The sequence below is a fragment of the Chaetodon trifascialis genome, chromosome 12 (assembly GCF_039877785.1).
Source record: "Chaetodon trifascialis isolate fChaTrf1 chromosome 12, fChaTrf1.hap1, whole genome shotgun sequence".
Lineage (NCBI taxonomy): Eukaryota > Metazoa > Chordata > Actinopteri > Chaetodontiformes > Chaetodontidae > Chaetodon > Chaetodon trifascialis.
This window is the reverse complement of record NC_092067.1, coordinates 5,304,126-5,375,653: the sequence shown is the minus strand read 5'-3', so window position 1 is coordinate 5,375,653 and position 71,528 is coordinate 5,304,126. Positions and strand designations below refer to the sequence as shown.

Genomic DNA, 71,528 nt, shown 5'->3' with positions numbered 1-71,528 from the left:
GCAGTTTTCCCTTTGGCCCGGCCAAAAGTGCACTCCCAGCCAAGGGCTCGCTCTGTGCTCTCCACAAGTGAAGGGTGTAATTTGTTAGAAACCTCAGCGATGACACTTCTCCTGCGGCTGAATGGCTGGCTTCCCTGTGGTGTGACTTGGGTGAGGGCCACAAACCTGGCTGAACCACAAACTCTCAAAGACATGCCACCGACAAAGGTGACCAGGATTTGCTCCACTGTGTCCAGTCTTAGATCACTGCACTTCAGTCTGTCATCCTGGTGGAACAAGAGCAGAGTACAAGGTGACCACATAAACATACAACCCACTGTTTCAACATAGGTGCATATTATACAGAAATGGATGATTGAAAGCAAGAGAAGGTCTGTGGGCCTTCAGCATTGTCAAGTGGGTGTGCAGAAAAGCAAAAGAGCTGTCGTAGCACCACTATGATAATGTTTGAAGAGTTTTCATGGGGATATTTTCTTTGGTAGAAAGTAATTCTGGTGAAAACTGCTCACAGTGAGGTCTGTGGAGTACCTGGGACACTGTCTCTGGAAACAGATGTGGCTGTTGAATTTTTAGTAAGCCGTGCTAGCATCATCACTGGAGGAAAGGCAGTGTTGTTCAGTTCAGACTGAAATATCTCATCAAGTCTTAGATGGCTTTCCAGGACTTTCTATACAGACATTCATGGATGAATGAATGGATGAATTGTAGGTCCTAATTAGGAAACAATAGCAAGCTTAGACACTCAATTAAGATAATGAACATGCTAAGTGTTATACCTGCTGAACATCAGCATGTTAACATTGTCAAGGTGAGCATGTTAGCTCAGAGTCCCTCTTTTTCAATGCTGTGAGGACCATAAACAAAGTTCCTTTCACCTCAGTAGTATTGAGTCATATCCAAACTGGGACAAATGAAATACAAATTATCTGCATGATAAGATGTGACTAGAGATGATTAAGATGTTTTATGTTATATATTTTGTTTTTTGTCATTTGAGTAAACTGCATGTGAGGGGAACTTCACTGACTCCCTCACCAGTCAAGAGAAAACTTCATTTATTTATTGGTTTTTATTAACATTTATTATTTTGGCTTATGTGGTGTGTTTATCAGCTAAATTTAGGATCCACTTTTGTTCACTAATACCATTTGCTTCATTTAGTATGTTTTTAATTCAAGTGTATGCTTCATCGTTTTTTGAGATTTTTCTTCCCTGCTCTCTCTGAGGTCCACTTCCTGGTTGAGGATGGTGCTCTCTGGAACATGCTCAAATGAATGCTGCAGGTTAGCAATGTGGACTCTTTTGGGATTGAGGAGGAAATACAGGGTTTTCTTTTTGTATATTGTTTCCTAAAATGAACTCTCACCTGGGTAGTATGTTGCAGAGTTATTGTACGCCTTAAGGCCTCAGTGGAAAGCCTGATGCTACTAATATTCTTATTAGCTTTAATTATCTGTTTAATTTTACTCTTGCTATTAACACTGTAGTTTGACCAAGAAGTATTTAAAGCTATTGTTTGATTCATTTGACATAAAGGGACCCCCTTTATGTCTGCGAGTTGCTTTTGTTCTTGTACTGATGGCATTTGTTTTATGGATATTAACGTTATGGAACAGTAGAAAGCAGAGCTCTGAATCAAGTTCCTCAGCTGTGGTGCTCATTTTAGTTCTCCAGTCTGCTGGCTCACATCCTGATCAGCAGGGTTTTAAATCTTTACCATAACAGTGACTTTTTAATTAGGTATTAAGAAAATCAATGGAATACTTACAATTTAGTGTAGATCTACAATTTTCCTCATAGATAGATGTCTCCTTGCGTATGTCTCCCAATCAATCTCAGAAAATGAGATTATGAAAATACTCCACAGCCGCTGACTTCACACAGGGCTCTGTGTTTGAAAAGGAGGATTGCATTTCTTATCCCTTTGTCTTTCACTGCAAATGCTCAATATTGAAGTAGAGCTTAGCAGGCAGTTATTCTGCACTGTGACACTGTCAGTGCACATACCAAAGTGAGCTTTTCTCTGACAGGTAATCTATCCGTGTACAAAGTTCATCCATAAAGACAGTCCTAGCATTTTGCTGACTGTGGAGACAGCCAGCCACGGAGTCCATCAGCTGGTCCTCGGGCTGCCACTGGCTGCTGCCTTGCTCTCAGCAGCAACAACCAGGGCCACTGGGACCTCTGATTTACAGGACACCCCTCAGTGAGTGAATTAGTGGCAGTGCTGCAGCGTGCAGTGTTGTAATCATTGTGAAGTCCTCCCTTTGGAGAGGCATCACCATGAGTCACCCTCTCCACTCAGCAAGGAGGGCCAGTTGGATTTGATGCCAGGGCTGGTGTGGGTGCAAGGAGACCCACAAAAAAAGAGCTGAGCAGACACAAAAAGGCTGACATTTTCCAAATCCCAGCCAAGTTCCAGAGAAGGAGGGTGTGTGGTAGTGAGAGAAGGGAGGGTGTCCTTTGCTTCAATGCGTCTTCGCATCTTTCATTGTCAGGGGGATGGATTGCTGGACTCGGAAGGATTTATCACACATTTCACACCCACAAAGAACAATGGTGCACGGTCAAAACACTCATTCTTTGTGGAAAGGAGGAAGAATAAGCAGCAAACAAAACAAAAGGAACATAAAACGTCTACAGAAGACCTTGGTGGGACATGAGATGCTGCGTTCCAGCTGGTAAACACAACCAAAAGCTGGCCGTCCTTCATCTCCTTGCTTAACAGGGTGAAGTGGTGAATTATGACTGTTTCAGGCCTGTGCTGCACCTGAGGGAACCTGTCAGTCAGTGCTCGGGCAAGGTCAACGGCAGCCTCAGCTCTGCTGGACAGCGCCATGCAAATGTGTGTCCATACAGGAAACGTGTGTGTGTGAAGTGTCAATCCCACGCTCTAGTGCTAATAACTGCATATAGTGCTGAGGGCGGGCTCTATGACACACTCTTGGTTTTTGACATTCCAGTTAATGGTGCTATGCGGGCAGCCAACCATGCACGGGATCTGCTTAAGATGGCCATCTGGGCAGCAGGCCAAAGTGGGAAAGTGCAATATTTCAATTTACTCTTAAATTGAAATTTTAAGTTTAGTGTTAATTGGAATAGACTTTTTTAACCATGCACCGATTCCAACATTCTTGTTAAATTCCCCTTAAGTGAATTGGAAGTGCCTTTGTTTTTTGACAGCTCACAGACTTCATGGCAGCACTATCACACTTTTCAGTAGTATAAGTCGGTTATTGTATTAATTCATCAAATGGAAAATTTGAGAATTGTGCATCATTTTGTACACATGCCCTTGTCATTCATTCCTAGATATTTGAAAATGTCAATTCAATACTAAAACACAAGAATTTAAAAAGTTCAAAGGTCTTTAAAAGGGGCAACTCTATTATCATATCATGACATTACCTTGAGTAGCTTGTATATTTGCTGTAATGCTGCAATTTTGTAAGCTCAGAGCTCCAGAAAGTCAGTGACTTCAGTAAAATTCAAAAGTGAAATACACCTTCACACCGGATGTCATTTTGTCAGAGTAGACATTTAATTTAATCGCCACATTTTGCATCTTTAAGAGCACTCAGAGAGCACAGTCCTCCGCCAATTCCAATACTCCACTCTTCCATGATATGCAAATCTGCAAGCGCAACCACTACAGGCTGTCTGGACATATATCCAAAATTGTTACAATTTCACATTTAGATGTAAGATGTAATTAGTTGCGTGGTACGTGTGCACTTATACTTCAATGAGAAAAAATCATTGTTAAAATACAACCACTGTCCCCCAAGTGCTCCATACAGACTGCTTTCTGTATGAAGTTTGAGCAACTACATCGTGCAATGTCAACAAAAGTAAAAAACAATTTGTGTATCTGCCCTGTGATTTGGATCTGCTCCAAAATCTACTGGGCTCCTCCTTGGCCCACAATGCACTCTTCCACCAAGTTTCAAGAAAATCAGCCAAGTAGATTTTCTACAATCCTGCTGACAAACAGACACCGAAAACATAACCTCCTTGGCAGAGGCAATAAAACTCTTTAGATGCAGTCTGTGCAGATGACATGAGACAAAGAAAGCCCAAAGTGACTTGCATACACACTACACCCTGAAATAGAAAAGGAGAGACAATTAAGGTGGTATGCAGAGAGCTGAGCAAAACAGCCAAAACATTGAAATGCAACATTGATCAGAGGATAAGAAAACAACTGGAATGCATTTTATATAGATAACAATGCAGTTGGAGTACAATGAATTCAAAGAGCTCTGCCACAGTGGCAGTAAGAGTGTGGCCCTCTAACCTTCACTGCTGCCACCCAGGCTTCAGCTGTGGCTGACACTGAACTTCAGATAAGATAAGATAAGATATGGTGAGATAAGATAAGACTTTATTGATCCCACACTGGGGAAATTCAGTCCTTACAGCCAGCAAGTGTTACAAAGAGCAAGCACAGTGGCATAAAGAGGTCAAAATAAAAAAGTTTCATAATAGAAAAACAACTATGTATATGTACATTTGTACAGATTATAAAAAATAGTAAGTCCTACTGCCATAGAAAGTACTATTGCTAATATTCTTACGAAAAAGTACTAATGACATACAGTGGTGGAAAAAGGTTTTTGGACACCCCACGCATTTGTGAAATATTGCATTAAGAATCACTCTTAGGTCTTCAAGTGCAATTTCTTTTAGTACAGTCACAGCCAAAATACTAAACAAATCCTAAAAACGCCATTAAAAAATAAAAATTGATTGGTTCCATAAAAATGCAAAAGAAATTTTGAGTATTGGGTCATTTTGGTACCAGTGATCCAGCTTTTTATTATGGACGCAATTTTTGTTGCCATGCTTCATGTCTATATAAAGCCAGCACATTTGAAAGTTCTTCAGAGACAAAAATGGCTAAAACAAGGAACCTAACACAGGAAACACGCCTGAAGAAACAGATTCTCAGCCAGGAAAGGTACAGCTGCCGCCAGATAGCCAGGAAGTGCAGATGGAGTATCAGCAGTTGGATACACTCTGCAGAAATACAGACAAACCAACAGCTTGGAAGACAAACCAAGATCTGGGTGTCCAAGGGTTTCTTCAGCAAGAAATGACCACATCCTGATCTGCGTGTGCAGGGAAAACCGCCGAATGACATCACAGGAGCTTCAGCAGCAGTGGTCAAACCAAACTGGTGTCCAGTGTTCCACCCGCACTGTGCGTGGCCGACTTTTAGATCATGGCTTAAGGTCCTACTAGGTTGTCAAGAAGCCCCTGATCAATGAAAGACAGAGGTTAGCCTGGCATCGTTGGGCCCAAGCACACAAGAAGTGGACAGCCATGAACTGGAAGAAGATTCTGTGGTCAGATGAGTCCATTTTCCAGCTTTATCTTCCTCCTGCTAATGTGAGGATATGCAGAAGGCCAGGCGAAGCATCATCTCCAGCATGTACAGTACCTACTGTCAAGCATGGTGGAGGCAGTATCATGGTTTGGGGATGCATGAGTGCTGCTGGTGTTCTCTCACTGTCTGTGATGGCACTGGATGTTTGAACAAGATAATGCCTCTTGCCACACATCCAGGGCCAGTAGAACTTGGCTGCAGGAGCACAGTATCCAGGTCTTAGAGTGGCCAGCTCAATCCCCGGACATGAGCCCCATTGAAAATCTGTTGTGGATTATCAAAAGGTCTGTTTCAAAGCGTAAACCAAAGAATATAGAAGAATTAGCAGTAAGCAGTGATTCAAGAAGAATGGGACAAGCCCCTGAACAGTGTGAAAGGCTCGTGGGGAACATGCCAGCCAGGATTAGAGCTCTACTGCGTGCTAATGGCAAGACTACTAAATATTAATTTGATGATGTGATGGTTTATTCATTTTTCTCTGTTATTTGTTGACTCTGATACCAACAATGTTGAGAACTGACATATTGAAACTGTCAAGAATTCAGTTTTGTTAGTTTTTCTTGTAAACAATAAACAAAAAAAATATAATTTGTATTTGTTTGTGTCTGTCTAATGCAGCCATACCTTTTGAAACACAAAAAAGATTTTTCCACAAATATTTCATAATAATATTTGAGATTGTGTAAAATTTTAAGGGTGTCCGAAAACTTTTTTCCACCACTGGGTTAGGGTTAGGGTCAGGGTTAGGGTCAGGGTTATTGCACACTTAAGGGAAATATACAACTTTGAAATTGCACCAGATGAAATGGATAACGTAAGCAGATATTAGCATTATAACAGTAGTGCAAAGCAAAAGTAGGTTTATGATTTAGAACTTGCCCTGTGATCGGCTGGCGACCGGTCCAGGGTGTACCCCGCCTCCCGCCTGTTGACAGCCGAGATAGGCTCCGGCCCCCCCGCGACCCCAAAAGGGATAAGCGGCATAGAAAATGGATGGATGGATGATTTAGAACTGAGAAAGACAGCATGAGCACAGAGCTACATCACACGATGCTGGAGTTAAACAGTCATGTTATGTTCGCCAAGTTACATGATTTATGTAGGGTTGTAGGCTGTATGTAAGACACCCTTGATTCTTGGTTACAGCGAGTGCTTGTGTCATTCTTTTGTCATACCAGGAAAGGCTTGTAACATACAATGGGTTATTCTATCATTCAGTAACACAAACATCCTCTTTCCCCGGTTTGTCTCCAACCTGTTTGTATTGAGCTTTGAGCTACAGTACATTGATCAGTCTAATCATTAGATGTCTTCTCCTCATCACACACAGCTGCTCTCAATGGATTGTCACTATCCATTGTGTTTTCCAGTCCTATTAAAATGGTTCAGGTCTGAGGCTTTCTGCCTCTGTTCTGCCACTCCCACAGAGTGTGATCAATCATTTCTGTTCAACTCGAGGTCTATCGGAAAACAATACATACCCATTTGAAAACACATCCTCACCCATAATATCATTAGTCATTACATTTACAATATATAGGATCCACTTTGAGATAAGGTCATCATGTTGCCAGTGATTTATGGCTTTAGAGGCTAGAAAAGCTTTCTGTTTACTTCACTTTTTGTTGTTGTTTTCTGTTTTCTGAGTTCACTTTGCATTCAATGAAACTCATATCATTTTGAGATTCTCCATGCAGCAGAGACTATCCAGCAGTAAATTTCCATCTGTATCATATTGGCACAAATAGAGGGACAGTAAACAGATATGAAATGAAATGGTCAAACTTATTCAAGATTGCATCTTGAGACAAAAAGCCACGCACGTGTTAGCCTGCTGTCTGGCTAGCAGAGTAACTAATCACACAGGAAACATTGTTAAAGGTATTTGTTTGTTACAGACTGTGATATTTTTTAGATGGTAATATGACGGCATTATAGGTGTCGATATCCTCTTGGTAAAAGTGTGGACAGTATCTGTTTAAGAATTCGGTTTAAGATTCTTTTGTTTGCTTCGTGATGTAGCCCCTTCACACATTTCTGACTTTCTTTTTTACTCCATATTCTGTACCAAGACTCTTGTCTTGTCTTCAGGTCTGGAAACCTGGAAACCAACTGCTGCTAAATGTTTCATGGCTCAGGACAAAGGAGGATGGTGACTGGAAGCTTGAACACTGTGAAACGAGGTCAGTGCAACATTTCACAAAGCCTTTTAAAGGCCCACCTGCAGTTTTAGAGCTTAGCATTTCAGTTGTTTTATGTTGTTCCTAGTTTTTTTTTTTTTTTTCATCCTTCATGTTTGATTGTTCCCAATGATTGTTTTGTTGCATGTTAAGGTATTGTGTGTGCACTTTGTAAATGGGTTTGAAAGTTGTTACAGAAATAAAGTTTACATAAAGTTTACTTTTAATTAATTGATTGATGCGTTTGTATCATTTAAAAGTCAATCAATACAACAAAATGACTCAAGAGCATAAAAGCACAAACATTAAATATACTTAATAATTCACAGAAATGCTCATCAATATCACTTATCCATTTCCAAAAAAGAAAAAGACAACAGCATCCTTACAGCATCACTGTAAGTGACTGACAGTTTATTTTTATGCCTGCAGCATAAGAGCAGTTTACCTTCTGGCACTTTCACAGCATTCTGTCAGTTTGATATGTCACAATCAGTGGCCAAGGTCACGGTTATGTCTGGGGCTGTATTTATTGAATTGCACAATGTAGCTGTTTGCTTGTGTAGCTTGTCCAACTGTTCACTAAAACAACCTGTTAGATTAATGTGAAAACACAACAGAGATCACACTGATGAGACAGACTTCTAATGGTGTTATTATGAATGGACAAGAGCAGAGAGGATGAAGGGAAATGTATTAGAGTGTAGAGGGAGAAAAGTAGGATGAATGAATGATGGTCAAGGGATGAAAGGAAGGAGGGATGAGGGGTGAGGGGTGAGGGATGAAGGAGTATGGGAAGAAGGGTGAGGGATGAAAGGATGAAGGGAGAAATCCAGGTCGTGGATGGATGAATGGAATGTACTGATGGTCCGATCAGATCCTGAACTGAATGAGAAAACTTCTTATGTACATCGCACATATTAAAATCATGTTTACTGCAAATTATTTGTTCATCTTCAACATACTGATTTATTATTTGTTAAACTAACCTTTTCATGTCAACTTAAAGGTCTTTTACTATGTGCAGAAGATTCAATTACTCTCTGTTCAGCTAACATGGCTTCTTTCTGTGTTGTATATGCATTGTTTTCATGCTTAGTCACCATAGTGCGCTCAAGTACATTTCACTCCATTGCGCTACAAAGCTCTGACATGTTCTGACATTAGCAATTCTATGATTATTTCTAGAACCTCTGATTATTATTATGATATTTTGCACATCATTGTGCCTGCTCTTTCTAAATCTTACATTTTACTGCTGTAAATTTTTGAAGGGAAATGGAAATAAGTGAACAAACAAACAAACAAACAAACAAACCACAAATTTCTTGCATGATAATGATTTATATTTGTACAAAACAAACAAACAAACAAACAAACAAACAAACAAACAAAAAACTGCACAAATTAGACATTGGACAAAGTCCACCCATAGCCTGAGTTCAAAATGTTACAAAAACAATGTAGTTCCAACAAGTTTCGGGTTTGTCCCCTCCATCGATGGAGACAAGTGTATACAGTATATATAGACACACTGTATGTCCTTAAAACATCTTCCTTATGACAAATACTAACATTTTCCAATCAAAATCAGTAGTTGATGACAGTAATTTAGTTCAAATACAAGATCTGACTTACTTCACATTATCTTATCATGTCACTCTTAAATCTTGTCACACTTAAATGTCTCTCTTAGTAAGACCCCTTATTAAAACACTACAGCTTTATCAAAGGCAAACAGGACAAAATCAGGAATGGCGGGAGCAATAATTTCCATATTGGTGAAAACAGAAAACTGCATCCTGTCAGCCTCTCCATGACACACTGCTAACAGCACACTCATCCTGAAACTACTCGAGCACTTTAAAGGAGTGTCGATGTCTGCTGCTTTGTACTGGACACTGGTATCCTGGTCTTTGAAAACATGCATCCCTGCTGTGGTCTCCTCAATGGATCCCTGGATGGGAGCTTCATGATCGGCCACCTGCAGAATGCACATTCACAAAATCAAGATCAGATCAAATTAAATAGACATATGCTCAATAAATATAATACAAAATGTCTGCATCAACAGTAAAGTCAGATATAGGCAGGAATTTATACTTGCATAACAAGTGTGCATAAAAATATTAAACAATATTGTCAATTAAGCTGCCATGAAAGTTAATGCGATTCAGTAAAATTAGTAGATGTTGATTGGTAGAGCAGCTGAATTTCAGAACTGGTTGTCTCTTGTCTTCATTACTTGAATACTTTCTTTTCTTATATTGATTTATGTCATGATTGTACTTGCTTTAAATATCATTCAGCCCTCTGAATTCTTTGCTTTGTTGCATCTTATTTTAGCTCCCACCCATTTATCTAGACGGTAACATAATAATTGTTATTTTGAATTGTATTTGTTGAAAATCTTGAAGCTTTAGATGAAACGTCAAGGTGTTTCCCACTGGTGTGAGTCTGAGACAGCCCATCCAAGTGTGAATTCACTCATCTAAACAAGCATGGTACAAATGTAATAACATTATCAGAGCCACTACGACAGAGCCTCTGGAGCACAAGTTACTCAGTGGTCATGGCTGAGTGAGCGCCCAGTCTCTACACAACAACTTCATCAAGTAGTATTTTTGAGTTCTGTTAGTTTTTCCAGCTGCTTGGTGAAGCTTTTGAGAAATGCCTCTAACCAGCCGTGTTCCTAACCCAGGTCCCTCCCGAGAGAAGGATAAAGTGTAAGACTGTTCCATAAACTCTAACAGAGCATCTTTAATACACATTTCATGAAACATTCATGTTAACAGATGAGCTTTTAAAAGCTACTTGAGGGCTAATGTTAGCGTGACTTGTGAACGGCTGCTAACATTTGCATTAGCGTGAACAAGCTCAAGTTGTTTGTTGTTCTTGGCTTTTGTGGAGCCTGTTCTCAGGAGGCGGGCTTTCCATTCTGAACCAATCATAACTTCCTTTATTCATCTCAATATGACTGAGATTAGTAGACTTTATATCCATCAAGATTTAAAGAATTTTGCGAGAAGCATTAACTGTACATTTGTAAATTGAACAAGCCTCCATCTCTCACTCCAGTGATCCATCCCTTAGAGAGCATCTTTACTGATTTCATAGCTAGAATCTTTTTCAAATGGTGAATGTCCAATTTGAAAACCAAGGTCTTCATTTTGTTCCATCGGGAATATCAACATTAGCATCAGCAACATCAGCACTGTGATCTTAGACAGCAGCAGCTCTAAACACACAAGCTTCACTGGCTTTTATCAACTCCACTGCCTTCCAGTGGCAGCTGGTTAGGCTCCATTTAGAGCCCAGTAAGTATATTACTGTCATGACTATGGCCTAACCTCTTTGTCTATAATCAGGTTACACAGTGTTCGACTTGAATGACCTGCATTCTCTGAGCCTGTGTTCCTGACAAAGCCTTGGACTCAAATGCTGGTATTTTTCTGTAGTTTTCTTTCAGAAGCATTTCTGTGTCAGCAGTATTGAGGCCCATGCAAGAGAATAGCAATAGGATGTCCTTTGTCATCTTTTGGTGAACAAGTCTCAAGTGTTGGGGGGGTTTGCTTCATTTGTTACATAACTTGCTCTGGAAACTAGATTCTGTGACGCCCATGAATTATTGACAGCACACTAATTTTAACAAATCAAGATGAATTATTCACAACTCAACACACAGGGACTCTCCAACAGGGAATTCTATGACAGTGTATGCATATTCTTAGAGGGGCCTTTCCCAGAGCACAATTTAAGTGACCTTCGATGTACAGTGAGGCTGTGTGTGTGTGTGTGTGTGTGTGTGTGTGTGTGTGTGTGTGTGTGTGTGTGTTTGTGTGTGTGTGTGTGTGTGTGTGTGTCATCTTCATGATGATTGAAGGCAGTGTATCTCTTGCAGCCCAGAGATAAAGTGTCTCTTAGAGAACTCTGTCAGGTGCTGTCACAACACTGGATTTGAGGTGGCATGATGCTGGTAGGTTACCTGCATTTCTGTCATCTACGCAGTTTGTTACTCTCTCCTCTTCTCTTCACATGCATTGTGTCTTTGTCACAGTTTGAAAGTTATGTGTCGTTTTTTTTTCTAATGAGATGACCACACCACTGAGATTTTACTAACTACTATATATATGTGTGTGTGTGCGCGTGTGTGTGTGCCTGTATATATATATATATATGCACCAAGACTAATCTCGGCTCCTTTCCATGAGTCTTTCTGGATAAGTGTAACAGGCAAACCCTGAAAACATAAAACGCACCAAATATAAAAGATTAAACATAAGAAAAGATGTCTCTCACCTGTGAGACAATATTGTATCTTGATCGTTGGTTCTCTCAATTACAAGGTACATTAGTTGAGAGCTCAATGGCGGGTGAAGGAGGTTTATTAGGTCTGGCATAAGTCCTTCTCTCTGGGGTTCACAGCTTCGGTGAGCATCCTGCCATTTGCAGTGCACTGTCATTGTTCAATTTCGTGTGTGTGTGTGTGTGTGTGTGTGTGTGTGTGTGTGTGTGTGTGTGTGTGAGAGCAGGCTTAGTTCCTACTGGACTGACTTGATTGAAAGAAGGGAGGAAGAGAAGGAAGTGAGAAATCAATAATAAAGGCAGGTTCTGAACTACTCCATCATCTTTAACCCACACCTGCCCTCACCTAATGGTAGTATTGTGTGTGTGTGTGTGTGTGTGTGTGTGTGTGTGTGTGTGTGTGTGTGAAGGTGTGTATCTTTGCCCGCAGTGACCACTAATTTCCGGATACAACCCCTTTCCCCCCCAGCCTTGACTGCCATTTGAACGGTCGTCAGTTAATCACTCATTTCCAATTTGCTGTAGCTGAACAATTACTGTGTTTGATTAAGCAGTGTCAGCGGTGACACTGCTGAGGTAACTTCCTCTGTGATGGGTTTTAGTGGAACAGGTCCCCATTCATCAAACATTCATATTAAGAGAGTCAATCTTAAACCGCTTAGGACATTTTTCATGATAATGCAGTATTCATCAGGAGCCTCTTAGCTGGGAATGGCTCCGGTAAAGACAGCTTTTGAGAGCGCTGATTATGAATGATTTGTAGGAACAAGCACGGAAAACTTAATGTCACAGGCAGAGGGACATGATCATTAGTTCTGGAAAAGCAGGCGCAAAAAAGTAGCTCTCTCCTGTCACCTGGTGGTTTGGAGCGCAATGAACTGGAAAAAGCTTCTCTGAAGTGTTCAAATACGCAGTCCTGAGGGCACGAGCATGAGATCTCTGACACTGATTTCTGTACATCACAATAAATTAGTCAGTAAATGAGTTAATGCTGCTTGCTTCATGGTGTCAGGGTGTCATTTCTACGAGGGATGTGGTGGAAACGCTTTCTGTTCACTTCATTTTTACAGTTTCAGTCTGATTTATCCCCTAAAATCTCTGCAAAGTTTAGATTTACTTTTCAGATATGTGGCACATTCTAGAAAAAATCACTTCAAATGCAATTACTTACTCACAGCTCTGCCATACATGTGGAAACAAAGGCTTATAAGGGCCTTTCTGTAAAAAAACAGTAAAAAAAGAAGAAGGCTGACACCTTTCTAAAATAATATGATTTTATTACTGTTTATTCATAGAAATTTCAGCTTCTCTGGAGGGAAATGAATGAATTCACAATAGGAGCAGGCCGTATTGCTTTATCTGTCATTCTCTCAGACAGCAGGGCTTGATATTTTCAATAACAGGTTTTATGAAAGATGCAACAGGACAAATGCTTTTCAGGTGGGTGAAAGAAAATGAGCTAAAATGTTGTTTCTGTGAGGATATGATGCATGCAGTTTGGTTTTGTCCTGTGGTTGGATATTGAGAGATGGCTTTGCCTGCAGGCACAAAATGTTTTCTAATGTGAAGACGAAAATAAACCACTTGATTTTAGAAGGCCACACATGCAAATAACCAAGATCCACCTCATGCTGACAAAGAAACGTGTTTATTTTGATTGTACAGGCTCACATGTTTCAGTAAAAAGTCGTGAAGCAGAAAAAAGGAGCAGACAATGTGAACAGCAGCAGCATCCTGACAGTGTTCGAGAGGCTCCCTGCCATCCTGAAGACTCAGGAGCACGAATGAAAACGATTCGTCCTCATGTCAAGTCATTTGCATAGATCTGTTTTACTGTTTATCTTAACAGTCAGCGAACACTCACACTCAAGATGAGTCATATTCGGAATACAGAAAACACACGAAGGCATTAAGTGGCTCATTTTGAGCCACACGTCTGTGGTTTGAAGTCAGCGCTGTGACACAGCCTCAGGAGAGGAGCAGCTTTGTATTCTACGAGGAGGCTAACTGCGCCTTCCAGGTCGAAGTGTGTCCCAGATAAAGCCCTCTGACCCCGACGGCACGGTGGAGCTGGGTTGGTAATGAAGGAAAGACAGGATTCAGTGCAGATTTGATGGACTTTCTCTTCATTAAAAACAAGAACTCAAGACTGACATGTAGAGTTTCAGCACAGCCTCAGAATAATCCTGGGAGTAATGACACAGTGGATTCCAGCTCAGTGCTTCTGTCTGTTGATTAAAGACTTCACCAGCATGAGCAGTTTGTCTGCACCTGCATACAGGCATCAGCCCATCAATGGGATATAATCACTGCACTGCATTTGCCAGGAACTCATTGTTATTCATTTTTTAATCAGATGTACTGTAGTTAGTACCATGAAATAATATTATATTATTAGGTTCATATATATAGTATCCCTCTGTTAGTATATGGCCATTTATTATTTAGTAATTACTACATATACATAAGTACTTGTTAATAATACTTCTAACTACTGCTGTGGTTATTGTAAAGCAATAATAATAATAATAATAATAATAATAATAATAATAATAATAATAATAATAATAATAATAGTACAGCAGTTATTAATTATTGGGAAAAAATGCTGATCAACCAATATTTGGCCCAGTTTGTGCCCACAACAACAAGCTAAGCATGTGTACAAACACATAACCTGTAGAAAGTGTGATGAAATAACATAGTAAACTTATTTCAGGTATGAACAAACAAAAGTCCAGTAATGACTTCAGAATTACTGTATTCACTGTACTTCACCATCCAAAATAAAAATCATCATTCATGAGATAGAAATGCTAACTACAGACCTGTGATCAGTGCAGATAATAAGAATTATTGCTCATATCTTTCAGCATCATGATTGTTTCCAAGGCACCATATTTCAAATTTTACATCCTTCACTCATTATGTTTCTTGACTGAAGGATATAAAAGATTTTAAGCATTAAAGTTCAACTGTCTGCTGATTGTCAGTGTTACTGTTTTAACGGGTTTCGCATTGAAGATAAAAGATTTCTGCACCTTTGAAATCAACAGCAGCTTCAAGGTAAAAAACAAACAAACACCAGAAGACGACTGGCGAAGGAAAGTGTAGAATGAAGAAGCAGAGCAATCTCTTCTCCAAGGTGCCCTTCAGCAAAGCTTTTAACACATTTGATGCAGGAGACGGTGCTGCTGTGACTGGAGCGTTTCATTCCTCTCTCCTCCAGCCTGTCATAGGTGGGCACAACTTAGACAACAAAGGCACTTTGCAACACAGAGTCAGAGCCTTCAGCTCCACTTGGTGTTTGTCTTATACAACGCAGACTCCAAAAAAGTTGGGACACTGTGTCAAAAAAATGTCCTGCCTCAATCTCTGGCTGCATCCCAAGTGTCTTCAACAACAGCCATGTGTCCCACACTTGCGTCTCAGTCCGTCCCACAGAGGATGCACGGAGAGATGCGAGGAAACCGCAGAGGAGAGAAGAAAGGAGGTTGTTTTTAGAGAAATGAGATGTCCTCTCCTGAAGCCACGTCTGTTTCTGATGACAGCTGCAGCTGATCACAGCTGGATCAGCTGTCTGTCAGCGTTAACAGCTGGAGGGACCTTTGATGAACCTGTGTCTGCACACATGTGCACTGTGCTAATGCTAATAAAGGCACGCAGTTATCAGTGCAGTTTTTCTTTCTGTAGTCTGTTACCTGTTTAACACCTGCACATGAAGACCAGCCACTGTGAGCTGTGTCCTGCTCAGAGGCACAGGACCCATTTCTACAGGCAGAATGTACTCATGTTATTTGCATCTGTATTTATTAATATTTTGAATGTGGAATCATGATCTAATAACCCTGAATATGATTATGGTTTCTTCTGAACAATCGTGTCTTAGGCCAAATGTCTCAGTGAAACTGAAATCATGTAACTGCATCAAACCCTCATCAGCCTCACGTGACTGACTGGAAATGATGATAAGAGCTTTAGATCACAGACCAGAAAGACTTCTGGTTCAAGAGAGGATTGAGGAGCGAGGAAATAAGAAAAGAGAGACTTGGGATGTACCACTGTGTCTGTAGAGCTTCACTTTCCTTGTCTGACCTTAAGAAGGACTTACAGCAGCGACCTTGAGCTGACTCCCCCAGTTACTCCAACCTTTGAGTCGCTGCCATCCTTTCTCACGCCATCTTGACAAGTCCGGTCTCTGTGTCACCTCAGAGCTCCACAGTTCGCAGGTGGCCATGGGGGGAAACTGCAGCCAACACGCTCTGAGGCAAACACTCAGACTGTTCCACAGTGCTGCCACAACACGACCAGTGGGGCTTCCCGGGGTGTCCTTTGTGGCTGTGGCCGCAGCCTTTAAATCCTCCTGCAGTCACAAAAACAGACATGAGATCAGCTGCCACTTCATTTACTAAATAAACATACTGATCCAAAACAATTATGAATGTAGAAATATGAGCAAAATATTGGAGTTTTTGAGATATGTTCAGTTTACGCAAAGGTGATTTGATAGTTTCAAGCTTTCACGTTTTTCACTGCACGCAACTTAATGCCATCATCACCAGCACGCCATGTCAGGACGTGGAAGACAAAAGCCTGAGCTTTGCACTTCAAAAAGAATGAATAGCTATTCTGGTTTTTATTTGAGAAGGATTTAAACAGGATCATGCAAACTCCTGTGGACAGTTCACCACCTGTGGGAGGGCTGTTTTCACAGGGTTAACAAAGCTGCACACTGTATGACTTCATATCCAGGACGCAGCACTGCACAGGCACACATGTCACATTTTTCTCCCGTTAGTGTTGTCAGACTATCCAGAGAATTCCTCTCAAGGTGGACAGGCAGCAAAACGAAATGTGAACGGAGTTACTTCAACAGAGTGATTACTCCTGAAGGGAAACATTTCCTTTAAATATCCTGAGAGTGTTTTAATCCTCATCACTCGGCACAGAACTCAGCCTTCCTTTTCCACTTCTACCTCACACAGTGATTTGTAGCTTTCAATGGAGAGAGAAATGATTAGTCACAGTGCGTTTCTCATTGAGAAAACTGTGCCTCCTTTCTGAAAACACGACATGTCTTGCGGCAGCACGATTCATAAAACGCAGACGAAAAAACTTGAATGATGCGATTTAAAAACAAGTTTAACTGTTTCTTAAACCCTGAAGTTTGTATAGATAAAATTAACTTAAATATGAGAGCACATGGACAGTAAAGACAGTGAAGAGATCCGATTATTGCTTCTCTTAAAGCCAGGAGTCCTTCCACTGAAAAGGCAGATAATAAGCATCCTGCTTCCAATTGTTCCTCCGTCTGCTCTCTCTCAATGTCCAATTCCAAAACAAAGAGCACCATTTCTGTTGTTTTTCTTCATTGTGAAAAAGGGAGTGAGAACTGTCTCTCCAACCGGACATGTTAATGATGTCTTCTGTGTACCTGGCATGGTTCCCGGGCAGCCACAGCGAGCCTCTTTGGCTCCTCCACTGGAGCAGAAGGAACAACAGTGAAACGTCCCACTGTGACGCCTCAACTTCCTCTTCACATTCAGGATGAATGGAGAACCCTGCAGGGCGAGACGGGAAAGAGTCTGTCAGTCGGTATGTCTTAGTCAACACAAGGCAAGATTAAATAAAAACATGAAGGTGAGAGCGTTCTGATAAGTGATGGTGTCAGACACTCTGTTTCTTTTCAAGCATCCCAGCAGGTTAATGCATCATCAGAGCTGTCAGCCTGTTTAACTTGTTTTTGCCTGAAGAGAATTGTGTCCACGTTCATTAAAACGGTCCGGGTGATGTGATCAGCCCTGAGGTGGTCCGCTGTGAGCTGCCGGCGGCAACGCATCAAGTCCAGCTTCATGTTTAACTATTCTAAAATGCAATTCTCAGCTGCAAAGCATCATTAAAAACAACTGGTTTGAGAAAGAAAAAAAATTCTGCCTTCTCATATTATGTTGTGACAAACTCCGTGGGCTGGTTTTGTACCTTGACGTGTTGGGCTTTGACACAAACCCACACTGAGTAGGCTCCAGGCTCTTTCGGCGTGTATGAAACGCTGTAGGATCCGTCGCTGTTGTCAACCACTGCTGCCTCCACCGTGCTGAAGGAGAAGAAAACCAATCATCTTGTTAATACTACAGAATACCACTGAGAAATACTGACAGACTTATTTATAGTTAACAACAATGCTTTCTTGCTCTCGTGAATTTTCAGAGAAACCTATTCATACACTCATGATCTCTGCACAGCAACTCAAGCTCTGCTGTTTGACCAAGTGTGAGACTGCTCCACCACATCATGGTGCTGAAAGGCCACGTGCTGACCTATTTCGTGCATCAACGCGCTGTCACCCTCTCCAGCGCTGCTGATCAGTTAACTCGGGGGCTGTGTTGATGACTGAAGGGTAACCCACACGTTTGATGCGTACAGGAGGACAGAGGTATGTGCGGTTGCTGGTTGCATCAGATTGTAGGGTAACTACAGGAGATCCGGTGTGAGTAACTGTGGTTTGATAATGCGCATCAGGCCGCCTTCACGTGGCTGTAAGGGTTAACAGACTGAAAAGGCAGGCATTCATGTACACAAGCTGTTGTGGAGTCAGATCAGAGCCGTCGCATGGACTGTGCAAACTGCAACTGCACAGGGCCTCGCGCCACTAGGGAGCCTCGCGCCTGCAATCCTGCTGTTTTTGTTTTTTTTTTTCAATAAATACATTAGTTATATATGATTTTGTCTGTCTCTGTCAAGGTCACATTAAAAACAAACAAATAAATAAAAAACAAATCCAACAAATTAAGCGGGTTTTTCCTTGTCGAGCAACACGCCGAGTGAAACACAAATGTGATGAAAATGAATATACTCCAGACCCAGAGCAGGTGTATTGGACCAGGCCCTCACTGCTCTCCATACTCATGGACGACCTACAAAGACAGTGCACAAGACTGAGTGATGCTCTGAGCACGTCTGAATCTCAGGATATAAATGCACCAGACCTCTTTGCGGAGTTGAGGATACTTCGAGAGATAATCCCAAAAGGAACAACTGCAGCATTTAAACACTTCGTTACCTCAAAGGGATTGAAGGAACTTTCCCTAACTGTGAGACTGCACTCAGGATCCTATTGACTTTTCCAGTATTGGTGGCATCAGGCGAGCAAAGCTTTTCAAAGTTGAAACTAATTAAAAACTATTTGCGCACCTTCACGTCACAGGACGGACTGTGTGGGCTTACCCTGCTATCAGTTGAAAAGGATCTTGCATCCAAACTGGATTATAAAGATCTTATTGCTGAGTTTGCGGCCAAGAAGGCAAGATCAGTTTCTGCTCAGTTTATGCATGGTGAGTCCACCTCATTTGTTAGAGTTACAGTGCAGTAAATATGTTGTGTATAGCTGTAATGAAAATGAACGTATATTATGAATGAAAAGTGTCCTAACCTACCTCTTTAAAATGCCAAAAATAAAGTGACTGAGCTGACTTGATGTAAAGCCACTCCTTGCACAGTTGATTTCCCCCTTTTGAAATAAATAGCAAAAAGTCATAGCTGAGACTATGTGTATGATTATGCTGTATTATTCTACTTGCTAAAAATATTAGATACATATAATATTATATAAATATATAAATATTTATATAATATAATAAATATAATATATAAATATTGATATTGCAGCAGGATTATGCGTGCAGTAGAACTAGAATAGTTGTGTCCGTGTGACTGTTATTTGTCAAAGAACAGGGCCTCGCATTTCAAGTTCGCACAGGGCCTCGCACCCCCCCCCCACGATGGCCCTGACTCAGATATTAATCACATGAGTCTACGTGACGGCTGAATAATGTTTCAGACGAGCACATCATGACAAACAGTTGTTTGTGTGATTTTGAGAGGTCTGTCAGGGTGCTGCTAAAAATAGCACCGTCCACAGGTGCAGAGTGCTCTGCTGACCTGCTCTGAGCAGCTGGGTGGCAGACGGCGAAAAACTTGATCACTCCCGACACCAAAATGGCAGCGCGCTGCTGGACTGCTAATGACACTGAGAGGATAAGAGCTCACTGTGCCCCATGAAAATGCCACTTCACCAGCACAAAAAGCTGGCTGTGAAAAAATAGAGCCATCACTCAAGCTGCTCGCGGTGTCCGGTTGAAGTCAAGTTCTATCATCTACCTGGCCTGCTGAACTTTGCCTCTTGGTGAATCCGAAAGGCCTCAGAGAGCTGGAGCAGTCGGCCAGACGCTGACACTCACCAGTTTTTCTTCTCCTTGTGGACGATGCTGACCAGGACATGCTCTCCACCTTGTGCAATCTGCTCCCCGGCTGAGTCTCGGCAAAACAGGGTGAAGTGGCCCCGCTGACCCTCCCTGCCCTTCTGTAGACCTGTGAGCAGGGGGTTAGAGGCCTTAATTTAACACACATACACACAAATGCACACCATCTCAGCCATGAAACAATGCCCTGCTGGTGCTTGTCAGAAGCTTTCCTCCTCAACATATGGAGGTTGCAGCCAGTTTAAGTGTGACTGCAGGCACAGCTGGGCTTCAGTAGTGCTGAGCAGAGTTTTCCACACCCTCACATCCTCACTTAGTGTTTCATTAAGGTGTTGTGTGTGCTCTGGCTGAAGATATTCATCAGCTGTTGTGGCATTGTTGTTGTGTTAAAGCTAACACTATTTGTGTTCATGGCAGTGATTAATGCTGCTTTGCATTTTCTTGTCAGACTCTATTAGCTGCTCGATGACGAATGATCCTACACTGTGTATTCATCTGTTATTTCTCTGTGATTTCCAGTCGCTGCAGGGCGATCTGTTTGGATGCTGTTGGAATCGTTTCTGCTGCTAATGAAACTACTTCTGCTGTTTCAACTGTCCAATACTTCTATTACTGCAAATGTTACCCTTACAGTTACTGAAGCGATTGCTGCTAATGCAGCATCATTACTGTAACTGCTACTGCTATTGCACATGTTATACATGTTAAAAGAGACTTTGGAGAGAGAGTTGCTTACTTTCTGAGATTGACATGATAATTCTCAGGTCTGCTTTAAGTACAGAGCCGAGGTTGGGATGCATTTGGCCAAACTTCGCACAGAGATTAGAAGCAGGGAGAAGAAAAAAAAAGATCAACAGAAAATAATAATCAAACCTAATTATTTCCAGCCCTAAGTGTAATAATAAAATACTAAAGGTTTTTGACTAACTTTGAGGAGGGGACATTGTTCATACAGACTGTTACTCACTGATTTTAATTGGCTGGCTGATTAAAGCTCAGGGCTATGTGGGTGTGTGCAGGCTGTGCTTGATTGACATTTCCCTGTTTCTTTTGTTAACTTGAGCCTGTTAGGATGAACAACCCGCGGCCGAGTGACTGGGGTGAGTGTGGAGGGCCTGTTAGATTTGGAATCAATAACTTTTATTTACAAAGGGAGACATTTGCTTTACATTCTTGTTACTTTCACTCATATGGGATTGAGTGCAGTAATTACAACCACTGCCATCACAAAAAATCTCCTGCTATCACTGCAGTTCCTGTCACTTGGACCACTACTTCTATTACTGCTATCACTGCTGCCACTAATGGGGGTGAATTATCTGTGAATGTGTGCTTGCTAAGCCAAGTGCCCAGCAGCTGTCACCATTCCAGATGCAGCTGTTCTGGTCCACATTTCACCTGTGCTGCACAGCCTCGAGGTCTAAATCCACCACTTCAAACCCCCTTATCACACAGACTGCGGATAATCGTCTGTAAGCCGCTGTGATTTCTGCTTTCTAATAGTCAGCACAGAAATCTGGCCTTTATCTGCCCTCTTAAATGACAGTATCACACTGCGTGAAGTTAATGTGGCTGATGAAAGTTCAGGAGGGACAAACAACTTAAATGTAGACAAACTGGGTTTAGCTGATGTGACGATGCTGTGGATTTAAACGTAAAAAAGAAGCCTTAACCATGTATATTAAGAAGTCACCATGAAAAGGAAGCGTGGATGAATGGAAAGGTCATCGCTTTATGTGGCTCCAAGGCAGATAAAATGCACACAAGCAAGCACCCAAACAAATGCTTCACATTAAACATGGACTGACCTTTTGGCAAACATTACAATAGTACGCTTGTCTTTGACACCTACATAGAGGACTCGGCATAAACGTCCTTGTTTGCTGAGGTTTTCCATTTCCCCACACAGGTAAACACTACTTTAAGCTAAGCCTTTCATGGAGACAAGCTGCTACAAATCTCTGCCGGCTGTGTGTGTGTGTGTGTGTGTGTGTGTGTGTGTGTGTGTGTGTGTGTGTGTGTGTGTGTGTGTGTGTGTGTGTGTGTGTGTACTTGTACAGCTATCTTTGTGAGATCCGGTGGGAGTTTTTGACTGGGAGTGAGGACATTTTGGCTGCTCCTGACTTTCAGACAGAATTTCAAAGGGCTGTTTGAGGGTTAAGACCTGGTTTTAAGGGTTATCTTAGCATTAGGTTTAGGTTAGGGTTAGGCATTGAGTTGTGATGGTGAGGGTTTGAGGAAGGTGCTGGGAATGCATTATATCAATGAGTACCCTCATATGGATTGAGGTACAAATGTGTTTGTGTGTGTTGGAAGGGGGACTGCACCACTTGTATGTGACAGTATTAGTTTATTTTCATGTGCTCATGTGAGTAATTTCTTGGGGCTGCAACTTTCATTACTGATAAATCTGGTTATGACACTCGACTCTATTGCTACTCTAAAAGAGAAGATTAGAAAATAAAGGAGGTTAGCTCCATGGTGGACTGAACCAAGCCGCAAATTAAAGCATATATCATGAAAACCAGAAAAGCAATGGGGTTCCACCAAAATGGAAGAATTTCGTTAGAGAAAAAATTTCTCAACTGGTACCAGTTTGTCTTCAAACACAGGAACCTCACAAACAGCTGTTAAACCCGAGACATTTTTACGCTGCTTTGCTCCCATCAACCTTCAACAACTAACAATTTCACCATCTAAACCATCAACTTGTATCTTAGACCCCATCCCATCAAAGCTGCTGAAAGCTTTACCCTTTACTGCCACGTCATTACCTACTTACTTACTGTTTGTGTATGCTGACTGCACATAGGAGTGGAAAAAATAAGTGTAGGAGGTGTAGTGTAGCTGGTGTGTGTGTGTGTGTGTGTGTGTGTGTGTGTGTGTGTGTGTGCGTGTGTGTGTTTATGCATGTTTTCACTCCATCGTGAATCCCTGGTTGGTTGGTGAACTTCATCTCTCCAGCCTTTAAAAGCAGTGATTCTATCACTCGAAAATGTCCTGTGGCCACTTGCAATGTCACTTGTAAGTCTTTGCTTCTCTTCTCTCTTTTATAGTGTGTGTGTGTGTGTGTGTGTGTGTGTGTGTGTGTGTGTGTGTGTGTGTGTGTGTGTGTGTGTGTGTGTGTGTGTGTGCTCTGTTTGTGTGTAAACATCCCCTCCGTGCACCGCCTTAAGGCCTATTGAGTCACCTCGACATTCCTTCAGTCTCACAGGAATTTCTGTCTTTGAGCCAAAGCACCCAGGAAGGTAACAATAGTCTTTAACTGCTCCAGGTGAACTGAGTGTACACTGACCGCACCCCCTCCCACAAACGCTTATCCCATCCCCTCCACATCTGCACCAGCAGGAAGCCCTGATTCTTACTTATTACTGTTAACAAAGAACAATATATTAGGAGGGGTTTACCTTCCCCTTCGATGGTGCACTTGCTGAGGTCCACTGTCCTAGAGTTGATGACCCCAACCACCGGGTAGCTGTCCACCTCCCCTGCTGGCTCCCTGGGCTTGAAGCAGATGCCGCTTCCGTCCTCGGGCTCGACAGCTGCCGGGTGGGGGTCATAGCTGCTCCCTGCCAGGCTGGTCAGTCTTCTCAGAGTCACACCTTTGGCGCTGAGAATCTCAGCGTCTGAGCCACAGCTCAGCAGTCTCTCTGCAAACTCCACACTGCCTCCGATGTCCAGCAGAGCCTGCTGTAGCTGTGCCCTCTGCAGGTGGAGCTGGTTCCTGGAGGACGAAGACAGCGTGAATTACAAGAGGAATCTCCCACGATGAGAGATGTTTGTATCTGTTAAAGGGAAATATGCAGTACTTTTGTCTGTGGAAATACAGACTGCCTAATGTTCCTTGAAATAACAACCAGCAGGTGGGGTGGTTACTGTCTCACCATGCACCACTCACACCACTCAGCTGCAATAAATAAGCACAAGCTCCCTACACTATTTTCCTTCTCTGAATGGAATTACTTTCCGAAAAGCATTCATAGTTTGACTGATAGTTTCTCATTAATGTTTTGAAATACCTATACTCATGGTGTCCGGCCAATGTGGCTTTCAGCTCATATAGTTTTATGCTTAATTCACAGCTCATGTTCAAATTAAGGATCAAAGGTCATATTTTACCTCAGAAAAAAATGGTAATAACCACATCTCACTTTCTGCAGATAGTTTGCTCACTTTGGGAAAAGCTAGTAAGTGGACAGATAGTGAAGATTATTTCAGAGTTCAGCTTTCTGTTGCACCTATAAGGGCTCAAATTACCACTGACTACTGATACCATAGGTGGATGGAGGTAGTAAATGTTAAGAAAAATTTGCAGTAATATGCAAACTTTGCCACAGCTGCTCCACAATTTATGTGACTATCTGCTGAAGAGGAAACTAGGTTTTTTTTTCCTTTCCTTCATCTACAGGGAGGTCAGAGGTCAGGAAAACAAACCCAGAAGTGATGCGGAGCCAGAATCAGAATCCATGACGACCACGCAAAGCTCAGGGTTGTCAGTCACAGTGTGAGCAGGGACCTTCAAGAATAACCCTGTGATCCTTATTTACATTCAGCAAGTCTCCTTGGAACGATTTTGAGATACTTCTGATGCATGCTTACTTATAAAAGTGATAAACTTAATCCATTTCTCAAAAGAATATTCCTAATATTTTTTTGCCTACTCCACGAGAACTGTGTTTGTGCCATACCTGCGCTGGACACGGAGCTCCTCCAGGCGATGCAGCAGAGACAGGCAGTGGGCTTCCACAGCAGTGGCGTAGCCTCGCGCAAACGCCCTCACCTCGGTCGCTATTGCATCCACCCGTGCCTGCAAAGCCTCCTGGGATACGTCCACCTGTAACAGGGTGGAAAGAATTTTGTTGGAAAAAAAAAAAAAGAAAAAGACATTTGAAAAAAAGTCAAGCATGGCAAATCATTTATGTTACGACAAACAAAAGAGAGGCCAATGTTAAACCCACCCTAATGTGTTGTAACATGGAATTAGAGGTGGTTTTTTTAAGGCTGTCATGAAGCCTTGGATGGAGCTGAAAGGGCTCAAGCAGGCACTTGAGATGTAGATCTCAGAGATGTGATGTGTGTGATGTAACATTTCCACATTAAATGTCTCAAAACAATTAGACTTATGTTATACATTTTGCTGACTTGTGTGCTTACGTGTGCAAATCAGGAGAAATCTGTAATCTTATTGAAGGTAAGGCTGCGTTTCATTTGGTCACCTGTCAATGGCATCAAATGCTATAGCTATACCCTCCGGGGAAACACAGGAAACACCAGAGGATGCGTCAGAGAGTGAAGAAGAAAGTGGGCAAATGTGACTAAACGTAACGGATAACACTTTCAAACATTACCTCGTCTTTTTGAGAGACCCCTTGCGGTAGAAATTACACTGTGTGTTTAATATCTTCTCAACAGAACAATCATTTTCACCTTCTGCAGTGAGTCCCTCAGACGCTCCAGGCGAGGACGCAGGTGCGCCGTGACCAGCTCTCGGATGCGGTCTCCATGACGATCGATAACATCACGGGTGGGGCAGCAGCGGTGGTCGCGGTGCAGCGTGGCGGCACACTCCAGGCAGACGGGCAGGTCGCAGGGCTGACAGAAGAGCCGGAGCTCCTGGGCAGGGTGGAAGGAGCAGAGGACGGGGCGGCAAAGACGACCACGAGACTTCAGCTCCTCCAGACTCTGGACAGAGTGAGATGCTGTTCGCTTCTGCCGTCTACAGACAGGAGAGGGAACAGATATGTACATGTGGAACAGAACTTAGCTCTGAGCTGGACAGCAGACAATAACAGAGTAAAGGAAAACGGAACATCGTGAGAGTATAAATAAACAACGTCACTGGATTGCTGACTGGATGGAACACACTACCAATTTTAGAGAAAAATGATTCATTGAGATCATGATCAGCACATTTATTGATGATTGGAGCCCTTCAGTAGAGTCTGTTGCAGTCTATCCCATCCTGTGCTGTCATGGCTTAAAACAGGACCTGCCCGTGAGTTTGATAAGAGAGCAGAACACCATCCCACACATAACTCAACAGCAGAAAATACAATCATAGAGTAACTGACCTTCATATTAGCTTGAAAACACGATACAGTAGAATAGAAAAGAACAGAATAGAACACACTTCATCTATCTGTGCGTCTAAGGGTAAATAATCTATGAAACAACAGAAGAGAATTGACTCTACCTGCTACTTTGCCAGAATAGAATAGAATAGAACAGAACAGAACAGAATTATCGAATAGAACCGACTCTACCTGTGCGCCTGGCAGCAGAACTCGCACAGGTTGACGCTGCAGACCTCGCAGCGGCTCTCTGCGCCTCCCTCGCCGCACAGGTCGCATCCCAGCGGGCCGTTCGTCACCAGCGTCTCCAGGAATACCTCGTCGAGCGCCAGGTGGTCGGTGCTCAGCCCTTCCGGTCCCGAGGGAGGGATGTCCACCTCGGAATCACAGTCGGGACAGAGCACCGTGACGGTGGGTCTGTCCTTCTCCGTCGCGTCGACCTGACTGTCCTCCGGAGCGTCCCGGCGGCAGCGCGAAGACACGGAGAACGGCTCCAGCTGGCCGATGCAGTCCGTGCAGAAGGTGTGCAGACAGGGGAGGATTTTAGGGTCCCGGTACAAGCGCTTACACACGGAACAAAGCGCTCTCGGGTTCACCAAGGTTCCGTTTTGTTCTTGTTCCGAGTTTAACTTCGGCCGCTCCGCGTCTTCTTTCCGCTCAGACTGCGACATTGTGGATCTTTTGGTGACTTCTGGCCCCAAAACAAAGCAGCGAGTAACTTAGTAGCCAGACACCCACCGAGCTCCACGATCCTGATAGAACTGACAGGAACTTTCTCTTAAATCCCCTTTCTGCCTAAAAAAAAATCTCATATGAAACTACACATCAATTATGTCCAGGGTGATGATAAAAACATGGCAGTTCCACCTCGCTGCTTAAATCCTGCAGGAAAGTCACACTTTTCCCCGGTGAAGAGGGTTGCGTTCAGGGCTCCGTGGGACATTCGACACCTCACACTACCAAACCAATAGGAAACCTCGCACTGACTATCAGGGGTGGTCCAACTACTTTCCACAACTCCTTAATGCCAGTCTGGACTCTGACTGTCCCCATCTACTGGCAGGACAGAATAACATGCTTCCAGCATGCTGCACGGACTTTTTGTTGTGATTATCATGTGTAGCAGATGTAACAGTGTCCTTTGGTTTACAACAAGCCTAGCTGTTCTAATGGCAGAAATACTCTCTCTGTTTTTATGCCAATGCTACAATTAGAGAAATTCAGGTTTTGCTTTTTTTTTTTTTTCTTCCATAGAATATTAACTTGAGAAAGTCATCACTATTAATTGCTACAGGACCAGTGTGTAGGATTTAGTGGCATCTAGTGGTGAGGTTGCAGATCACAACCAACTGAACATACGTCATCTGTGACCTACAGCGGCCACAAAATATGTAAGAAATGTAAAAGAGACTCACTAGAGCCAGTTTTTGGTTTGTTTATTCTGGGCTACTGTAGAAACATGGCATGCAACATGACGGCCTCTATGGAAGAGGGCCAAGTTCCTCTGCATATAACATTTCATTCAAAGTGAACAAAAATGCAGCGATTCTTATTTTCAGGCGATGATACTCTCATGAAAACATACTTATGAATATTATAATCTGCCAATAGATCCCCTAAATCCTTAAAGGCTACGTTATCTCCTTTGACATCCCTGCAAAAAACAAAACAAAACAAAACAAAACAAAACAAAACAAAACAAAACAAAACACCCACTTCAGAACAACCAAATGAAGAAGATTCATTGTATTTATTAATTAACTTTAATACAATAAATAGCATATGGTGCAAATTTGATTAAATACACTCTTTCTATGGGTCTCAGTCCTCATATGCTGAAATTTCATGTACTGTTTAATTTCATTTCTTCATTTTTCTGCATTCAATTTTATGGAACATAGACAGAAAAAAACGTTACGTTAAACGTAAAAATGTTTACTGAATAGTCTAGATGGAGCCTTCACTGAAAACATGAAACATACATCTCAGAAAGAAAAATAAAATGTGAACGTTAACTGAGAAAATGCACCACTTGCACTAGTTAAATGCTGTTACATGGCAACAACACCAATTTTAATAAATAATGTACAAAAACAAATAATTACTCCCTGTATGTGCTGTGAAACTCTGAAAAAGCCTGTCACTGAGTACAACACATGCACACACAAAGAGAGTGTCACCTGGGTGTGTGTGTGTGTGTGTGTGTGTGTGTGTGTGTGTGTGTGTGTGTGTGTGTGTGTGTGTGTGTGTGTGTGTGTATGTGTGTGTGTGTGTGTGTGTGTGTGTGTGTGTGTGTGTGTGTGTGTGTGTGTGTAGTTAGGTCAGATAACAGATGCAGAGGACAGTGGTCATAAGACTCAGATAAGCTGATGCCAGCAGGGATGATGCAGTGCTGTAGATGAAGTATGTGTTCCCAGAAACTTCAGAGCCTAGAAAATATGAAAGGAGATTTACATCTTTTTTTCCCCCCTCACATGTAATACAATCTCTTTTACTTTATGTTTAAACATATCTTTTATTCCATGCTAATTGATATTTGCTAGTTTTGTTGTTTGGATTTTGAACAATGTGCGATATGAGAAGAAAGAAGGAACAAGTTTTGAATTTATGAATTTATTTATACTTCTTATGCAGAAATGTCTGCTAGATATCAGTCAATTAAAGGAACATTCCATCAATTCAATTTCAAACTAGATGAGACTCAATAAAAGAATCAAAGCAGCAGAGGCTGAGATATTCTGTTTTTCAGCCCAGTATATGAGTTATACAAGGGACTTTTAGTCCCAGTATAAATCCTACATTTCCCATGATGCAACTCAATAGCATCTTTCATTAAACCCTTCTTGCCCAAATTTCAAACTCCAATTAGTAGATCAGGCTTTGTGAGACAATCTGAGATAAGGAACTCATAACAAATCAGACAATAACCTTGACAATGTCATCGTGGCTCTTTTCTCAGACTTCAGAAAGCTCCTTCAGAGCCACAGAAGATATTACTCACCTGTTTAGGAGGAGCAGTACTCCTCCTGATTAGTGAAAATGAACTTTGTGTATACAGTAAAATCAGCAAGGTGCCCCTTTAAGTTTCTCCAGCAAACCCTAGTTAGTATTGTACCAGTCATTCATGACACATCAACAGAGAGACTTTGATATCCACAGATATCCTTGTAAAAACTTGAAATTAAACAAGAGTACCTGTTATAGTTGCCTTGGAGATGGCAGCTACAAGGTTATTTTCAATCCTGCAGTTGTAGGTGTCGCTGGCGTTGACTGACTGCAGCGTGCTGACTACACTGAATATCCCTGCAGAGCTTGGGGTGAAGCTGGTGCTTGCCTGCAGGATGTTCCCATCATAGTTCGACCACGTCACGTTTGGTTTAGGGAACCATCTGCTTGCCTCAGCAGCCAGGGTGCCGTTTGACAATTTAAATGTAGGGGCTGAAAAGGCTGCGAAAATAAAGGTGGGAAGTTAAAAATCCTGCATCCATGCTGCAACGCTTTCCAAAGCTGACTACATTCAGTCGTCACACTATGGATAACTACCTTTCAATGGGTCATAAAACAAGATTTTCCCAAAAAGAAAAGAAATTATAAGATTACATTACATTCAAAGAGAATATTGTGTTTGATCCTTACTTTAATGCTTTTCTTCCTGCATCATTGAGTGTTTATACTCAGCTACAGACTGCAAATGTTCTCTTGCTGTAATATAGTTGTATGTGGATCTAAACAGTGTTTATTAATGTACAGGATTTGTCACTAACTAAATGAACATATATGTATAAGTAAAAAGTCGTAATAATTTGTTCTCTCCATAGGAGTCATTCTAATTATTATCAGTACTGTACACTGATAAACACTTAAAGATGGCCTTTTATCTGCTTAGAAAGACTTTATAGTGTGTTATATACACACTTGGAATGCTAAACAGGGCAAGTTAAAGTTTAATGAGATTAATTTTCAAAGCAAATACACAGTGAAACTCGACAGACGAGTTTTCCGACCTGCTGTTCGGAGCTGAATGTTGATTTTTCCTCCACCATCAGAGGAGCTGATGCTGCAGGTGTAATCCCCCGCGTCACTACTACTCACATCCCTCAGCAGCAGAGAGGCATTCCCTGTTACTAAAACATCAGGGAAGAGCTGAGTTCTCCCTTTGAACTGTGGGTTCTGATCCCTGAGATTCGGAGCTCCGTTCTCATACTGGTAAACAAGTCCAGTCAGCCCCGTCTTCTCCCAGGTGACTGACACCTGTCCGGTCGAGGTTTGTTCACTTGTTGTGTGAAGATAGCAGCTGAGAAACCCATCCTCGCCAAGGTTGGCAATGGGCATTGTGTTGCTGCTCATCACCCCAGACAAGGAGCCTGTGGGACAAGGACACAGGTACAGACTCATCGTGGAGAATAAATACTGATTATTAGTCCTATGTCTATGAGTATGTTGCAAACTTTAGAACATATTTCAGTGATGTTTCTGGCAAATTGTGAACGATTTTCTTAAAGAATAGGTTCACATTTACTCACTGACATGAACATAGTTGTTGGTCACTGTAATTGCTCCTTCTGTCCATACTGGCCCTAAAGAGATCCTTTCCAAAGTGATAGTAATGAAGAGATGGGGGACAAAATCTATAGTCCTCCATCAGTTTTTTTCATAAAGTTACAAACTTTTCAAGACAAATTTTCCTCTTTTTGTAAGATACAAATCAGATACAAATTAAAACTATTTTTTTTAGAGGACTGTGCATCTTCTTCTGCAGGTGGTGTATTCTAACCCTCCTGACTCTACTTGAACCCTCAACCCAACCCTACCATCTGTGACCAAAGCTGTTGAAGTCTACACTGAATAAAGAGAAGAACGGGATAGAACAGGAGAGTGCTGATACTTTTCCATCTTCTTGGCACGAAAATTCCTTCAAAAAATATATATCTTAGATAGAAATTGAACTACACATTCAAATGAACACGGTACATCACACATAAAGCTACACATCGAGATGGTTTCAAAGGTGTTTTCACAAGAACTGCTTTCATTTGGACAAACACAGCATGTGCTGAACACACCCATGTATCCCCTCCAGCTTGACAGAGCCACCACTAATGATCACAGGCTCTCACAAGGACCCACGGGTCTTACCCGAGAAGGTCAAGGCTAAGATGAGGATGATGATGGCCGAGAATAAGATGATGAGGGTTATCATGCTACACGCAGAGAGAAACACAAACACAGCAAAGTGTAAGTTAACATCATAACGTTAACATCAACCTGCAGATCAACTTCACGGCACACAAGCCCAGAAGCTTCTGATATACAAATCTGTCGCAGAAGAAGATGCATGCAAATCTTTTGAGTAAAAGTATCAATATAATCTAAACATACTCCTAAATAAAGTTTTACATTAAAAATCATATCTTAGTAAAAGTACAGAAGTATTATCAGCAAAATGCACCTTAAGCATCAAAAGTAAAAGTAGTTGTTCTGCAAAAAGTGACTTATACATATCATAGATTACATGTACTGATGCATCAGTACATGTGTAGTGTTTTATTGTTGTAGCTGGTCAAGGTGGAGCTAGTTTTAACCACTTCATAACAACGTACAGACATCTGAAATGTCACATCATAATATTTCACAATGCATTGTACACTGTTAGTGAAAGCAACCAGTTGCTACTGTCAAATAAAGGGAAGTGCAGTACAGTATTTCTCTCTGACATGTAATGTAGTAGAAGTGTAAAGTAGCATAAGACAGAAATACTCAAGAAAGTACATGTAAAATTGCAGTTAAGTACATTATTTGAATAAATGTCCTTTGTAACTTTTCACCACTGTAGACACATACATGTTTTCAAAGCTCACTGACACACCTGCAGAAGATGATCTGGCCAAGGGAACCCATGGCTGCGGACAAAACCTCTCGGGAAGAAACAAACGATTAGATCCTGTTGCTTAAGTCAAAGTCCATGCCATTCCTCCTAAATATCCACCATTCCACTAAAAATCAGTTATACACATATGCTACTGCCAGACAGGCTTGGCCGAGTTACACATCACACGATGACAGTCTGCTGTTTTGCCTGTTTGCCGTCCCTCACAGTTCTTGAAACACAACACCATAAGTAAATATTACCACTAAGGCGTGTGCTGCATACTAGTTGACATGTCGTCACAGTAGCTCATTGATCTTATCAAACTAAAACTACTTACTTGTTCACCAGAATGAAATTTACTATGTTTTAATACACTGTAAAAAATGATGTTTGAAGTGGAATGGATTACCTGTATGACTTTAAGCATATATCATTGGTTGCTGCTGGATAACGTACAGGAAAAGGAATGATAAGTACCTTGAGTTTTCTTCAACAATTTACTCAAGGTGGAGTAACTGTCAGTGTGTTGAAGTGGAAAAGCCTCAGAGAGAGCAGAATCAGCCTGCAATGAAACCCCAAATAATGAACTTCTTTTCTAGTGAGCAGCTTTTTTGTGGAAAATGTCCTACCACATAGAGTACATATCCAATGGCACAAGAAAACAAAAACACTAGTGATGAAGAGTGTACTCATCATTTACCTAAGTAAAAGTACTATAAACACACTGTAAAGACACTCTGTTATGACAGAAAGTCCTGCTTAGAAAATGTTACTTAAGTATAATTATGTATGATCAGGGAAATAAAGGACTAAAAGTAAAAGTACTAAATGCAGAACAATATCCCCTGGGACTGTTAGAATATCATATTATATCATTAGATTATTATTACTCATGCACTGATGTAAAAGCAGGATTTTACTGTTGTAGTTGTTTGAGGTGGAGCTAGTTTCATTTGTGTAGCTGTTGTTTATGCAGAAATTTTAATTTATAAAGTAACTATCGCTGTTAGATGGAGAAAAGTAAAATAGATAGAGATAGATAAATACTTCATTCATCCTCATGAAGGGAAATCTGGGTGCCCAGTAGCACATATGAACAGATAAAAAAAACACACATTACCAACAAAATAGTAAATAAGATGAACTAATGAATTAATTATGTGCACAGTTTAACAGATTAACAGGAGCTGTTATACAGTCTTATGGCAGCAGGAATGAATGACCTCCTGAACCTCTCAGTTCAACAGTGCAGGGATGTACAATGTACAATATTTCCCTCTGAAATGTAGTGGATTAGAAGTAGAAAGCAGCATAGAAAGAAACGACTGGAGGAAAGTACAAGTACCTTAAACTTGTTACTAAGTACAGTACTCAAGTAAATATACAGTTAAGTTGCACCACAGAAAAATCTTAAACTTATAGAAAGTTGCACAACTAAATCAAAAAACTTAATTCTGCCAACCTCAAGTCTGCATGTGACAGGTGGTGTGGTATCTGCACGAGCGCACTGAAGTCATAGACGCCAACCAGAAATAAGAAGTAGGATTTAATTTACTTTTTCTTTCAGTTTCCACATTCTAACCACAGGCGCATGAGAACACATAAAATCAAAGCATTTCCAGTAACGCTCTGCTGTAACAGACATTTAGCTGTGCATATAGCATTTTCATAAGCTCTTAAAGCTTTAAATCACATACAATACATTGTGTCTGCTGTTTGCTTTATAGCAGTGACATTTACACATGCAAGTACACAGCAGTCAAATCATTCTTAGTTACATGTGTGACGCAACAAATCAAGAATTTCTTTTTAAAATACCTTTTTATTTTGAGCTCAGGTTTAGATAGAACCTGAGGGTGCTTTGTGTTTTTGTAACAATGACACATTAACACGTGTATGTCATGTACTCTTTTGTATATTTTTCCATCATGTTTCTTGGCCTTCTTTAGTGTTATTTATCATTGTGTTCATGTTTTAACTTTGACTTGCCAAACTCCTGCAGATGAAAAATAGCTTTAAGCTTACGAGTGGGGTTGCGGTTGTGGTTGCGCTGGGGCCCATTTGTCAGGGGGGCCGTAGAGAAAGAAGGTCCTCCTACAATACAGAGCAAACCCACCTCCATCATGGGTTTCATTTTTGTTTTGTAAAATACTCAGTACCAATCTATAAAAAAGTTTTATTATACATAAACTATTAAAACATTAAATAAACTAAAATTATTGAATGAAATAGATAATTCATTATTTTCTTTAATGCTTTTATCATGTAAAGATATGCAAAAATTATTGCTGGGTAATATTATAGACTGTATGAAACATGGACATGGACGTCAGAGCCATTGTGAAGCTCCAGCTGTCACCATCCTGGCAGTGCCTGACTCCACCAAACTCCCAGCTAATCCAAAAATCGGCAATGAGGTGGAGCATGGGTGGACCTGAAGTAGGCTGAATAAAGCCTGGTTTTTGAAACCTAGGGCCTAGCTGTCCAAAGCGGCCATGTCCATAAGTATGCAGAAATTTAAGCCGTAACATAATTTAAATGAGTGAGTTAAAAAATTCACCACCTTACATTTTCCGCTATAGAGACAAAAACCATGTTTTGTACCAGGCTACAAAGTTGGGCATTGTAATATGGGAGTCTTTGGGAATGACTGGCTTTCGGAGACAGCCTCAAGTGGCCATTTGTGGAACTGCAGTTTTGGCACTTTCCTGTTGGCTTCATTCTTCAGCACCAGAGGTTGCCACTTAGGTAAAATGTTGTTCAGTGTCAAGTCTCTTTTTGATGATGTGTTGAGATGATATTTATGTGTTTAAGAACCAATAACTGGGGTTCACTGCGGCCTGTTGCTCCTACCTTACGCCACTGTGACTGATGCTTGATCTGTGCATTACCGGAAGTGCAGAGCAGGAGCCAGGAGGTGGTTATCTTAGCTTAGCATAAAGACTGGAAGTGGAGGGAAATAGTATGGTGCCTTACAAAATATTCAAATGATGTAAATCACATATAATACCACCTGTGCTGATTTTCTTCTTGAATCATTTCATGAGACATTTAATTGAGAAAATGATTAGTGGTCAAATGAAGATCTCTTTCTTTTCATTGTACAATAGAATTTGCCTGGGAAAACCCACCTCAGTTATTCGAGAAGTAAAAACAAATGTACCATCATTATGAAAGTGCTGGCACATTGTGGTTAACCACTGTGTCAAATAGCTCACTGTCCAGATCCGTTATAAGTGTGTTCACACACCTTTTCCAACAAGAAGATAATTCAACTGGAGCAGCCTTACAACAGGATATCATCCACTTTTCAGTCTGATACTCTTTTCAGGCAACATGAGTCACCTTGGGCATGATTTTCCTCAAAGACTCAAACTAATAGGTGCTGTGAGTGTGTTCCTGCTGATAGTCATCTTCTACATTCTGCAGTACATATTTGACATGGATTTTGTTTGCTCGTGTAGACCAGGTATACACACAAATGCCTTTGTGTACTTGATCATCCCTCCGATGATCCTCACCTGGGCGCTGAACATCACTGATTCTCTCTGCCAGATGAAGAGTTTTTCCGTCTACCGTAGTCTTAGTCACACCGATGGAGGTTGCTATTTTGTGAAGTTGTTGATAAACTATCTCAGCCTGAGTGCTGTATGGATAGCCTCTGTTCTTTTTGATGGAGATTGGTACCTTTGCCTGATGACGAACCTCAATGCCTCTCAGACTGGAATTCCCTGCAAAGAAAATCTAACCTATGAGGAGTACCAGATTAAAGCTGATCATAAGACTACATCTCTTGTAAGTAACAACAGACACAAAAGCAATCGAAAATGCTTCATGAGTGGATGTGAGGATGGATTTTTTCCTGATCTGCAACCCCTAAAGCACTTAAAGTGTGGATAACTTTAGCCAGCTCAAACTGATTTGCCAAAGTTGTTGGAAGATCGCAGTCACTGCAAAAAAGTTACGATCAAAGGAAATTCAGCATTTTGGGAAATATACATTTATTCACTTTTTTGATGAGAGCTAGACAAGAAGATTGATACCACTGTTATACTTGTATGGTAAATATTCATATTTAGCACATCTGGCCTCTGTCCAGGGTACCTTGGCCCCCTGACAACGAGCTGCAGTCAGGATAGACAGTTTCCAGCGGCCAATAGAAACAAAAGCACCCGCGTCCTGCTAAATCTGACACCTATTAAATTCAAGTGTGATCAAACCAGTCGATTCAGCTTGTACTCAGTTTCTAATAACTGCTGCTTTAATTGCGTTCTTCTGTATGACATGGTAGCCTATTAAAATGATATAGGCCATCTGTGATGACCATGTTTATAGTTAAACCTTCTCAGTTGTTTCAGATGAAAAATGACATGGGCTAGACTGTCCATGTGTAACATAAGCGAGCCAGAAGTGACAGGCTAAGACGGACCTGTGCTTAGAAGTTTTGAAATGCAAAGACAAATGTTTCTTATTAAATTAAATTTACCTCTAAACAGTATTTTGACTCGACTTTTCCAGGAAGTTGCTTCATTTCTAGGGGCTAATAGAAGCCAGATGTGTTAAACACTTGGTACAGTACTCGTTACAGTACTTCCTGATTTGATACTGAACACGATCAGAAATTAGTTCTGTTACATAAGAAAGAAAGAAAGAAAGAAAGAAAGAAAGAAAGAAAGAAAGAAAGAAAGAAAGGCTGGTGAGGATGTTTACTGAGTCTGGTTAGCTCAACAGCACAAAAGTACTTAATGTGTGCCTGGTGCTGGATGTGTTGTTAACAAATTACTGAAAAAACCTCTTTTAAAGTCTGCCTCCTTTTCTTTTCCAGGATTATGGCCTTTATCTAATCTGTTCTCTCATCATTATTTGGAGCATTGCTGAAAGTGTGACAGCCTATCGTACCAGAAAGAAGACATGGAAAAAGGGTCAGGGGTCCAAACTGGAGCTGCTGCACCCTCCTTACTACAGAGTGGTTTATGAGGATCTTCTGGCAGAGAATGTGAAGAGCCATCTGAAAAACAAGCTAACAGAAATAGCAGAAGTGAAAGCACAAGCCATCTGTAAGCCCTACCTTCAAGCCATTGAGGATCTTGAGCACCCACTTAACAATGCATGTGATACCAATGACAACAAGAAGCTTTTGGAAGCCTGGCGAACAATTTCAGCCCCAGATTTCCCCTTCGTGTAACGTAAAAGGATTCATAGGCAGGAGCTGTGGTGTTCATCTGGGAGGATGGAGGAGCAAGAAGTTTCATGAAGAAGAAAGAAGCCATCTTTAGGTGGTTTGATGATATAATTGTAAATTATTTTCCATATAATTAGCTGAGCCATGATTTGTATGTAAAGGACATTCCTGAAGTCTTTCCCTGTAGCCTACAATCCAAAAACGTGTTTACAAACTTTTGATCTCAAAACTAATTTTGCACCAGTTCTAAACCATTTTCTCACAAATCCATCTAAGTCTGGCATTACAAGCCAAATCATTCCAGTTCTTCAAATTGTTCCCTCCAGTGATAATATGGGCACAGTCCTCTTCCCCAAGGCTTCGATGTCCACCGCCATTATCAGGCTGTGCTTCCCGCCAATACCTTAACAGATCAACAGACAAGACAAGACATTGTTAATTTTTTTACAGTCTAATTCATGTTATTCACTAGGAACTGCTCACCGTGCTTAGGCAATGTAAGCCAGTGTGCTGCACAGTGGATCAAAAAACAGAGAATGAGCACTCAACTCTGCAGTTCCCCTCAGCCCTGCAGAGTGTTTTAGGCTGATTTATGTCATTGCTTCCTCAACTCCACTCTCATCGTTATCATTTCCTGCCACTGCAGACAGCTGTTTTCAGCAAAGAGCTCTGATAAGTCCACTGTACCACCTGTTCAGCACCAAACAGCAAACACCTTTAGTGAGGAGCTGGAGAACATAGTGGAACATGGAGCTCAATTTAAGTGAATATCAATCAATCAATCAATCAATCAATCAATCAATCAATCAATCTATCTATCTATCTATCTATCTATCTATCTATCTATCTATCTATCTATCTATCTATCTATCTATCTATCTATCTATCTATCAAAAGTACCTCCTCTTTATAGTAAACTATTATGCACTACTGAACAACCATTTTCTAGACATTTTGACATTTGTACTAGTAAAGAAATTAAATGCTGTTTCTTTTCTTTTCTTTCTTTCTTTCTTTCTTTCTTTCTTTCTTTCTTTCTTTCTTTCTTTCTTTCTTTCTTTCTTTATAAAGCTTTTAAATGAGTTTTAAATGAATCTGTTGGAGTGTCAGTGAGGGTGCCAGCCAGTGTGGTTAGGAAAAAAATTACAGTTTACACAGTATTTTTCTATTTTGGCTCATGACACTTTGTTCAGTGACATCTCCAAAGTTGTGCTAACCCAAATATATTCATATAGTATTATAAACTTGAAAAATTCTTCTAAAAAATTCTCCCAAATGTCTGAACTTGTCAAGATCACTGCCTCCTGACTGAAGATGGCCTGATTAAGAGAACCATAGCGCCATCTAATGGTATTATCGGGGAAAATATATTTCAACAAAGTGGAAGAATTATTCGATTGCGTCATGTTGTTCATGAAAATGTCCACATGCTGAATTTTGTGGTTACTGACTACTATTAGAAATATTTGTTGGAAGTTCTGTTATTTGTGTTTCCAATGATACTGAGGCAGACTTAAAACAAATCCATTCTACTCATAGAAATACAACAGTGTATGCATTTTTGTTTATATTATTAACTAAGGTGATACTTGTTTCTTCCCTACTTTAGAGCCAGTGGAGCTCCATCAGTCCATATCCAGGTCCCCTCTTTCACTCTGTCAGTCAGCCCAATCCAAGCCAGAGCTTCCTCCGGAGTGAAGTTAGAGAGGAACCTCTGTTTAGTAAAGAAAACATAAAGTTTTAATGATGTTACATATTTATTATGCTTATTCTGTTCTTGTTTTTGTGCCTTACAACATTATATGGTGCAATTCAACCTTTCTGTCAAGGTCTTGCTTTGCCATCAGGTATTAGATATGCTATTGGAAGGGTTCTAGGGACTGCAATGCCGGTCTGTCAGTCAATTCACCACTTTGATCCAGACTGAAATTTCTTAACAACTATTAGCTGCATTGCTATGGAACTTTGCCCAAACATTCTTCATGCCCAGAGGGTCAATCCATGACTTCTTCCTCTAGTGTCACCATGACCACTGACTTCAGTGGTTCACAGTGGAGTCCAACAGTCTCTTAAAAAGTCCAACATTTTTTAAAGGTCAAGGAGGATTTAGTGGCATCTAGATTTCAACCAATTGCACACTGCACCTCACCTCACCTCACCCACCCTTACGGTAGCTGTGAGAAAAAAAAAGAAAAATGTGAAAGGTGCAAACACATACACAGTACCTGTTCTTCAGTGCTGTCTATGACCACTAGATCTGCTCCTCTGCCACTGCAGTCCTCTCTGCCATGTTCCCAGGAACCAGACTCATTTGAGAGCAGGTAACAAGCATAACTGAGCTTCCTCCATCCTGCAGGGCACATACCTTATGTAAGAGAAAATCAAACATTAAAAACAAGACAACAGCAAGTGCCAAAGGTACAGTATGGAGGTCACAAACATGCATGTATGTATGTATGGTGTGATGGGGCTGTCATATCACCCTGTCACCCAGCAAAGGTACACTTACAGGATAGCTGCTGTTTTCTTTCTAACTTTGGTTATATTCTCATAGTTTTTTGTGTTAACTTGCAGTTAGTTGGCAGATAGTTTGAGGATTTGTGCAAAAATTATGATGTTGCTTCTGTTCACTTAATTGAGGTGTTACCAGCAACAGCAAAAAAAGATCACCAACACTTCAAAATTAAAACACATTTGAGACTTGAAAGATTTTAAGATGCACAAATTTGTAAGCCATAGTCATATGAAGGAGTAGAACAAAACTATGCTTTTGCTGTGGATTAGATATAAATACGACTATGGCCTTTAGTTTTTTTGGTCTGACTCTGACCAGTGAAAACATCTGCTGTGAACAGTCTGTTGGGGTCCACGTATTAGACAACACACTTGTTGACTGTAAATACATTTTGCAGATCTGAGATTACAGATTACCATATCTTCATTTTCACCACGTTGCTCCTGTAGAGGAGAATGCTTATATACAATGCTCACACTTACTCAGTTTCTTCAGCTCCTGAGTCACTTCAATGAGGCTGGCATTCAGCATGTCTCTCTCTTCAGCCAGGGATGAAAACTGGTTGTCACTGGCCTGGAGACGCTCAGTCAGGTTGGCTCTCATAGTGAAGAGTTCTGCAGCTGACTGCTGAATGGAGTCATAGTCTAGAATAAACCAAGAGACGCTTCCGTGTTAATTACAGGATCTCACAATCAGACCTCAAGCAGATAGAAACAGCAGCCTGAGGTGCATGTTCACCATATACACAAATGAATTCCAATTAGATCTGGAAAAGTTTTGCTTGTTTAAATATGCTGATCATATGGCATTGGTTTCCAATCTATCTATGTGTGATAGATTAAACAATGGTGAAATGCATTTAGTCTTAAGACTTAAGTGCCTGGTTGGATTTCCTGCTATGCTGCTGAGAGTCTCCTACTGTATATTGTTTCTCTCTTACTAATGCTAACAAAACCAGTAGCTATTATTCATGAACTGGACCTTACTCTTTTGTATGTTACGTCCTCATTATTCAGTATATGTAATACACCATGTCTTTAAAGTGATGTCACTCTTTTAACACAGAGGTACACACATGTACCCTAGATGGAGACAGTTTGGAAATCTTGTGTTTATTTGTTAAAACAGTAATGTGTGTTGAAATGAAATGAAAAAAGCTTCTTTGAGGAAAAGCCACACAGGAAGAAGAAAACAACCAAGAATCCACGAAGGAGATTGCAAGAGCCAGGCAGGACAGCACGACATGAATTAAAAACTAAAATACCCAACCTAATAAAACATGAGAGGAATTCTGCCAATGAAATCATTACTCTGATTTGATTTCTGGAAGTGATTTCCACTCACAGTGGACACCAAGGCCGATAAGTCCAGCCAGCAGAAAAACATTCAGCAGCCCCAGAAGGAGAACAACAGCTCCACGAAACTTCCTCTCTGAGCTCCGGGGACCTGAACACAGAAGAGCAGTGAATACAGTCAATGATAGGACAGTAATCAGATAATGATATCATACATACATACATGTCTTCACAGCTCAGTCTGTCCACCCTTCTCTCTGTCCGGACACCCTTACCTGTCTGATTTGGCGAAGGTCTTGGTTTGACAGAATTGTTGCATTCAACATTGATGTAGATTTCGTCCATCACCAACTCTTTACTAAAGGGTCCACTCTGTAACACAGACTGCAGCACATGACACACGTCCTGGTGTTTTCATATTCTCAAGGTTTGCATTTATGAGGAAGTCACAAGTTTCAGAGGTGCTAAAAGTGTATGCTGCTGTCTCTGATCTATTGGCCACAGACCGTTACTGATGAGAACACTGAATGAAAGATTGTGAATATGGAATGAAGCAACAGCCCTGATGAGGACACCACACCAGCACCATCTTTTGTTTTAAATATTCAGTATGATGATAGGTACTTACAATGTGTCTGAGTAACTAGAAATCTGGAGGCCAAATGATATGTGATGAAGGATTATCCTGATCTACAGTCTGATATTCTCTATGAAAAAACAGGGTGGTGTCAGGGTTTTACATTGTCAACTATAATGTTGTCTTTTACTTGTTTTTATGCAGTCTATGTACCCAGTTTTTAACTTTATTTTATTGCCATTATGAAGTGATTTTATTTCCCATCTTATGTTTTGTATTGCCTTCATATTCATCCTTATGCAATGCTATTTTTACTGTTTTTATCATGAAGTGGGTTTTAATCTCCATCACGTTTACATTCATTTTTAAATGTTTATTCTGTATCTTTTTATGTGAAGCACATGATTTTTTTTTAATTGTCAATCACTTTGAGCTGCATTTCTTGTATGAAATGTGCTATACAAATTAAGTTCATTATTATTTAATCAATTTATTTTTCCAAACCAGTGGTCGACACTGTGCATCTTGTTTCAATGATTAAGCAGTAAAAAAGCAGCGGTAATGCATCTGCAGCAGATATGCAGCTGGGGGCGCTGTGGGTACTTTTTGATGAGCCACAGATGTCGTGTGATCTATACCAAAGCAGCAGACAGCTCCAACAGTGAGAGGCAGAAAGAAACATGACTGCTACAATCAGCAGTGAGGAAACACTTTACCAGAGCACACACAGCTTGTTTCAACAATCTTTTTCTAGAACTTGAGGTGTTTAGAGAAATGTTCCTTCTCAAGATAATATTATTTTTATACTCTTTTTGGATATAATGTACATTTTATTTTTATTTTACATTTATTTTTGTTGTCTGTAACAACACAGTGTGGGATCAATAAAGTTTTATCTTATCTTAAGGAAAGACTACTGTTTCCTATGCAGTCGCATTATTACTCCAGTCAAACACTTGCTTTAGCTCCGACTTGCTGGGACTCCAGTCCAATCAGATCGCAGCTCACTAGTAAACAGCCTGTCAGAGCAAATCGAGGACTCTGCCATTTGCAGTTTCCTGCACTTGATGCCTGTTGAATACCCATCAGCCTTCAAAAGTATGAGGTTGTTGTGAAAAGATGGATCAGTTTTAAATGTTGGACCAGGGTTCAGGTCTGAGTGCCACCCAGCACCTACTCTGATGACTGATCACTGAGACCACCACCTCTGGCCTCCCTGTTAGAGAAAAGATAATAGATGAGGGAAAATAAGACAGTCAAGATTACTTTTTAAAAGCATTTAATTCCACTAATGATGACACTAAAAGCCACAACCAATACAGTTTCAGCTACCACCACAACTGACAAACTATATGAAGGTGAATGTTGGAAAAAATGATTTCAATCTTAATGACAGTAAGCACTTTTTTATTTTTTTGAAACACCATGAATTGAATATCTACTATTTTTCACTGTTCCACTGTTCATTTTCACTTTCTTTTATTTCACAATAAAACTTAATTGATTAATTGATTTTAATACATAATGAACCAAAATTGTAATCATGATGTTTAACTATGACTTGATGTTTGGCTGTCACAAAGTTTACACGCACACTGTAAAAGCAAATCAGGTAACAAAAAACAATGACTGGATCTGTTCCTTTTTAAAGCTGCATGATTTATTGTAATGTGCGATCATTGTATAGGAGTTTCTTTGATAACTACCAGATAGATAGTAAAATATTGACAATGTATATCACACAGCTTGAGCCTTGAGTTTGTACTTGCTGGAAGAGAGCATTGATCAGGATACTCATCAATAATCACAGAAATATGAAACGCACACTCTGATTAAACATATAGAACATCCTCAGCCTGATGCAGAGACACACACACACACACACACCTGATCATGAAAAGGCACTCCATAGCAAAGGCCTTCTGTAGAAGCATAGCTGAGTTGGTATAAATATGTATATTTATTGCTAACAAATCTTTTTCTCACAGATCCATCGCAGAGAAACATCGCATGACCGATCGTTCCAGTTTTCTTCAGTTTTCTTGCCAGTTCTGATGTGTGCACAGTCCTCCTCACCCCACTGTGGATCTCCACCGCCATTATCAGGCTGCCCTGCCTCCCAGTACCTTATAGGTCGATGAACGAGGGAGTCATGAGATACAAATCAGAGGTCAGTTCTTCTAAATTGCCACCAAATCCAGAATAAAACCCAAGGTTAGAGTGTTTTCAAGTTCAGGTCAGTTAGTTTCAATTGAAATCTCTAGAAGTTTGGGGAAGTAAAACTTGGGTGTGGACCAGAAAGCCAGTCTCAGATGCACCATGAAATGCTGCTGAGTGTGCTTTAAGCATTTTCCGGTGTGCTGTATGGATTGTGCAACCAAATGTGAAAGCCAACCTCATCTTCATATTCAGAATTTCCATCAAATTTTCCCTATCAGGTTATGTATCAGTCTTACGATATGAAATGATATAAAGTAGACTGGGTCTTATTCAGTTTAAGGTTGCACATCACTTGCATTGGAGTGGCACGAAAATTTCCTCTTTTTATCCAAATGTTGATAGCAGTTGTATCAGATGTCATGTTAAGGTGGCAGATTTGACACATATGTCTTGGTCTTGCCATAAACTACTGGTCTGCCATATTTGATGTACTGTCTAAAGTCATTGCAGTCACTATACAACCTTGTGCAATGATTGCATTATTTGGTGTACCAAATGAGGAAACATGGCCAAGAAGCAACTTAACATCACAGCATTTGTTTCTTTGCTTGCGTGAAGACAAATTTTTACTCAATTGGAAATCAAATATCTCACTGACTGCAGCACAATGGCTGAAAGATCTAATGCTATTTTTATGTTTGGAGAAGATTAAATTTGCAATTAGAGGCTCTGACAAATTTCAGTCAGTCAGTCAGTCAGTCAGTCACAGACACTTAAGCACACTTGGCCCGACATACAGAGCTCTGAAGTCATGTTGTCGCTCATTGAAATCCGCTTCATTTATTTGTGTTTAAATTTTATTCAGGTGTATCTATGTATAGACACCTGTCACTAAATCTTTTTTCTTTCTTATCATTATTTTGGTCCAGTCTGGGTGGTTGGGTGGATGGGTGGGGGGTGTTCTGTGTGTTTAAAAAAGAAAAATATATGTAACCTTGCTGTTAAGTCATTGTCACTACTCTTGGTTTTTCAATAAAAAGATCAAAAAAAAAAAGATATAAAGTGTAATTTTATCCACACTGCACATGTCTAGCACACTACAGTTGCACAAACAACCAACTAGAAACACATTTAAATCTAACCTGAGAGTCAGTGGAGTTCCATCAATCCATTTCCAGGTCCCCTCCATGTCCTTGTCAATCAAACCAATCCAACTCCAAGTTTCGACATTGGTGAAGTTAGAGAGGAATGTCTGTTTCAACACACACACACACACACACACACACACACACACACACACACACACACACACACACACACACACTATATATTATATATAATATAATATTATATTATATTTCCAATTAGTAAAAGAGGAATTACATAAAATTTTGCATAATATTGTAAAAATGCCTGTTGCTATGACTTGATGTTTCCACAGACAGTTTTTACTTGATCCACAAATCTTTTATTGATCAAATACATAAAATATTACATACTGCATTAAAAAAAAAGAGACAGGTTAAAGCAGTCTTTGCGTGGCTGTGAGGTCTGTGGTTGCTATGTGAAAAACACTTTGACACGACACGTGCATGCTGAACCTAAGAATATCAGCACAGGCGCATTCAAAGACCGTGAAGGTTGTGAAGGTGTTGGATACATCGTGTGCAGCATGAGCTGAACATCGTGCTTTTCTAAAATGCGTATTTCAACTTTTTCAAGGTGTTAAAACTGTGCGCGCGCACGCGCACACACACACACACACACACACACACACACACACACACACACACACACACACACTCACAAAATGAACACTCTGTACCTGTTCTTCAGTGCTGTTTATGACAACCAGATGCGCTCCTCTGTTTGTGCAGTCCTGTTCGCTTCTTGTCCATGAATCAGACTCATTGGAGAGGAGATAACAGGAGCTCATGAACTTCCTCCATCCTGCAGGACAAGTTTTCTCTGTAACATACAAGATTAAAGATTTGCCATAGTCAGGTCATGCACATCACAAACATGTGGAATACATAAAAGTGACCAGGAATTCTGCCTGGACTTATGCTCAATTGTGTTGATCCTGGGATACAGTACATTTTTCTAGGCGTCATATTTAGCTTCTGTCATTTCATGTTCTGTCCAAAAGCTCCTATTTTCAATTTGTACAAACTGCTGCTGCATGACCTTAAAGAAAGTCAGTGGCACAAGATCCCAGCCCCTCTTTAGCAGTTACATGACTGTTTCAGAGGTGGTTTTAAGATCTGACTGATCACACTTAAAGCACTTCATCGGGTTGGCTTCTCTTTTGCTGAATTACTGGTTTCCCTGGGAGCTGGAGGGTGGCCGGGGAGGGCTTCCTTAAACAGCTGATTGAGCTTTATTATCAAAGCCTCAGTGCTCTGGAGCTGCCTGTCTCAGGGTTTGCAGTGAGGCTTTCAGATTCAGAAACATCTACTAAACTGATTCTTTGAATTCATTTCCACCCCAGTAAAGGAGCAAACAGAGGTTCCACATATAGTTACTTTACACTGAGTGCCGCATCATCTACTTGTCTCTTCACCAAAATGCCATTAGGTGCTCTTCTACTCTGTTCATGAACAGTAACCGCAGATATGACTCACTCTGTCCGGACAAAGACTCAAGCTTGTTGAGCTCATTAGTCACTTCAGTGAGGCTGGCATTCAGCAGGTCTCTTTCTTCAATGACGGAGGACAGCTTGCTATTACTGGCCTGGAGATGCTCAGTCAGGAATTCCTTCATAATGGAGAAATCTGCAGCTGAATCACGGGCTGAGACATGGCCTGAAATACATCAATGGTGTGACAGATCTCAAATACTATTTCACATTCAAAATGTAACTTTTCACGAACCACAATTTAAACTTCCAGATTCACTTTTAAACAGCAAAAGATTTCTGCATGTGTTGAGCAAGTTTGACTGCAGCATGAAAGCAGTTTTATGTATCATCTCTGGCGAGGCTGTAATGATAGATGGGACAACAGTGCTGTCTATTATTATTGTAGTTTTATGGAAAAACACTGAAACAAATCCATGTAGCTGTCCAAAGCAGAAAAGACATAACAAATAAAACGTGTGCCAGCATTCATACAGCATGCTGGCATCAAGAAAACACAGCAAACTTCTGAATGTGATTTGAGAACTCACAGTGGACACCAAGGCCGATGAGTCCCACCAGCAGGAAAACACTGAGCAGCCCCAGAAAGAGAACAACAGCTCCATGAAACCTCCTCTCTGAGCTCCGGGGACCTGGACACAGAAAAGAGCAGTGATTACAGTAAATGATACAACGGTATCAATGACAGTCTGTCAGCCTAGTCTTACCTCTCTGGTACTGGGATGCCTTTTGGTCAACAGATTTGTCACATTCAATATTTGCATAGATTTCCTCCATCACTCAGAAGTGTGTCAGATATTTGGTGGAGGGTCTGATCTGCAGCAGAAGTTACTCTGAACTGAAATGAGTTCAGTTTTTTTACTTGACCAGGAAGTTACATGTCAAAGATGCTAAAAATAGCCCCTGAGAATCACCTCTATCTCACTTGAAACAGGAACATGAATGAACTTTATGAAGTTTTTCAAGAATATTTGACTCTGCAGGTTCTGAACATTTGTGACACACAATTTTTAGACAGAAATCAACATGTGGATGTTTTTCCTCAGGAAGATTCTTGGCTTTTCATTTGCTGCTCGTAGGAAAAATGTTCATATGGCTAAAATCTTAACCCAGTGTACACATTACTCCATTCTCTGACTTCTGATATTCCTCATTAAACAAAAAAATCATTCGTGGGTCGTGTAGCAGCAGCAGCAGCAGCTGTAAGATAGAAGAAAATGCACCTCAAACAATAAAATGACAAGTGATGAAGCAGTTTTCTCTATTTTATCCTCTATGAATGATGTTTACAGGGAACCACAATCCTGCTTGTTGTTTTTCTTGCTCTTAGTCTGAATGTTCATATTTAATGTTCTGTCTATCTGCAAGAATTTGTTTGCATCTGAGCACAGGAAACAAAAGCTCGTTCCCACACACTGACAGCACTGATAAGGTTGTATCATTTTTCATGATCATCAAAAGAATATTGTAATATTCAAAACAATGTGCAGCTCTCAAATTCACAGCACAGTTCCTGTTCTCACATCAGTATATTCATTTCCTGTTGCTTTCACACTGAGTTTTTATGTGCAAATGCAGTATCTTTACTTGACTGAAGGATGCATTGCCTTCATCTCGATGGTCATAATGGATTACACTGCTTCTCTGATGAACTGTACCTCTCAGTTAGTTTTCAGTACTTTATTGTCAGTAATAAAACAGTACAATAACATCATACAATAACAATATGCTCATTGTGTAAATCCTCATATACAAAAATGCTGCTGTAAAGACAGCTGCCTTTTTTGTACATTTCAGTTATCATTTGTCAAACACGGTGACACCACAGGGCTCCAAACTGAGTCTTATGCCTTTACTGAACAATAACCTGGCAGACATCAGCGAACCTTCTCATACACAAGGGAAGTATACATAAGCAGATGCAGGTGTTTGGCCAGAGTGAGAGTGAGAGGTGAAGGCATAAATATGTAGATCCCAGCTGCACCATGATACACAACACACATACTACATGTGTGACCAGAGAGACAGCAGTCTGACTGGCAGACGAAGTGTTTGGACTGATTTATAGTTAGTTTTTAACTTAAAATACAGTACTGTCATTTTTCATTTTGTATTCGCTGTGAATTGGGCATATAATGGACAGTTGAAAGTGGTGTTTGCATGAGATAAGTTTATTCAGCTGGCAGTTCTTGTGTGGATATGTGGAATTGTGGAATTGAGAAATGACACAAAGAAACACTTTTAGAATCACTCTTCTGTCATACTGATACAGTTCCTTGGATGTCTGACTGTCTTCACTTATGCAGTGATGAAGGGTAAAGCCACTTCGCTGCCAGTGATGCAGAGGATGATGAATTTATTTAATTCAGAGACTTGACATGTATGTTTTGCTTGCAGGACAAATGAAGTGTAGAAAGTATATCACATAAAACAGTATAAAATCAGGTGGTGATTACAGTTCATGTTTTGACAACTGCAACAGTGTTTGAGAAAATGTGCCGAGGAAATGAGAAAAACTGTAAAGCAACATTTTGCTCTAAGACCTTTGTCAGCCATTAAACAAGCAATACAGTGCACATGACATGCAGTATGCATACCAAATTTGATTACAACAGCCAATGACAAAAGTCCTTTCAATCACAGCAACACCTGCATCATTTAAATTAATCATTAATCAAGGTTGAACCTTAATTATATGTAAGTGATGTCTATGAAATATTAGAGTTTTTTGTCACAAATATTTTTCTTTATTTTCATCACTAACTGTAAACACACACACACACACACACGCTGTATTTCCTTCTTTGCTTTAATTTTTCTGTCTACAGTTGATGACCAACCTGATGTGCCCTTGATGTGAAAGCTCAACTCAGTATCTGCATACATAAGCTTCTTCACATTTCTAGAAGTCACTTCATCATCCAAGCTCGTTAGGTGTTACAGGTGGAGAGTTTGTAGCCCATGCAAGCCAATTTGTTGGTCATCTCCATGAAACCTGGGGTGGATGTGAGGCCGCTCGCTGGAATCCAATCATTAATTCACAAACACAGATGGATGGAAACGAGATTCTCACATTCATGCCAAATAGTCTGCAGTCCTCATTAAAACACAGAGGGTGCACAATGTTATAGTTTAGTAGAGTCAAGTAGCAGCACAGCAGTGTCTAATGTGAGCAATGATAATAGGATCAGACTTTGAGAGCAGCAGTAAGATGATTAATGTCTGCATAAAATGAATGATCCTGGTTACACACTCACCTGTCAGCAGGTGTAGAGGTTGCAGTAATTGAGGCCACCATCAAAAAGACTGGAGAAACTGAGAGAAACGGACTGACCCTGGTGAAAACATTAAAAAACATGTGAATAAAACATTTTTTATTCTGTTAGCATTCAGACTCCACAACTGATTTTATTAGTGATCAGCAACTCATTATGAGTGCTGTGAAAATGAGAAATAATTCCAGGCTGCATGTTGTAACTCCACATTTAAGCCAAGGATTTGCATCAGTAACTTAAAGAAAATAGTACTTGAATAAAAAGACATTTTCAGCTTTTAGACAGTGAGCCCACATAACATGGAAGCACACACATTTAATGTCAATGAACGCCATGAAAACACCAACAGTGAATTCACTCGACTAACAAGCATGAGGCAACCTTCAGGCCTTATCCCAAATATTAAGGGCCCTTCTGAGGACCTGGTGTTATTTTCAACAGTGACAAAGATTTGGACAAAACCCCAAAAATATTACAGTCATATTTCTATCAACTCAGGAATATAATATTAGGAATAGATTTTCTATATAGGACAGCTCTGTTGTACAACCTGACAGACTCACACACTGTATGTTTTGGGCTTTTCACAGGATTTGTTGACAGTAAGACAAAGTAAAATAAGCATCATCATTAAGCATGTATAGTTGTCAGTTATTTCTTAACTGCAGTAATGCCATTCATGACGTATAACATTTTATATTTTTGTATGTCCTGTTGTATTTCCTTCTTTTTCTCCTTGAATAATGAAACTTATAGTTATCAACTGAGCATCACTGATACTTACAGACACACAGCAGCCACTGCTCAGTACAGTGGGACTTAGTGTGAAGGTTATATTCTCAGCCTGAAGGCCGTCTGGGGATGAGTGGTTAGCTTTGATCATTACAGAGGCTCACTATTCACAAATTCACTATGAAATATTTCAAGCGTTCATTATATCTTACATCCTGCATTCCTGACTTCAATCCTCTTTTAACTCACATTCAGATACACTCAGTGAGCTGGACATACCAGAGTGAATGGCAGAAAGCATGGTAAGAAACAGGCATGGCAGATAAAGAGCCAAACTCTCCTGCCATGAGAGCAGAGGCCAGCAGCAGAGTCCTCATGGTCAGCATGAAGCAGGCTTCTTCCTCCTGGAGAGCAGTATTGGTGAGAGTGTGCTGGCTATTCACTCAGCTCAGTGTGAACCGCTGCTGATGAATTGGACTCCAGACCTGCATCTTTATACAGGCTTGTCATGAAGGCCAGTAAAGATGCTTGACATTGATCTGGTAAAGGTATGACTGCTCAGTCTTGTACTGATTGTCTGTGGTCTTGTGGTGTCTTCACACAATAAAATGCCATTTATTTTCCACTGTGGATCAGGCCAATCATCACTTGGCTCATTTGTTAACATTTTCTGTCTGCAAACAGGGAATCACTGACTATTATTTGATGAAAGGCAAATATGCATAAAGTGATAATAATAATCTGCCTCTGAATTACATTTGAACAACGCTTGATCAAATAGGTCGCGCCAATGAGAGGAACTGTCTTACATGAGGTCTTATATAAAGAGATGTTTGCTCCTCTTGTCTCTAGTCTGGCCTCCTGAATCTGTCGTGTCATGCAAACATCCAGGTCAAAAAAGAACAAACTGGTCATCTGACTTGGAAATCACCAGCTGACATGTTACAATGAAAATGAAGAACAAAATGATTTTGTGCGCATCAGCAGGGCCATACATGCCACTGAGACCAGCGAGGTCATGTCCTGAGTCTTTTTTTTTTTTCCTGGAAACTGCAATCTGCAAATAAAAAATGTTTAAATGTTTTTCAGCTGATAGACTGACCTTCTCAGTTGATTTGAATTTGACCTATTTTTGACCAGAAAATGAAGAAAAATTTAATGTTTTTATTCCTGCAAAAGCAGGAGGCTTTGAAATAGTACTCATACCCTCCTGTTGAGAAACAAAGGCTTTATGTTATGGCCCGTAATTTCCTGATAATGTCTTTCAAGAAACTGCCTGTGAAACAACTAAATCCGCTGTTAAGAATTTAGTTAGAGAATTTAGACAAGAGATGGGGGCACTGCATATGGAGTTGTGGGGTCACAGTGTGTCACTTTCACTATTTACTTATTTATTTGAGTCATGCATGATATTTTTTGTGTTCTGGAGCACCTGCCCCTTTGCCCCTTGATGCCCAAAGTGATTTTTTTTGTAAGTGTGAGTGTGTGTGTGTGTGTGTGTGTGTGTGTGTGTGTGTGTGTGTGTGTGTGTGTGTGTGTGTGAAAGTCTGTCTGCGTGGCCCAAAATAATAAGAAATAAAACAAAATAACAACAATTTAGATCTACCTTGGTCGGTCACATGATCCACAATGTCACTCTGCCATCACTGCCCTGACATGTCCAGATGTGCCCTGCTGCTAATCGCTAAGCTGCTGGAGATGGCCACTACTAGTCTAGCGTGAGACATTTTCAATGTTAGTTATCTTTGCATCATGATCACATAACACTTGTTTAATCAGCTACTATCTCTCCCATGCCCTTTTTAGTGTCTACATCTCAGATCAATACAGCCAACCTCCAGCAATATCAGCAACAGTAGCCTCCTCACCAACCCCCTCAACAGAAGCTGTGCAATGTACCCCATCAGGTAACAGGTAACAGAGACTAATTTTGCTTTGCACTGGCCTCTAACAAACATATGAGGTGTGGACAATGATATGGTATGTTGTGATTCCATGTTACATTCTTTATGAATATGGGTTGCTACCATTCAACCGGTTATATTGCAAGGTATGTTTCTGTATGGTGTTTCAAATTCGTGCTCCATGTGCCCCCTTTAAATTTGAGCACCTGCTCCTCCAAAGGTCTCTGCATGGCCCTGCCCAGGCCTATCAATAATGGTTGTTAAATAAGTGGCTGGGGCCCCCTTGGTGGCTGGGGGCTACAAGCAACTGCCTGGCTTGCCTGTCCGCAAGCCCCGCCCCTGCATATTGAAACACAAACAGCATCTCATGCTAGTTGGACTAAGATATAACTTAATGCGTCATGTTATTGATAGGAATAGGCTGAATACATATGAGACATCATTAATAAAAAGATCAACCTTACCCTTTATATGACATGCTCTTCCCACATGTTGAGTTAGTCACCTTTGATTTCTAAATCAACCAACCAACCATGGCCAAGATGAGTGTCAGAGCTCTGACACAAATGAGAAGAGTGAGTCTGTCTCATGAGCTCTGCCTACCCTCTCTGCTGGGTAATTGTGATTTTTCCCAGATTGTCACCACAGACACCCAGTTTGTAAAACTGCAAATACAGGGGCTTTCATCAGTGGGCCATAGATTCAATCACAATAGCAGGGCCACTGCAAGTCAAGTCAAGCAAATTCAGAGCTGCTTGAATTGACCATGCTTGAGGCTACTTCCTCAGACTTTGGTCTGTTTTTGAGGCAAGCCGCAGGTCATCTCACACAAGCTTTCTTTGAGGCTGTCGAGCATTGGAATTTCCCCTATTACCCCCCTGCTCTTTAAAAATGAATAGGTGTAAAGCTTAGTTATAATTGATAATGCATATAAAGTCAGGTATAAAGGCTGCATGGAAATGAGTAGCATTGCATCTTTCATGCAAATCTGCAATCACAGTTCTTCTGCCACCATGTCTATGATGAATATTACAATTAGCATTTATTATACATGAAAAAATGGAATTTGTTAAATAAGCTTATTTAGAAGAGACTATAGGATTTTCCCATTCTGAGGAGCCAAGCACTGAAGGTTGCATCTCTGTTTGGGACGACCCACTACTGAGAGCAGCTCTAACAATGACCCAGGTCCACTCAAGACCAAGCGTGGTAATGAACACATCAGTGTTCCGTCTTGATGTATTTTGAATTGGACAGCCTGCTTTGAGTAGCAGTATCATCATCATCATCACTCCATCTGACAACAGACGTCTCACCAAAGAGATGCAGGTGTTCAATACTTTAGTATGACCCTCGAAGGATGTTCTAAAAATTGAAATGGCCCTTGATAGGAAAAAGGTTCCCCACCCCTGCTGTACCAGGAGCTGAATTTCCATAACCGGAGGCTCCTGCTCCAACATGTACTCACCCCAGGTGATCAAATACCAATGCTGCTTTTTCACGCTCCTCAGCATGTCATACAGATGCACAAGGTTCCCTTTAGTGTCCGTGTGTGACGCACAAAGCCTTCCTACCAGAGAGCTTTTATAGCACGTGGCAACATTGTGAAACCCTCACTGTTTGGTTAGGTTTAGGCACCAAAACAACTTTGGTTTAAGGAAAGATCAGTTTAGGGAAAGTCTTTCTGACACGTGGTTGATGTGAAACTGTTGCAGTTTTTTATTAGGTTTAGACCAGAACTGCTTGATTAAAAAAATGTTGACTTTTGCTTTCACTTTTGAACTCTTCGTTCTTGCGTTAATTCACACAACCTTCACTTTTGGTGAAGGTTGTTAAAGAATGTGACAAAGTGTCACTATTGGATGACCTGGGAATGAGACCGGGCTCCAACATTCTCTTTTTGTGCTCCAAGCTTGCAGGGGCGGCTTAAAGATCCTTTGAACCAAACAGGACTAAACCAAAACCAAATATTATGACATGCACACTACAAAACAGAAAAAAGAAAAAAACTGGCAAATGAAATTCTCAGCAAGTCCAAGGACACCGTTTGACGAAAGTGACACAAATATACACAGATCAGCCATGACAGCGTGTCTGTGGTATCAGGCACCGGGATTTTGGCAGTGGATCTTTGAGTCCTGTGGGTTGAGGGATCGATTGGACTCCTTCCAGTGCATCGCACTGATTCTTGATTGGACTGGGATCTGTAGAGAATGTCTTGGGCTTTTTTTGTATTCCTCAAGCTTTTTCTGAGGTGTGATGGGGACCATTGTCCTGCTAGGGGACACCAGTACCATAAGGGAGTACCATTGCCATGAGGGTCTGTGCTTAGTCTGATAAAATGTTTAGAAGTGTGGTGTGGGTAAAAGTAAAGTTTCCAACATAACATTGCATTGTGCAGGATGATCAATGTTATTTTAATGTTGTGGCTGATCGGTGTCAGATCACTCTACGACTGGTTTACAGATGAGGTGACAAACAGCAGCACAGCAGAACTAAAGGATAGGCAGAGCTCTGACATTTACCTTGGCCTTGGTTGAGTGAGACCAGCATTTGAAGGGTACAGTTGATCTTTTTATTAATGATGTCTCATCTGTATTCAGCCTGTTTCTATCAATAACACAATGTGTTAAAATTATATCTTAGTCCAACTAGTATTCAAAGCTGTTTGTTCATATACATTCTACTGTGTTCCCTCTCTTCACTTAAAGGGCAACAGAGACCTCATCTATTTGTACAGTAGTTCACAAACTTTTGTTGGTCATGCCCATTTAGAAGGTGGAAAAATATCATGCATGACTGAAATAAATAAATAAATAGTGAAAGTGACACACATTTCAATGGAGAAGTTCCTCTGAAAACAACTACAAATTGAGCACAATAAACTCAACTCTAGTTAAATTCTTAAGAGCAGATTTAGTTGTTTCACAGGCAGTTTCTTGAAAGAAATTATCAGGAAAATCAAAACATTTTTTTTTATTGCAGATTGCAGTTTCCCAGAAAAAAGACTCAGGACATGACCTCGCTGGTCTCAGTGGCATGTATGGCCCTGCTGGCAAAGGGGCAGGTGCTCCAGCATACAAAAAATATCATGCATGACTCAAATAAAAAAGTAAATAGTGAAAGTGACACACTGTGACCCCACATCTCCATATGCAGTGCCCCCATCTCTTGTCATTGAGCTCTGCCTCAGGTTGTGTTTGGTTATTGTGCTCAAATAAACTCAACTCTAACTAAATTCTTAACAGCGGATTTAGTTGTTTCACAGGCAGTTTCTTGAAAGACATTATCAGGAAATTACGGGCCATAACATAAAGCCTTTGTTTCTCAACAGGAGGGTATGAGTACTATTTCAAAGCCTCCTGCTTTTGCAGGAATAAAAACACTAAATTTTTCTTCATTTTCTGGTCAAAAATAGGTCAAATTCAAATCAACTGAGAAGGTCAGTCTATCAGCTGAAAAACATTTAAACATTTTTTATTTGCAGATTGCAGTTTCCAGGAAAAAAAAAAAGACTCAGGACATGACCTCGCTGGTCTCAGTGGCATGTATGGCCCTGCTGATGCGCACAAAATCATTTTGTTCTTCATTTTCATTGTAACATGTCAGCTGGTGATTTCCAAGTCAGGTGACCAGTTTGTCCTTTTTTAACCTGGATGTTTGCATGACACGACAGATTCAGGAGGCCAGACTAGAGACAAGAGGAGCAAACATCTCTTTATATAAGACCTCATGTAAGACAGTTTCTCTCATTGGCGCGACCTATTTGATCAAGCGTTGTTCAAATGTAATTCAGAGGCAGATTATTATTATCACTTTATGCATATTTGCCTTTCATCAAATAATAGTCAGTGATTCCCTGTTTGCAAACAGAAAATGTTAACAAATGAGCCAAGTGATTGGCCTGATCCACAGTGGAAAATAAATGGCATTTTATTGTGTGAAGACACCACAAGACCACAGACAATCAGTACAAGACTGAGCAGTCATACCTTTACCAGATCAATGTCAAGCATCTTTACTGGCCTTCATGACAAGCCTGTATAAAGATGCAGGTCTGGAGTCCAATTCATCAGCAGCGGTTCACACTGAGCTGAGTGAATAGCCAGCACACTCTCACCAATACTGCTCTTCAGGAGGAAGAAGCCTGCTTCATGCTGACCATGAGGACTATGCTGCTGGCCTCTGCTCTCATGGCAGGAGTGTTTGGCTCTTTATCTGCCGTGCCTGTTTCTTACCATGCTTTCTGCCATTCACTCTGGTATGTCCAGCTCACTGAGTGTATCTGAATGTGAGTTTAAAGAGGATTGAAGTCAGGAATGCAGGATGTAAGATATAATGAACGCTTGAAATATTTCATAGTGAATTATTGATTCTAAAATGAAAGTGTCTAACTACTTTGTGTGTGCCACTATTTACTTCTAGGCTCTTTGCAACACCTTATTCTGAAATCAGCACCAAACTAGTGCAGCAGATTGAAGCCTTCAGCCCTCGGAGGGGCTGTGATGAATGTCAGTATACGGTAAGAAGCAGTCTTGTGTTAAATGGACAGTAAATGCTGTTATAGTTGTGTGGAATGTAAATAAATGTGCTCCAAAGAATAAAAAAAGTTTCTACCAACAGCATAATATAAATCATACATTTAGTCTAATTGATATATATAAATGTTGTTGTCTGTTCCAGCTTGTGTCAGCCACCTCTGTAATGATCAAAGCTAACCACTCAACCACAGACGGCCTTCAGGCTGAGAATATAGTCCCACTGTACTGAGCAGTGGCTGCCGTGTGTCTGTAAGTATCAGTGATGATCAGTTGATAACCATGAGTTTCATTATTCAAGGAGAAAAGGAAGGAAATGAGCAGCAGAGCAGAACTACGACGTGGGCAACCTTGAACTGCTGGCGGTCAAGTTGGCCCTGGAAGAGTGGAGGCACTTGCTGGAGGGAGCGGAGCAGCCATTCGTGGACTGGACGGATCACAAGAACTTGGCCTACATCAAGGCAGCCAAGCGCCTCAACTCCCGCCAGGCCTGCTGGGCTCTATTTTTTAGCCGGTTCAACTTCTCTTTGACTTACAGACCGGGGTCCCGTAACACTAAGCCTGATGCCTTGTCCAGGCAGTTTTCATCCTCCGACGCCACTACAGAGCCTGAGAGCATCCTTCCCCAGGACCGGATCATTGCCTCCCTCTCTTGGTAGATCGAGGGGGTGATTAGAGAGGCTCAGCTGCAACATTCGGACCCAGGTAATGGTCCCCATAACAAGCTGTTTGTTCCGCACATTCCCAGGTGCTGCAGTGGACCCATGACCATCACCTTTTTTATTTTTTTATTTAACCTTTATTTAACTAGGCAAAAGACTCATTGAGATCGAGATCTTTTTTACAAGGGGGATCTGGCCAAGAGGTCAGCAGCACACATCACAAGAAATAACAGACAGGCAATAAACAATATGATAGAGCAGCCAATAACTAAGGTCAAAGGTTGACAATTAAAGTGCAGCAGTGGAAGTCACAATAACAATTTTAAAAACACAATCACTGTTCCAAGGTCTCACAATGTCTGTCAGCCAAGAGAGAGTGAAAGTTCTCCAATGGAATTAGCTCTGACATTTTTAAATCAGACTGGAGGGTATTCCATGCTAATGGGGCAGCAAATCTGAAAGCTCTTTTCCCCTGTTCAGTCCTGACACGGGGGACAATCAGGTGAATGATATCACCAGAGCGTAAGGCGTAGTGGCTTTTAGTTCTTTGCAGAAGTGTACACAAGTACGTTGGAACTAGGCCAAGAAGAGCTTTATAAATGAGAGTCAACCAGTGTATGTACCGGGGGACACTCAGAGATGGCCATCCAGACTTGGCATAGAGTTCACAGTGATGGGTGAGTCTGCTACAGCCAGAGACAAATCTCAGCGCACAGTGATAGACGGTGTTCAAGGACTGTGGACATTTAGCTGAAGCTGTCATGTACAGAACATCACCATAATCAAGCAGAGGTAAAAAAAAAAAGTTGCAGAAACAAGATATTTGCGAGCTCGGAGAGAGAAGCAGGATCTGTTTCTATAATAGAAACATATTTAATCCTCAGCTTGGTGACCAAACTAACAATATGCACTTTGAATCAAAGCTCATAATCAATAAGAAAACCCAAGTACTTGTAATTTGAGACAAGTTCAATGGGAACACCTCGTGAGGTTAAGATTGAGGGGATGTTCCTTGGTAATTCACCAGATCTAGAAAACACCATCAGTTTGGTTTTTTGTGCATTTAAAACTAATTTAAGATTTTGCAATCGAGATTGAACAACATTAAAAACAGATTGTAAAAACTCAAGAGCCTGCACAATTGAGGGTGACCAACAATAGATGACAGTGTCATCTGCATAAAAATGGTAAGAGGCATTTTACAGGTTATCACATATTTTGTTTATATAAATAGAAAATAAAATAGGCCCCAAGACTGAACCTTGGGGCACACCTTTGGAGACCTCAGAAAATGACGAGGTGGAACCAGCCATCTGAACACACTGGGTTCTATCAGACAAATAACTGGCAAACCACAAGGCTGTATTTTTAGACAGGCCAATCTGATATAGCATGTTTATCAGTAAACCGTGATCTACTGTGTCAAATGCCTTTGACAAATCAATAAAAAGTACAACACAGTATTTCTTGCAGTCCAAAGCATAGTTAAAATCATTCAGAACCTTAAGAGTGGCTGCGACTGAGCTGATCACTGACCAGTTGTTCGAACACTTTAGAGAGTACACAAAGTTTGGATATCGGACGGTAACTATTTACATCCGAAGGTTCCCCTCCTTTTAATAAGGTAAGAACAAAGCTGACTTCCAGATTTTTGGAATTTTACTAGTGGTAAAGCTCAAATTAAAAATGTGTGAAAGAGGCTCAGCAATGAAATCTGAAGACAATTTGAGAAAGAACGGGTCCAGTTTGTCGGGACCCAATGCTTTTTTAGCGTCCAGTTTGGACAAAACTCTCTGCACATCAGAGGCAGACACATGAGTAAAATAAAAATAATTTGCATACATGAATTTTTCATCAAAAAATTTGGGAGTTCAGTTGTTGATCCAAGACCAGAACTCTTCACAACTTTCCAAAATTTCTTGGGGTCGTTTTTGGTTGTTTCAGAGAGGTAAAACTCTGACTTGGCCTTCTTAATAAAGGATGTACATTTATTGCAAAGCTGCCTGAAGGAGAGCCAGTCGGCCTCATTTTTAGTTTTTCTTGCCTTGACCCAGGCAGCATCTCTTGTCTTAAGCAAATAACCAATTTCTGGACAGAACCAGGGGTTATTTCGTCCCTTAACCCGAAATTTACGTAGGGGTGCATGTTTATCAATTAATCTCAGAAATTTATCATGGAAGTATTTCCAAGCAACGTCATCAAAGAGCGAAACTCTACTCCAATCAAAAACTGACAAATCATGGAAAAAGCTTGCTCATAAAAGTGTTTAAAATCTCTTTTCAGCAGAAGCTGTGGCTTAGTTTTTGGGAGCTTGGCATTTCTCACAGTAGCAATGGCACAGTGGTCACTTAAATCATTCGCAAAAATACGTACTCCAGTGTAGTTGTGGGGAACATTAGTTATGATTAAATCAATTAATGATGATCTGGTAGGCTGTTTTGCATTAGGGCAGGTTGGACTATGAATTAGCTGGGCAAGATTAAATGAGTCACAAACAGATTTCAAGCTATTTGATGCGGATGTCAGCCAATCAAGGTTTAGATCTCCAACCAAAACAAGTTCACTCATGTTAAACCTGGAAATAATATCTGACAGTGACGAAAGGGCTTCATTACATGCTGAGGGTGGTCTATAGCAACCCATAACTGTTATAGACTGATCCTGTGCAAAATCAAGTTTTAGGGCAAGAAGCTCAAATTGCTTGCTCAAGGACACAGAGGATAGCATAGACACGTGGTACCTATTTTTATACCCCCGCCTTTTCTGGGATGATCAGCGGATGACACGATAGCCTTTTATTAAAATGTCATTGTCTGAAATTGATTTTGTCAGCCAGGTTTCAGACAGGACAAGAATGTCAGTGTCAGTTGACTGAATCCAAATTTTTTACAAAGTCTAATTTTGGGAGCAAACTTCGTATGTTTAGATGGAGAATGCCAAGGCCACATCTGGCACTGAAGTCATCAGGGGTAGCAATACAATTCAGAGTGGAGCCTGGGTTAGGCTGAACATTGCCAGACAGAAGTAGCAAAAGCAGAATGAAACATTTTCTCTTAAGATCACGGAATGATGCAGAGTCACCCTTATTTGACATGGCAAGGTCAATAAATGATGCTTCTAGGAGAAAAAAATAGTTTTTCAAGACAAGATTACACATCGAACGAAGCAATTTAAGATCATTTAAAACTGACCCACAAGAGGACATTGACAAATATTCAGTCAGCTCAGCAGGAGCAGAGGAACAGGTAATAGTCATCGCCTTAGGAAGGCACAGAGGTGGGCAGGACCCCTTAGCGGGTACATTACGATAGATTACAGTTCCATGGGACCAGAGAACGAGAAATAGGGACAGTGCAAGTAATAATTTCATTGTTAATGACGAGATAGTCTCTAGACGAGATAGTCATGCAGTTAAAGATGCTCGTAGTATTAGGAGTGGACAGCAGAGAGGTGAGATGCAGAGTCACCTGTGGAATCATCTGCGGGGGTACGCTGAGTAGAGTGGTCTGCAGCAGGACCGCTGTGCTCTCCCACGATGCGGGCTATCAGCGGCTGACAGTAAGCAGCTAGCTTACCAGGCAGCCACCAGATGCCAACTCTCCGGGCAACCGCTAGCGGCTAATTCACCAGCTAACAGCCAGCAATCCAGGGTGTTGGAAGAGGGATCCCGGTGTAGCCACAGGACCCGGCAGCTAACAGGCCAATCAACAGCTTTAGTTTCGGCATCCAGTGGAGAGTGGACACACAGCTGAAGGATCCAAGAGGAAGACAGGAGCGAGCAGCAACAGATGGACACCCTGGAGCCGGTATCTGCTTCCAGTACCACGACAATGTCCACGTGTCCTATCCTCTGTGTCCTTGAGCAGCCGCGACTCACTCGCGTAGGACACAGAGATGCAGCAGCCTGAGCAGTCGAGACACTTTGTCAACCAAGCAGACGTGCTGGTAGGGATTTCCAGCACGACAGCAGTGTAAACTCAGCAGGGCTTCACAGGTGGACCAAAAGGTAAGAAGCCGGTGGGCAGGCAGTACTTTGTTGATGATTAATTTCCTCACAGATTAGCTCGAATTAGTGTTCACATGGAGATGAGTCCAGTTAGAAACAATTAAAATAAGAATAAGAAATATCACACTCGGCGAAAGTTAGTAAAAGTTCGTTAAAACGCCGTCAAAAGCCTTTCCTGCCATCCTGGAGCTAACTGCACCATCTCCTTGCTTCTTTGCCACTTTTGGTGGCCTACATTGGAGGCCGACGCACGGGAGTATGTGGCTGCTTGTTCCACCTGTGCACGCGGCAAAGCTTCACACAAGGTGCCGGTGGTCTCCTCCTTCCTCTCCCCATCCCTAACAGACCCTGGTCCCACATTGCGGTGGATTCTGTCACCGGCCTGCCACCCTCCCGAGGTAACTCCACCATACTCACTGTGGTTGACCGCTTTTCCAAGGTTGCACACTTCATTGCTCTCCCTAAGCTTCCCTCTGCTCTAGACACCGCTGAAATTCTGGTCACCTATGTGTTCCGGCTGCACGGTATCCCGGCTGACATTGTGTCGGACTGTGGACCTCAGTTCTCCTCCCAGGTCTGGAAAGCATTTGCCAAGGCATTAGGAGCGACTGTCAGCCTCACCTCCGGCTTCCACCCCCATTCGAATGGGCAAACGGAGAGGGCCAACCAGGACCTGGAAACGCCCTTAAGGTGCATCTGCGCCAATAACCCTGCATACTGGAGCTCTCTTCTTCCCTGGGTGGAGTACGCCCACAACTCCCTCACCTCGTCAGCCAGTGGGCTTTCTCCATTCGAGGCCTCCTTGGGCTACCAACCTCCCCTTTTTCCTACACAGGAGGCTGAGATTGCTGTTCCCACTGTGGCCGGCCACATTAAAAGGGTCAAGGGGTTTTGAAGCAATGTGCTGCAGATCGCCAGATCTCACTATTTAGTGGCAGACTGCCTAACAGTCTGACCACGACATCAGGCCTGCCCTAGGAGAAAACGGCATGTGTACTTCTACCAGAGCCTGATAGTGGGTGGATAACCTGTGCGTAATTTTACGCACTGTTTGAAGCTGCACGTCAATCCGGCGCTGTTGGCACAAGGGGTGGGACAGGGCAGGATACCCCTGACAGGTGGATTTGGACACATCTTGAATAAATTAAATCCATTGCGCCTGCCGCTTTCCACTTGTGCTTGAGATCAGAGTAAAATAGAGCCCAAGATGTGTTAAAATATGTAAACAACATTATACAATAATATACACAACAGTTTAACACATAATAATGTAGAACAACAATAATGCTGTAATTACCTGTTGTATAGATAAAAGAATGTGAATATACAATACATGCTTGAATGTGTAACGTAATTATATATTTTTAAAAATTTCTTTAATGTTTCTCAGGTTTCAACAAGTGCGTAATTTGCACAGGGTATACGGGGGTTATGACCCCCGCAAAAATCAGTTCCAGCCAATATAACCCCCCCAGTATAATCACATCATTCCAATTTAATAAAAATATGCATTATATTGCATGAATATCTTGTTGACTTTCTTTATTAAAATCATTTGCCAGCAAAACAGTAGCATGTTTAATTATCTGGTAATGTAACCCCCCCTTCCCCCCGCCGAATACTTGGTGTTACCCAACCCGCTTTCTCTACCTGATGTTCACTATTTGCTAGTGATGTTCAATACCACCAATTTCCTTTCCGATCTAATACTGAGTAGAATTCAGGTTGGTATCGGCGATACCGATCCAATACCGATACTTTATGCAAATACACCTAATGTGTCTGTATCTGTATCTTGTGAGTGCTGTTGCTCTAGGGGAATCATCTTCAAACAATATAAAATCACAGGGCAAACAAATGATGGGGCTATTCTGCACTTAATGCTTAATCATATTTAGATTCAACTGTGTATGTAGTCTCTCCAAATAGCCTACAATAAGGGGATACAAACACTTGCTGTTTTACAATACTGGGTGACTCAAATTGAAATTGCCAGTAAAATATTTAATTAAATAAATAAATGCCACAATAATTGCACAAGTTTGTCAATACCTACATTTTAAAATGTTCATTGACAAATTAGACTGTTTGTGAATATTAACAGATATATTTTTCAGATAAAATGTTATTTTTTTAATCTTTTCTGGTATATATTTTTCTAAGTTTACCATGGCTGTTTTGTTGCAATTGCTTTGCATAATTTAATGACATCTAGTCTATGTAATTCACTTTAAATGCTCAATTCTTTAGGAAATCTTACCTGAATAAGTCAAAGCTTTTTTGCGTATGTGAGATTATCTCAGTGATAAACATATTATTACTCCATGCTGAACTCATGCAGTTATTTGTTGAAGCATGTATTTATTTCGTTACTTATTTCATAACCATATTTATTATTTTGAACAACTCCAACAGCAACAGTGCTTAGCGCCGCTTAAAGCTCCACATTTTCTCCCTCTGTACCTGGATAGTGCCTGCCTGCAGCACCGAAGGACTCCGCCAGAGACGTCTGTCTTGCCCTAGCAGCAGCACCTGACACTAGGCTCTCCTCCTCTGTCCGCCTCACCAGAAATGCCTCGTATTCTGTGTTGTGGTTTAACCTGAGGTGTTTCACAAGGTTTGCTGTGTTGTCACAACTCCTTACTGTTTTTCAACAGATATCGCAAACTGCGTCTAGTGGAGCTGAAATAACTTCACACATAACTGCGTGTCCGCTGAGCCATAGTGTCTACAACCTGAGACGTACTGACTGACTGACTGACTGAGCAGTGTGCCGCTGCGCTTCCCCATTACGCACTTACCCAGGCGGAAGAAAGAGTAGTTCCCACCAATCGCGTGTCATTTAGACAAAATCTCAATAGTTTAGTTCCTTTCCACCGTGTTCCTGTTAATGATATACATTACCTCAAATGACTGAAGTATCAAAAGTATCGATATTTTGATTTGAGAATCGATTTTAGAGCATACAGATCTGGTATCGTAGGTATCGATATTTCACATCACTACTATTTGCTGTATGTTAGGCATGGATGGAGACAGCAGAACTGCGGAAACACGAAAAGAGCACGAAAAGGCGGATAGACAACAATTTTTCATTGTTGGTCGACACCAATCCCTAATAAAAAAAAGAAAAAATCCTGACCAAAAAATTCCCGCATTGTTAAGTTTGGTGATGATTTGTGACTGGAGTTGGCAAGCTAGTTGTTCGATTGCAAGTGTCCTGTGAGGTAAAGCCAGAGGGTGTCAGGGATGTACTGTGTAGGACCAATGTCAGTTTTGCTGACTTTGCTCCAGTACACAGTGTTGGGTAGCGGCGTTACTAGTTTACATTTCTCGGTTGAGTGATCGTAACGTCGCTGTTTTCCGCATCAAATATCTTGTCAGTAGTGAAGCTATTTTACTGATCAAATAACGCGATAGCCTACACAGAAGCTACATTTCCCAGGCATTTCTAAATTTTAAATCCAGCGGAGTTTTTGCTGCGGTCTGAAGTGGTAACCATGGTGATGACGGACGCTCCTTCAAGTGACACAACGTACCATTCCTGCTGCAGCAGGGCGGCTGGGGAGCACGCAGCGGGTGACAGTGACAGAAGGGGAGAGAAGTGTAGAGCGACTTCATCTCGTGAATTTTGACAAGCTTTGGGAAATACCTGAATGTATTTCCTTAAATTCTGTTTTGACGTCACTTGTCATTTTTAACCGGACTGTTACCATTTGAACATTAACTAACCTTAACTAACCTTATATATATATATATATATATATATATATATATATATATATATATATATATATATATATATATATATATATATATATATCAGGTTCAAGAATGTGATTGCCGAACAGGTAACCAAAGAGAAGGAGGTGACAGAGAAGGTGCAGCAGTTGAGCAAGAGAGAGGAGGAGGTGACGGAGGAAGTGCAGGCGATGGAGGATCAGGTGACCACAGAGAGGGAGAGAGAGCACAGAGAAAGGCACAGATGACCAGGTAACAGACCTTAAAAAAGGAAATTGTGCATGCAAACACACTGTCAGAACACTGAACTGATATTTGGTTCATGTGGTTTCCTCACAGAGGGACACATGGTGAGGGCAGCAGTCAGGCAAATGAGCAGGTGAGAATGCAAGGAAAGTTAATTTAACTGTGAGTGGTGTTATTGATATTTACAATACATTCATTTAATAGATTGTTTTTTCAGAGACTGACAAGTCTTCTTGTCATGTTCACCACAGGGACTTGAGCCCCATGTTAGGGACCAGTCGAACACCCACAACAGGGACAGAGAAGGATTTAATGTTACAGACATCATGACCTGCACAAAGCCTGCGCAACCTGATCCAAAGTTTATAGAAGTGCAGAAGCGAGCTAAATGTGTGTTGACTTTTCAACAAAAATGGTCCACAACTTTTCTTTGGTTGCATTACAGTGCCACTTTACAAGGGGTCATATGTTTTCATTGTGCCAAAGTTTCTTTGAATCAGTCAACATTTGCAAACAAGTGTGACCCTGCCTTTGTGAGTGTAGGCTTTAGAAATCGGAAAAAGGCTATCCAGAGGTTCTCAGAACATGCTAAATGTCAGTTGCATATCCATGCCATGAACATCTATGCTCAAAAAGGGAACACTGTAGCTTCACAGCTTTCTTCAGCTGTTGCCAGACAACAGGAGGAAGCAAGGAATGGATTGTCAAAGATTGTAGGCTCCATCAAATACTTAGCTCGGCAAGGTTTAGCTCTACGAGGTCATATGGAAGAGAAAGGTAATCTACTGTATCTCAACATCTTAAAGAAAAGGCAGAAGACGACCCTGCTTTTCAGAAGTGGTTAGAGACGCACAAGCAGGATTACACAAGTCCTCTCATTCAGAATGAAACGCTAGGCATACTGAGTAATGACATTATAAGAGGAATAGCTGACACTATTCGATGCCTCCCAGTCACACAGTTTGCCTTTATTGTTAATGGGACACAAGACATATCAGGTCAAGACCATCAATCTGTATGTCTTCGTTATGTGGATCATGACTCAAATCCTCACGAGGAATTCATTGGGATGTATTCAGTGACATTCAGTCACAAAAGGCATGTGCAGCTTCTACAGTTGTGCGAAATGCGCTTGACTGGGTTCATCATTTAGGAGTTTTGTGTGGACAGTCTGGCAAATTCAAACAGATGTTTCATCAGATAGCGATATCTGACCATGGAACCCCAAGTGCCCTGAAACCACTGTGTGAAACAAGGTGGACCGTTAGACACGGTGCCATCCATTCCATTTTAACACAGTATGACTCTATCCTCACTGCCTTAGAGGAGATGGCAGGGACTGACTCTCCCACTGCAGCCACTGCAAATGGTCTGTTTCAGAAGTTTATGAGAGGCAGTACTGTACTTGGTCTTGTGATGGCACAAGCAGTTATTGGAGAGCTAGAGTGTCTCAACAGTTCTCTTCAGAGAAGGACACAGACTGTTTCTGATATGCAGGCTGCTGTTTGTAAGGTTCAGTCTACTCTCAATGGCAAGAGAAGTGATGAGGCCTTCCAAAGCCTTTTTGAGAAGGCATCTACAGTTGTGAACTCTTTAGACTTAGAACCTACAGTATAACAATGCCAAGAGTTCGACAACCACCCAAGCGCTATAGTGGAGAATCAAGTGGTTTCAGTCCTAAAACTCCTATGGAATACTACAGAGTTGAGTTTTATAAGGTACTTGACACCATTCACACACAGTTCACAGAACGTTTCCAGCAGGGTGGGCTTCTTACCCTGCAAAAGCTGGAGAACACCTTGCTTTCTGGAAATATTGACCTTATGGTTCATGACTATCCAGAAATTCATGCCCAGCTGCTGGAAATCCAGCTACCTATGTTCAAACATAATTACATGTACAGTTCCTGTGGAGAGGCTACAAACATTCTCAAAAGTTTGCCATTTGAGGTGCAAGGCTTATTCACTGAAATTGAAACGTTGGTGAGGTTACTCCTTGTGGTACCAGTCTCGTCCTCTGAGGCAGAGAAGAGCTTTAGTGCTCTTAGACGATTAAAGACTTGGTTCCACACAACTATGACACAGCAGAGGCTGAACCATGTTGCAGCGTGTCATATCCATCAGGACAAGTTGACTAAATTGACTTACCTAAGAAGTTAGTGTGTACCCAGTTCATTTCTTTTACACCGAGACACAAATAGGTATTTGGTGCTTTTATCTGAATTGCCCATTATCTATAGTCTGCTAGTTGCTGGCAGAATAGACACCAGTGTAGCAGCCTGTTTATTTGTCAAATACTTGGCATGATATAGTATGTGTGTTAAGTTGTAGTCTAATATGTTGTAACATACCTTAATATGTGGTTTACAGATAGGCCTACTTTTGTATTTTCATGCTTTTGTTTGGATTTTGTTCATTTGAACTGGTGATGCCCACTAATATGTGAAACCAGTTTGCCGTGTTCAGAATAGAGGTGCAAGCTGCACTCCAGTGTGCCACCCTGTATTGTGTGATGTATCAAGTGTTGTCATGAATTGTGAATAAGACATTTGCTGTGTGTAGTTTATTTGTGTCAATACAGTGATGCAATTGATTAATCTAAAGTTCTCGATTTTTTTTTCATAGATAGTTGACACAAACATAAAATCAATTGAGTGGACGCTGCCACAGAGCTTTAGCTAGTGCTTAAACACAATAGGAATTAACTACTGTGTCATTGTGGCATAAATAGTTAAGTACACAGCTGCAACAATGTCAAGTAAATCGTAGTAAAAGTATCACAGTGTATTTCTAATACAGACACACCAAATTACCCTGACTCCTTTTAAAAAAGTAAATGATTCAATAAATAAACAGGCAAAGAGTTTAACCCCCCCAATGGTAGACCAAAGTTACGCCCTAGTATTCAAGGTTCATTCAATATATTCAGGCTTTCATTCCACATATTCAGAGGTTCAATCCATATATTCAGGGTACAACTACGTTTTCAGAGATGTTAATTAACTATTTGGATTGTAATTGTGATGGTTTAAGTGGACCAGTGAGTGGGTATTTGTGCGCTACTTACGCATTCAGGCAGTCTGCAACACTTTGCCACGCTCTCTCTCATTGTTTTATAACTGTGGCGGTGTTGCCTTTCTTTTTATTTTGGTCCTTCACCTCCTCGTAAGCCTCCATGAGGACTTCTGCCTCCGACAGGGGAAAGTACGCCGCTCTGGTTGCCATGGTGAATCGGTGAATCTGTGATCGATGGCGGGGTCTATTTGAGGAAGCCGCGTGCACATACTTATCCAGGATAGGTTTCACCTGGCTTGTTGAATCCGTGTCTGCTTATCCCGGCTTGGTCTTTGTGCAACCGATTAAGCCTGGACGCTCATGTTTTGGATTGGTTGAACTCAGCTCAGTCACTTATCCTGGATGTCTTAATCCTACTTTTGTGCAACAGGCCCCTGATCACTAATTGTTAGGAAAAGTTTAAAAGAAGACTCAGGAACACGGTCTGAAATGTATGAGAGTAGATGTTTATTCTTGCTGCAAAGTTACTACAGAGAGCCTGCAGTGTAAATGTTCAATAATACAGAGTTCATATGAGACTCATAATGCCAAATGGGCGGAGACTTGCATTCTTTCCACTCTCATGGTGAAGACAATTCGTTGTTTGTCATATAGGAGCAAACAGGTGGGATGGCCTTGAGGAGAGGAATAGAAATGCTCTGTTCCTCTCTGGTATTCACTCCCCTGGACACAGCCTCTGTCATCATGAGACAGTAGCACAAACTCTTACACAGAAAACAAGAGGTGAGGTCAATACGAGGTGATCACACAAAATGGGCAAAAAGTAGAAGAATTTTTCTAACACTAATAAAATCAGTTGTGGAGTCTGAATGCTAGCAGAATAAAAAATGTTTTATTCACATGTTTTTTAATGTTTTCACCAGGGTCAGTCCGTTTCTCTCAGTTTCTCCAGTCTTTTTGATGGTGGCCTCAATTACTGCAACCTCTACAACCTGCTGACAGGTGAGTGTGTAACCAGGATCATTCATTTTATGCAGACATTAATCATCTTACTGCTGCTCTCAAAGTCTGATCCTATTTTTATTGCTCACATTAGACACTGCTGTGCTGCTGCTTGACTTTACTAAGCTAGAACATTGAGCACCCTTTCCCTTTAAATGAGGACTTAAGAACATTTGGCATGAATGTGTGAGAATCTCATTTCCATCCATCTGTGTTTGTGAATTAATGATTGGATTCCATCGGGTGGCCTCACATCCACCCCAGGTTTCATGGAGATGACCAATGAATGAAGTTCCTCAGTGTCTTCATGTGCTGTCATTTAGACTGCTGGAGTTCCTGACATGGTGTTTGTTGTCTCAGCTGCAACTCGTTCAAAATGCTGCTGCTTGAGACCATATCGTTCCTGTTCTGACTTCGCTGGCTTCCAGTTCAGCATTGAATTGATTGTAAAATCTCATTGTTTCATCTCGCCTCTCCAACATAGACCCTCAAATGTCCTTTAGTCCTTCGTGGTCCTCTGACATATAGTGAAGCTGCAAGCTGTCACACAGTTTGTGCTGAAATGCAAAAGGGACCAGGCTTTAGGTGTTGTAGCTCTTAGACTGTGGAATGACATCACTGTTTACATTAGTTATAATAATTGAAACCCTTATAAGTGTCACCATGAAGTCCATTTTTATTTTTCTGCCTTTTTTTTAATTACCATTTCTCCTATATTGTCCGCTATATGATGCTACTATCAGTGTTGCATGTTTTTACATTGCAGATTTTCAACCTTGCTTTGAAAATTGTACAGCACTTAACTCGCATTATTTTTAATAATGAGTGATAAGTTATCCTGTGGTTTACTTTGTTCAGCTTCTGCCCAAACTTGAAAATGGCCTGGCCAACCAGAAAGGATGCAATGGGACAACTCTTCTCAATTTTATTTTCTCATTGGAGGAAATATTAGGTTGAAACCCTTCAACCAGAAACAGAAATGTACAACCATCATCACTTTCAAATAAAACATGTCTCACATACTTTTTAAATGTTTTGTTGTTTTTAAAGTGATTTATTATTCAAATATTTTAACTTCAACTTAACTGTTTTAAAGTGCAGAACATTCACTGTTTATAATCTTCACAATATTTGATTACCATGTACCTCCAATTGATCAATTATCAAATATTATTTGTCAGTGATCATTTACATTAAACATGAAATCAGTTTGTACCAGCAAAGAGACAAACAAAACCAAACAGCCTGCTTCACTGCTGCTCAACATGAGTAGGCCTACTGTCTATCCTAATCATGCATGAAACCAAACTATACCTTTACACCTTTCCTACTTTCAGCAACAATACAAACATTTCTCATCAATATTATTTCAGTTCATCCATACCAGTAGCTTCTTCATGGTTTGACCTGAGCTGGACAGTTAGCTAGCTAATCATCTGGTGCCAGTTTGATGATTTTCCTCTCCTCAGCAGGGAGGCCATACACTGCTCCACTCTTCCTACAGGTGTCATGGTTTCTTTGACTTTGACTGATTTTGAGTAAAAAAAAAAAAAAAAAGAAAAAAAAGACTTGACTCGACTTGATAAAACACAGGTGGTCATTGTTGAATAGTCAGCATGAAGTGACATGTAATGCGGCACACCTGGTCCCATTGGAGTCCCATGCAGTCCCATCCTAATTCTCCCTCAGTGTTCACACTGCAAACATTGATATTTGTATGTAAATTCTGAAGAGTAATATCAATTACAGATTTTCTCCACAGTTTACATGAACTTAACCAGCTGTTGTGAATGAGAATGCAGTCATTTACACTTTGAGGGACAGTTTTTTCTCTCACCTTTGCTGCTATTTATTCGTCTTGATTGTTTCGCTATTAGTTGACACGGTCTGCAGATACCAGCTTTAGGGAAGTCTGCCTCCTTTAAATGTAACGGAACTAGGTGCATAAACTTGACAGCAAAGTCTCTTT

General features: G+C 41.0%; 4 protein-coding genes and 1 long non-coding RNA gene across 5 annotated transcripts; 1 reads left to right on the top strand and 4 right to left on the bottom strand.

Annotated features, from left to right (window-relative positions):
• Positions 1-16,082: 16,082 nt before the first annotated feature.
• Positions 16,083-26,874, bottom strand: trim45 (tripartite motif containing 45). The gene is made up of 8 exons (XM_070976269.1): positions 26,396-26,874; positions 25,560-25,848; positions 24,821-24,966; positions 23,540-23,856; positions 20,112-20,241; positions 17,854-17,968; positions 17,309-17,435; positions 16,083-16,237 (listed from the first exon to the last, which is right to left on the bottom strand). Exons 1-8 carry the CDS (start codon positions 26,872-26,874, stop codon positions 16,083-16,085), a joined length of 1,758 nt encoding a protein of 585 aa, XP_070832370.1.
• Positions 26,875-28,519: 1,645 nt separating this feature from the next.
• vtcn1 (V-set domain containing T cell activation inhibitor 1) lies at positions 28,520-32,108 on the bottom strand. The gene is made up of 5 exons (XM_070976630.1): positions 32,070-32,108; positions 31,340-31,404; positions 30,208-30,567; positions 29,399-29,650; positions 28,520-28,632 (listed from the first exon to the last, which is right to left on the bottom strand). The coding sequence occupies exons 1-5, from the start codon at positions 32,099-32,101 to the stop codon at positions 28,520-28,522; spliced, it is 822 nt and encodes a 273-aa protein (XP_070832731.1). The 5' UTR covers positions 32,102-32,108.
• A 6,746-nt stretch (positions 32,109-38,854) lies between these two features.
• Positions 38,855-41,409, bottom strand: LOC139340611 (CD209 antigen-like protein A). Its single transcript, XM_070976523.1, has 5 exons — positions 41,340-41,409; positions 41,114-41,215; positions 40,252-40,413; positions 39,480-39,604; positions 38,855-38,968 (listed from the first exon to the last, which is right to left on the bottom strand). Exons 1-5 carry the CDS (start codon positions 41,407-41,409, stop codon positions 38,855-38,857), a joined length of 573 nt encoding a protein of 190 aa, XP_070832624.1.
• Positions 41,410-43,126: 1,717 nt separating this feature from the next.
• LOC139340489 (C-type lectin domain family 4 member E-like) lies at positions 43,127-47,279 on the bottom strand. The gene is made up of 6 exons (XM_070976331.1): positions 47,147-47,279; positions 46,970-47,071; positions 46,426-46,605; positions 45,627-45,769; positions 44,944-45,053; positions 43,127-43,767 (listed from the first exon to the last, which is right to left on the bottom strand). Exons 1-6 carry the CDS (start codon positions 47,214-47,216, stop codon positions 43,608-43,610), a joined length of 765 nt encoding a protein of 254 aa, XP_070832432.1. The 5' UTR covers positions 47,217-47,279; the 3' UTR covers positions 43,127-43,607.
• A 9,169-nt stretch (positions 47,280-56,448) lies between these two features.
• Positions 56,449-57,105, top strand: LOC139339881 (uncharacterized). Its single transcript, XR_011602926.1, has 3 exons — positions 56,449-56,611; positions 56,776-56,872; positions 57,034-57,105. It is a non-coding gene; the product is annotated as an uncharacterized lncRNA (long non-coding RNA).
• Positions 57,106-71,528: the final 14,423 nt, after the last annotated feature.

Excerpts from the sequence above, each read along its gene's own strand:
- trim45 (XM_070976269.1), bottom strand. The coding sequence starts at position 26,874 with ATGTCGCAGTCTGAGCGGAAAGAAGACGCGGAGCGGCCGAAGTTAAAC. Across the intron at positions 20,242-23,539 it reads GTGCACCATCGAAGGGGAAG|GTCTACAGAAGGGCAGGGAG; the intron begins GTAAACCCCTCC and ends CCCTGCTCACAG. Across the intron at positions 16,238-17,308 it reads CTGCCCGGGAACCATGCCAG|GAGGATTTAAAGGCTGCGGC; the intron begins GTACACAGAAGA and ends TTGTGACTGCAG.
- LOC139340611 (XM_070976523.1), bottom strand. The coding sequence starts at position 41,409 with ATGGACGAAATCTACATCAATGTTGAATGCAACAATTCTGTCAAACCA. Across the intron at positions 41,216-41,339 it reads ACCTTCGCCAAATCAGACAG|GTCCCCGGAGCTCAGAGAGG; the intron begins GTAAGGGTGTCC and ends TTCTGTGTTCAG. Across the intron at positions 39,605-40,251 it reads TCAGGAGCTGAAGAAACTGA|GATGGAGGAAGCTCAGTTAT; the intron begins GTAAGTGTGAGC and ends TGTGCCCTGCAG.
- LOC139340489 (XM_070976331.1), bottom strand. The coding sequence starts at position 47,216 with ATGGAGGAAATCTATGCAAATATTGAATGTGACAAATCTGTTGACCAA. Across the intron at positions 45,770-46,425 it reads TGAGTCTTTGTCCGGACAGA|AGAAAACTTGTCCTGCAGGA; the intron begins GTGAGTCATATC and ends TGTATGTTACAG. Across the intron at positions 43,768-44,943 it reads GGAACTCCACTGACTCTCAG|GTACTGGGAGGCAGGGCAGC; the intron begins GTTAGATTTAAA and ends TCGACCTATAAG.
- vtcn1 (XM_070976630.1), bottom strand. The coding sequence starts at position 32,101 with ATGGGTTCCCTTGGCCAGATCATCTTCTGCAG. Across the intron at positions 31,405-32,069 it reads GGCCAGATCATCTTCTGCAG|CATGATAACCCTCATCATCT; the intron begins GTGTGTCAGTGA and ends CTCTGCGTGTAG. Across the intron at positions 30,568-31,339 it reads CTTAGCCTTGACCTTCTCGG|GCTCCTTGTCTGGGGTGATG; the intron begins GTAAGACCCGTG and ends CTTGTCCCACAG.